Source organism: Haliotis cracherodii, unplaced genomic scaffold (genome assembly GCF_022045235.1).
Source record: "Haliotis cracherodii isolate W230 unplaced genomic scaffold, xgHalCrac1.p SCAF_5, whole genome shotgun sequence".
In the NCBI taxonomy this organism is placed as follows: Eukaryota; Metazoa; Mollusca; class Gastropoda; order Lepetellida; family Haliotidae; genus Haliotis; species Haliotis cracherodii.
The window spans coordinates 59,423,954-59,496,042 of NW_027266308.1; the positions used below are offsets into that span (position 1 = coordinate 59,423,954).

The 72,089-nt window shown below is 40.3% G+C and overlaps 2 protein-coding genes across 2 annotated transcripts; both read right to left on the reverse strand.

The window, feature by feature from the left end:
• Positions 1–743: 743 nt before the first annotated feature.
• On the reverse strand, positions 744–21,145 carry LOC139444340 (glutamate receptor ionotropic, delta-2-like). The gene is made up of 13 exons (XM_071225276.1): positions 21,076–21,145; positions 17,786–17,905; positions 15,799–16,047; positions 14,907–15,103; positions 8,392–8,568; positions 7,811–7,891; positions 6,160–6,342; positions 5,451–5,551; positions 4,706–4,802; positions 3,061–3,388; positions 1,918–2,135; positions 1,404–1,669; positions 744–954 (listed from the first exon to the last, which is right to left on the reverse strand). Exons 1-13 carry the CDS (start codon positions 21,143–21,145, stop codon positions 744–746), a joined length of 2,298 nt encoding a protein of 765 aa, XP_071081377.1.
• A 12,814-nt stretch (positions 21,146–33,959) lies between these two features.
• LOC139444203 (probable glutamate receptor) lies at positions 33,960–59,499 on the reverse strand. The gene is made up of 13 exons (XM_071225115.1): positions 59,430–59,499; positions 55,347–55,466; positions 53,652–53,900; positions 52,461–52,657; positions 50,723–50,899; positions 50,176–50,256; positions 48,326–48,508; positions 47,206–47,306; positions 45,187–45,283; positions 43,234–43,561; positions 36,232–36,452; positions 35,502–35,767; positions 33,960–34,170 (listed from the first exon to the last, which is right to left on the reverse strand). Exons 1-13 carry the CDS (start codon positions 59,497–59,499, stop codon positions 33,960–33,962), a joined length of 2,301 nt encoding a protein of 766 aa, XP_071081216.1.
• Between the last annotated feature and the right edge of the window lie 12,590 nt (positions 59,500–72,089).

Consider the following 72,089-nt stretch of genomic DNA (forward strand, 5'->3'; position numbering starts at 1 on the left):
TAAAAAAGTATAATTAGCTTGAAACACTTGTATGAACGTCATAAGAGGCTACTGTGATTGTCGTGCGAGTCGACTAACGGGCTCGGTTAGTCAGGATTGCTGACTCTCATGCAAGTCATTATAACCTAATTGCGTTGATCGATGTCAGTGCAGCGTTAAACAAACAAACAAGCAAACTTGTAGGAACTGTTGAAGTGTCATTTGTATCATATTATTTGTGACATTTCATGCTCTTGTACCACCGTTGGTGATCTATGGAGTGATCAACGATTCTTAATCCCAATCTGTTTAGTACAATAATCTTGACGTTGTCCATGCAAACTCATGTTGACTGAAGTTAAATGATTAATAAAGATGAGAAAACAAAATATTGCAACATATGATTCGACTGTCCAAACGAAACGCCAGTGTTTAGTCAAATAAATGTCCCAACCACTTTTCTAGCAGATCTCACATAGCACAGTCCTGGATACAATGCTTTGTTGCCTCAAGCATGATGTAATTGATAACATGAAACGTCCCTTTATATAGAACTCGTATTGACGTCGACATTAATCCCATTTTAACGGCACATCCAACTGCCGATCCAGATCACAAGCAATGTGATTCACATCAACCACTCATATTGATTACGTCTTCTGGTATGGTTGAAACAGCGATGAAACCACAGAGAAGAGCTGAGTGTTTCTGGGACAAGTCGCCTCGGTTGTCTGTCGTTTTGTAAACTACTTGTCTCACAGCATTTATGTTGATGCTTTGACGACCAGCTCAATGAGAAGGCACATACCCGAAAACAGTACCCCAACCAGTAGGGCTAGTAGCGCTGCCGCCAACTTCTCTAGGCCTATAGGCTTTGCCCCTTTCTCAGTGGAAGGGCATGCACTATCGTTTAGCTTGGGATTCCATTTCCTAAGCCAGTACTCCATCAAGCCGATTTCACGCACTGTAATGATTCTGATATCAGAAAAAAGCATTATTGAATTATGTCGCTATTAGCAATATTCCAGTTATATCAAGATGAGGAATACAAGAAATAAGCATCAAGCATTGTACTACGCTTATTATCAGTTGGTCAGAATTCAAGTACTTTATAGATTTATTACAAAAGGGTTGTATTTCGGAAGGGGAGATTTTGATGATGCACCGTGATCATATTTCACAAGAAACATATAGTGTCAAATAGTTCCAGAATGAATTTCACTTTGATCATATTATATCCAATCTCTTAATCCCTATTTTCATCATCTACCCATGTTCCAACATACCTGGACATTGAATTGCTTTACAATTGTAACATCTGAGCAATCAATGGTACATGTACATGCAACACGATATATGCACAACTGTTTTCCTGATAGAGTTATGTCAAGAGAAGACATTCCAAATATACAAACTTTACTTACTCTTTAGAGAACATATCTGTAAGTGGTGAATCTTGTTGCAGAAGGAGACTGTATTGTTGGGGTAAAAATTGTTCCTTCAATATATAAACGTCGCATAAGGTTTTCACGTACACTTCTAGTTCGGATACGTCGTTCAGGAAGGCATAATTCTCCGTCATAACCTTCTTCATATGTACGGAGATGTTGTGATTGAAGATGTCATTGTCCACCTCTTTGGAAGCCACAATCTTTTCCCATAACCCAATTAGTTTACTGTCGTTAGAAGTCTGTAAAGACACATACGTCATTGACAAATGACGATTTGAGAAATGAAAACGTTACCAGTATGCGACCTGTGCTTTTTGAATAGGAACACGTCACCAGTTTTGTACAGTAAAACGTAGCATCGAGAGTGAGAATGAGGTTATTTGCTTGACGAAATATGTTTTCATAAATAATAATTTCCGTTGGTTACTTTAAACCCTTGGTCCTCCAGTTACACTGTAATACATCGTTGGTGTTTTCCTCCACTTACCTCGATAGTTCTATGCAGGATTACTCCTCCCAACAAACCGATCTTTAGGTTCGCATCTGTGATCACGTCTTCCAAACTTGAAAATGGAGGTGTTTTTCTTGTGACGGTGAGAGATGCAATTAGATTGCCACTGTAGGCTGACGTCATCACAATAATGAACAACCACCAGAAGCTGACCAGGATTCGTCCAGAACTGGATACAGGAAGATGGACACCTCCTGAAGCATAGATATATATGTCAAATTCGTCTTTCTCTCACATACATCTGTAATAACTAGTTTTGTTAAAAATAGAAACAACATTCAACTATCCAACACAGATGATTCACTGACGAAAATGCAACGTGTTTTGTTTGTTGTTGTTTTACTAAGCAGTCAGCAATATTCCGGCGTCCTCCACAAACCTGGGAACCCAGTTACGGACTTCAAGAGGAACGTCCCACGCCATTGGGGAACAATGACAAACACTCAAGATCTCATGTTAGTGTCAACTCCTTGAATTAAGACAAGGGCACCATCCTATCGCGAACAGAGACATAGAGCAAGTAAATCAGGGAGGACTTTTGAGTGCATCCATCTTAACTATATCCTGCTATAGTTTGTCATGACAATTTAGTTACTACAATGATATTTCCAATGCTTCTGCAAAGTAAAATTGCATCTTTAAGTGTGAATGGTTGACAATGTCAACGCCATGATTGAAGTTTCTAATGAATTGGCAACTACCTGTTTTGGAATATAACATGCAGGTGTTCGTAAGTGGCATGACTGTCCCAAAGAAAGCTTATGTTTTAATACTCGTCAAGATTACGTTTACCACCATCGTCGACTAATATTCAGAAACCTGATGTATTTTTCTTCTTATCATCTTTTGACAATTTATTTATGATACCATATGTATCAAGATTTACAAGTTTTTGCCGATTCTACATATGGAAGAACAATGTATATAATAGCCAGATTTTTCACATCCTTCAATTTCACTGGTAGTGAATGTTAACCACTTTGGTAAACCAGTTATCAAGGGTATGTTGCTGACAAAGCCTCGACCTGTGTCCCTTAGGACTTTCCTCCCACATTAATGTGCGATTGAAAAGCGTCAATGCAAACTCACCCACCTCAACCTACAATACCCCAAACCTACCCTGATGAAGTGCTGAGCCAAAAAGATACGCGGCTGTGTCAAGTGCACCTGCTGGCTTCAATCGTTTGGCGACAGATGTTGTATCTTGGTAGAATGGGTTACTCCATTCTATTGCAAGATACAGCAGAAGGACACCCAGGAGAGTCCCTCCTCCCACAGCATACACCTGCCAACGGAACGGATCGGTCAGGGCACTTGACAACTTGGAACTGCCCTGAGTATCCCTCAATATCATCCCGTTGTACGACTCATGGACAAATGGAAGGAAGTCGGCGACGTAATCCCGTTCACCCGAGTAGCCCATTGGATTGGCAATTAAATCTATTTCCTGTAACGAGTGAATGGTAGACGTATCCATTGTAGACGTATCCACAAAAACACTGAAACTAGTAATTTGACCTGTTTAATAAACCGGAGAATGTTGTTCAGAATAGTATAACTGAATGGTTCAATCTTACTTGCGATAAAGGCCTTCGCTACAAGGGTGCACTATGTGAAGCCCATTTCCCATGTATTCCCCGCGGGGATTTTGCTGTTATAGTATCAGAAATGGCGTAAAATCGTAACCTCTCACATGATAGTAAGTTACCTATGTTACAGAGACTCCTTGTATTCAATACCTATTCTCGCCTTTGTCAAATGTACGCTTGTCCTTACATAATTACCCGTGAAGATCAGGGGTAGAATAGGTCTTCAACAACCCATGCTTGCCGTAATAGGCGCCTATGCTTGTCGTAAAAGGCGACTAAAGGGATTGGGTGGTCAGTCTACCTGACTTGGTTGATGCGTGTCATCGACCCCATTTGCGTGGATTGTCTGTTCCAGACTCGATTATTTCCAGACCGCCGTCATATAGCTGGAATATTGCTGAGTGGGGCGTTAAACAACAAACAAACCTAACAGTATAATGCACGGTTGGCCCAGTCGTCTAAAGCGTGCTATATATTTTTGGAGTTTCCGAAACCTCGTGGGTTCCAATGCCATATTCGACCCGATTATGTTTCTAGGTTTGACAGCAGCATACACGTGGGTTTCAAGAAAATGGTAAGTGTCTAAAACCTTGATCACTTCGGGCTTTCCTCCCACGTGAAGCTGTCACGCCGTGATATGAAATAATGTTTAAAGCAACTTTTAACCCAACCCACTCACTCTAAAAGTATGGCGCCGATTCCAGCTTTGTGTTTCAGCCTTTATTCAGTGTTAGGACAGAGAAGATGTACAGCATCATTACAAGTAATCAGTTTATACGTGCGCACTATACATAGGCATCAACAGCTAGACAGATAACATTTGTAACAGAAATGACTTTATAGCTGGCCTCCTTGATACGCTTACAGCATAGTTCTCGTGGAAATTATTTTTAAAAAAACGTCTTGAAAACGGTTCGATTCGTTCCCGCACCTTGATGATAATAGGTAGTTGTGTCTGTGTAGATCGTGACTCGGCTGAAGAACCATATACGGCATGACATTGATGGTTCAACAACACCATGTGATGATAATAGACAAACCAGCCCCCAGCTTTAGACACTCGCTATGGTTATATGCAGGTGCCCGTCAACTTCAATCAACTGTCATAATGTGAGTATGCAACACTACATTTGTTGCGGAAACACGCTATTCGTTACAGCATACTAAGTGCATACCTCTTTCTGCAGCATGCCAAGAAGTCCTGTATAATTGTTGAGGTCTCCGGAAACCGGAAGTCCCCATTCTCCGTCGGCCGGCTCAGTGAAGGAATACCTGAGAAGGTAACAAATCCTACTGGTATAATGTTATATATGAGTGGATGTTGTTTAACGTAATCAGCGCTATGGCTTTACAACATAGTAGACTGAGTGAGTGAGTATGGTTTTACGCCAATTTTAGCAATATTTCAGCAATATCACGGCGGGGGACACCAGAAATGGGCTTCACACATTGTACCCATGTCGGCAATCGAACCCGGGTCTTCGGCGTGACGAGCGAACGCTTTAACCACCAGGCTACCCGACCGCCCCACAACATAATTGAATCTAGGCAACGCAGACAATTGGCAGCTTGAGCAACGATTTAGGTGAAACATATTGTGTCCACCGGATCCATGCGTCCATGCGACAGGAATATGTTGCTTATAGCCTATTCTCCCACCCGGATTGATAATAATATTTCCATTCTATTACCATAAATACCCTGGACCGAATCGGTATGGATGTATAATATACTGGTTGATCGAGAAGGAAATGCCATAAGCGCACCACATTTTAACATTATAAGTCCTAGAATAGTCAACTTTGAAACTTCTTAGGGTTTAATGGGATTAATGAGATCTAATCCCCGATCATGACATTGGACGAGAGAGTTACCCTTTTCTCTGTGGTCAGACATAAAGGGAAGTAATATGAAACATACGTAAAATTTAGGACACTTTTCAGGTGGTCAAGCAGGTCGATGCTCGCGTGTGTGAAGGTGAGCTTTCCATTTCTTTCATGTCTCTTTACAAACGGTATACCCTGAAACAAGCAGTCAAATTAGCAATGACAAAATGTTAACTGAATGTTACCTCTGTGCGTATTGTAATAGCTATCAAAACGACTGAAGAGTAGTAAAATCCCCACCATTTTATTGTGTGTTTCTGTGAGGTACTCTCTGTAGTTCAGGTTGTTGATGGCGGAAAAAAAACATTATGAGAAGAAAAGACCAAAGGATACCTTAGTTACAAAATAAAAAACTTTTGATTTGGATAAAGTCAGTCAGCGTTAAAAGTTCAAGCGTGTAGGTACACCTCCCTCAGTCATGAGGATATGCAGCCACTGTGTAGTCCCTGTTTATGACCAACGTAGCAAACCATAGCCTGGTTCCAGATAGAAGGAAACCAATGACTGTTTTGACAATTTATCGCTTAGATTATTTCTCTTAAATGGCATCATTCTTCCTGCAACACGTGCCACCAACGTTAGGAAATAACAACCTTGCATTGAATAAACACAGGCGTGGAACATGATTTTATTCATGTCAAGAAAGAAAATGAAACACAATTGCCTCCATTCAGTGTCTCGAATGTGTCACAAGCCGCCACGAGAGAGTCTAGTATATCAAGTATATGTAACGAACAACTTACCTCAAGTGCCCCGGTTCTTAGCTCTCGTTGGTTTAATCCTAGTTTCAGATTCGGGAACACATCATTGAGGGATGTATCATACCGCGAGCGCTGGACTTGGGACAACTTCCGGCAATGAGGTTTCCACAGCAACGTGTGAAGCATAGTGTTCATTGTTCTCGCGTCGTGCTCTTTTCTGACAATCTGGAGACAACGGAGATGTTATGTTTTAACTGCTTGTCATTTTCATGTCCGCAATGAATGATTCAGTTGAAACATAAAACTGAATTTTAGCGTATCGTTGTCAAAGTTTCAAAGTAGGATATAATCAGTTTCACATTCATGCCATATATTTCAATATAGAGATTTGGGGCGGTCCCATAGCCTAGTGGTTAAAGCGTTAGCTCGTCACGCCGAAGACCCGGGTTCGATTGCCGACATGGGTACAATGTGTGAAGCCCATTTCTGGTGTCCCCCGCCGTGATATTGCTGGAATATTGCTAAAAGCGGCGTAAAACCGAATTCACTCGCCCAATATAGAGATTTGAATGATGTCACTCATCGTTAATACTTCACGGGTTTGTATACCCTACGTTCTTCAATGTCTCTCCTTGCTGTACAGTCCTTATTTAAGGCCCAGGAAGCAAGCCACGGTCTTGTTCCAGCTTGGTGGGAATCAACAAGAGCTCTGACCAACGACCTTAGAATGTATTGCATGAACAGCAATTTTTCCTCATGCAGCATGTGTTACAGCCTTGACAATTTATCACTCAGAACATTACTTCAATATCAGGCAGACCCGTGAAGATCCGGGGTAGAACAGGTCTTCAGCAACCCATGCTTGCCGTAAAGGGCGACTGTGCTTGTCGTAAGAGGCGACTAACGGGATCGGGTGGTCAGGCTCGCTGACTTGGTTGATGCATGTCCCAATTGCGTGGATCGATGCTCATGATGTCAATTACTGGATTGTCTGTTCCAGACTCGATTATTTACAGACCGCCGTCATATTATAGCTGTGCGGCGTTAAACAACAAACAAACAAACACACAATATCAGGCAACGGCAGTTTTCGCACAATACACATGTACGCAGAAGGGCTCATTTGACGGCCTCTTTCGTACATGAATTAGAGCTGCGTCACCACTCGACTACAAAACGAGCGTATATATTCGCGGAGGAACGTACTTTATAGAAACCTGTTATTTATTGACAATGAGAGTCAGTGCACCCGCAACAATTGATCTGTCAAATAGCATTCGTCGTTGAATATCATAGCTGAGTGAGGGATTAGGGAAGCCAATGGCGTCGTAATGCGTTCGAGGATCGAGGGTTCGAATCCCCGAATGGTCAGCCAGCACCATACCTGTATTAAAGGTTTTCACCGAAATGGAAAGCCTCTGCGACATGTAGCCTTCCTTCCTTCCCTCCCTTAGAAACTACAGTAGTATTTGTGTGTGTGTGTGTGTGTGTGTGTGTGTGTGTGTGTGTGTGTGTGTGTGTGTGTGTGTGTGTGTGTGTGTGTGTTGTAAAATGCTAGGTACAGTAGTATTCAAGCAATACTGTGGTCGGGGACACTTAAAGGGGGCTTCATACATGTAAGTGAGGGATTGAACCCAGAGTCTTCAAATTTAACCACACAACCTCCATGTTGCATGACGACTGTATTCCTTACTTGAACAAAGGTGTCCGTGGCATCAGATCTGTTGTACGTGTGGTTTCGCGACAGAACTTCCACCATTGTGTTCACCACCCACTAAGAAAAAGATAAACATTGACTATAACATGGTAACTGGCGTACTTTGGGCCAATTTTCATAAACTGAAAGCACAATATACATTATGGGATGGATTTGAAATTTTCAAGTTTTTAGTTATTTAAACTACTTTAAGGAGTTTAAGGTTCCAACCGCTGTATACATAAATTTGTTATATGTCAAACAGTTTAGATCAGTTGTGTTTATGTTGATAATGTAAAAAGGATGCATTTATAAAATTACAGATACTAGATCAGTTGTTGCCAGTCAAGTATTCTACAAATGTACTGATATGCGGGGCATTCACCAGGAAACAAAATTAATTATGTGTTCATAAATTGAGAAGTGTTGCTATAAAATGCCGGGAGATTGTTGCTATCAAGTGCACCCACATGCTGTGTTGCGTGACTATGCAAGTCGGGAAGTATCCATCTGTTTATTTGACACGTCCTTTATGTTTGAACATGCGCATTCAATGCTTTGAACGAGACCCTGCTAACCTGGGATAGTTGTCCGACGGCAAAGTCCCTGTCTGACCTGCTGATGACGGCGACATGATCAAGCTTCAGGTCCATGCCCTCTATGACTCCCAGAGAAGATCGGGGCAGAAGCAACAGCCACTGAGAGAAGTGTCGGAACAAGGAACCTTTCCCAAAATACTTGTCCCAGTCTTCAGCCTGAAGAAGATACCGCGGTCAATGTATTAATTTTCATATGAACAGTTCTGTAGGGTTGGGTTTTTTGTAATTAAGATAAGGAACCAACAAAGTGATATTCTTGTGGAGAGAGGGAGGTGGGTGTGGTCTGGTGTTTTGTATGGAGGCTGGATAGTTACAACCGCAAGACAAAATATTTCTGAGTTAAATATATGAAGCACAATGTATTCAGCAGTTTGAATATGTTTTATCGTCCAAGTCCCAACTGAAATGTTATAATCACACAATCTTCTGTTAAGTTTTCATTTTGTTCTGATGAACTCAAGAAACTCAAGACGGTACACATGCTTTGCAATCCCTAGAATCGGCCGTAATCTGCACGACAGTCGCCATGTTGTTTACGAACAGGATGTCGATTTCGTTACACGATTTGGATTGGACTATGCATAGAACGGTACTACCAGCCGCAGTGTAGCTCAGCCTAGTCCGGCAAGGTCGGAAACTGAACAGGCATATGACTTGGTTCGTGCACCAATAACAAGCAAGATGGTGGTCCGACAATACCCAAGCTGAAAGCCCTACATGTCACAGATTAGGCAGGTTTCATCTCATCCTTCACCAAATAAACTACAATATGACTGGTTTAATATATTACTAAGTCAAAGTGAGAGGTATGTTGATGTACTATTCAATCAACTCGACTCAGTGGTCTACAGATACATGACAGAACTAAGCGGATCAACTGCATGGAGGTCACAGTCAACTCGATAAACCAAGTTAGGAATTGGATGTTTTGGTTGAAAGATAAAAGACAAACGAAAAGTTACTGGATGTGGAAAAGGAGATGGAGGACAGGTTTGTAAAAATGTGAGATAGAAATGTGGGACTCTCAAGGCGATGTTGACTTTATGGAAATGCTCTGAGTATGTAGGAAGTTGAGAAAAACTGTGTGAGACACACAGACTAGAGGTATGAGAAATAATCGTATCCTCTCTGGTATATATGTGAGTGAGAGAAGGAACTGTGCAGAGAAGGTAAAGCTCTTGATCAGGGTGAATCTATACATCACAGATGTAACTCACAGATTGAGGACGATGAGAAGAAGAGGCCACGCCCTATGTATAGGCTTTGGATTCCAACAGCTGTGAACCTATGAGGCCAAGTGAGGTCATCAGCGAGGGAACTTAAGGGAGCTAATTATTGGGTGAATGGGCAACATCCACAGCGGTTCATGAACTGGAGAAAAGGGTTATAGAAGAAATGGTCAAAAAGTTGTAAGCCTCACTAACTTTCAACTATAGGTTATAACAGTGAGTGTGTTTGGGGATGGTAAATATCCTGCATTAGGAATAAACATTGTATTTAGCGAGCCTTGGCGAGCATTACGGGCCCCACGTGCTGGTAACAAGCGAGATTACTTCAAAGGTGGCAAACTGATGGGGAAAGATATGTCACCAACTGTGCAGACGACAGATAACAGACAATTACCACCGCCTTCAGAGACCTCTAGGGATCGGGACCAAGACGGGTACTACGCCCTAGCTAGACCCAAGTCTAACTCTGCTCATCGGTTAAGGAGATAGGGGTGTAGCCAAGGCTGTGACCGTGATGCTTTAAACAACTCCTATAAATTTCTCTCCTTGAATATTGGAGGGTTACTAGTGAGTGAGTGAGTTTGGTTTAACGCCGCTTTTAACAGTATTCCAGTTATATCACGGCGTGTCATCTTAATGTGGGAGGCAAGCCGGAAGTGATGCAGGTCTCAGACGTTTACCACTTCGTTGAAACCCACGAGCAGGGGTATGGTGCTGACAAACCTAGAAACATAATCGGGGCGAACCGGGATTCGAACCCATAATCATAGGTTTCTGGCGTGCCAAAGCGACGCAACTCTGCACAGCGAATCGCGGCGCCTTAGTCGACTGGGCCACCCGTGCCCCCTGGAGGGTTACTAAATAAACCTAAGAATAGTGACTTTTGTTCTTTCATATACAACCATGAGGTCATTTCGATACATGCAACAGGGACGTCAGAAATCGGTTCGTTAGCACTCACTTTCCTGACTATAAGATCATTTCTCTACCAGCAAATAGGTTATCTCAGTATGGTCGATATTCTGGGGGGAGTACTAGTTTTAGTTAAAGCTCAGTTAGCGAAGTACATTATTGGTGTTAAAGTTTTGGATGATGCAGTTATCGGGTTGTTTTACAAGGCCATATAAGTTGTGGAAAAGTATCCAGGTGTATCTATTTTATTGTTCGGGGATTTAAACAGCAGAACTGGCACAGATGACAGTACGTCGGAGATGATGATGAACATGATACCAACTTTTTAGCCAAGTTCGATATGCCAGGAATATCTAGCGACCAGAAGGTGAATACGTTCGGTAGATCTCTCCTGGAAATGTGCTCACTTCTCGACATCCTTATTATTAATGGAAGGGTTGGGGCAGACTCCGGCGACGTCACTTTCATGGGACATTTTGGATGCACGTCATAGACTATGCGTTAGCATAAAGAGATATATTTCAACATATCGCAGACTTTGACATTATTTCCCACTCAGAAGTGATCATTTACCAGTTCGTAACAAGGGAGAACCTAAGGATAGCCAGGTACACTATAAGTACATGCGGACTGATAAACTTCGTGAGACATTCATGATGAATATATCATCGCCAAATATTACTGATATGCTGGAACATGCAGCTTTATGTTCACTCTTAGATGGATCTGCTGCAGTGACTTTACTCTGACAGGTGCTATTCTGTCTACAGGTGTGTGTTCAAAAGGGAGAATTGATGTAAAAGGCACAGTGACTCCCCATGGAATGACAACGAATGTCTTATAAAAAAACGCTGTCATGCACTAAACGCTTTTCGGGCTACTCAAAGCACTGGACATCTAGCCAAGTACAAACAGGTACGCAATGAGTACAGGGTCTTGTGTAGGACAACCCAGGACAGTATTGACAGCAAAATAGAGTAGAACTGATACACTCAACTGGTGACTCCAAACATTGTCAAACGTGTGTCCAGGCGTCTCTCTAAGGGAGAGTGGGCTTAGTATGTTTCAACATTATACACAAATATTGATCCTCTTGACATTGACAATCAAAGTCCGTACTTATGTGAATCTCATGAACTGACAGCAGACATTCTTGACTGCCCTATAACAAGATAAAAAATCACAGACGGTATTCGTGCCTTAAAGAACAATAAATCAGCTGGAGTTGACCATATCATAAGCGAATACCTAAAACACTCATCAGATGTTTTTTCTCCTTACTTGGAGATTATATTTAATAATATGAATGGAAATGGTGTATTTCTGAAAATTGGTCATTAGGAATTATCATCCAAGTACATAAGAAAGATGACGCAACGGTTCCAGATAACTAAGCGTCCTTTCTCATTGAGAAAATATCAGTTAATATGTCTCAGACCAAAGTTGTTGTATTTAAAACTGGTGGTTGTTTGTCACGTTTCGAAAAGTGGTTTTACAAAGGAAAAAGGGTTAAAGTTGTTTGTGGCTATAATTACCTGGGTTTGTATTTCAATAATAGGCTTAACTGGTCTAAAACTCTTGATAAGATTGCCCTGCAGGCGAAAATGGTATGGATAACTATCCTGAGAAGTATACATTCGCTACAACCTTTGTCACCAGATTTTTCTTCGCTATTTTCGATGCGAAGATCATGCCAATGCTTCTGTCTGGTGCTGAGGTCTAGGGGTTTGAAAATGTTGAAAAATTGGAAACTGTGCAGTTACATGCTTGCAAAGGTTTTGGGTTTTTTAATAAATAAATGCTGTATTGGACGAATGTGGCATATAACCTATTCGTGTATATACTTTGACCAGATGTATGAAATATTGGCTGAACATACTAAAGATGCCAGACTTCCATTTACCAAGAAAGCATTACAATATGTTGTGCTTGTATGATAAACATGTTCGAGTCAATTTGGTAACTAAAATCTTTTTAAATTTGGGAGATGTATGGATGTTTCAAATGTATGGAAAGTGAAAGGTTTTTTTAATATGTTTAAACAACGTTTAAAAGACAATTTTCAGCAGATCTGGCATAGCTAGAAATGTCATATTATGCTTGTTTTAAAACTTGTGTTCAATGTGAACCTTTTTTATAATTTGTAACTTCGCAAAATATGAAGATAGTTCTCTCGAGATTCAGACTGAGTTGTCATACTTTGGAAATGGAGAATGGACGTCATCATAAAATGCCAAGAGATTTAAGAAAATGCAAACTTTGTAAAGTAGACTGTGTTGAAACCGAGTACCATTTCCTGCTTATTTGTCCAACGTATGTCATGTTACGGACTATATCTCAAAGCAAAGTGCTATAGTCACCCTGACGTTCATAAACTTAATATGCTTCTGTCATCACAAGATACATATATTATTACAAATCTAGCGAAATATCTATATTATGCAAATGAAGTAAGAAATGCGAAACTGAATTTTTAAAACCTGTCTGTTCTCAACTTTTGTACACAAAGGCCTGTGGTCTGTATGTATTTGAAATAAAATGATGATTGATTGAACAAAGTGAACTAGTCAACGTAGCGACTTGTTCGAGTAGTTCATTGCAAGTGTATTTGGTCTGTTGAGGCCGTTTGTACATTAGTGACTGCCACTTGAACTTGACAGGAGTCAAAGTGGACGCAGAAATGGAACAGAACGAGTACCGAGCAGTCATCAAGATCTTTACTTCAGAGAAAGGTACTTCCCAAGAAATTCATGACTGCATGGACCAAGTATATGGGGATAATTGACCTAGCTATTCCAGTGTTAAACCTTGGGCAGCTATGTTTTATTAAGGCTGGGAGGTAAGCCTTGATGATGAATGAAGGTCTGAATGTCCATCAATTTCCATATATGAAGATTCAATCAAGGAGATAGAAGACATATACTGTCAGAATGACGTAGTACCATGGCTGAACTTGAGGAAGACACAGGTCTAAGTCATGACGACAACGATGACCTCAAAGCGGACGTCAATGGGTTTTTTTTCACGGGGCCTTCAGAAAACGTCTTCCTGACTTGAATTAAAAAGCTTCACTATCGATATAAGAAGTGTATTGAAAAGCAGGGAGATTATGTTGCAAAATAAAATTTAAAACACTTTCAAAAATTGTTGGCTTTGTTTCGTTAGGCTCAGAACTTTTTTACCAGTCCTCGTACAACTTGAGTTTCCTATCCAGGTCTGAAATACCAATGAACCCGCGATGATTCTGAGAAAGTATCGGTAAAGGTCAAAGCATGGGATAGCATCTCGCATCATGTTGACAAGCGACGTGAACGTCATATTTGGTTAATGTCTCTGAAGTCTACATGCTCGCAATAAGCAAAATGCGTTTAAATATTGCTCGACATGAGGGTGAATTTACAATTGGAAAATCGAAATCATACCACTTGCTTGTTATTTAAAGATCCGGGAAAGAGTATATTTAATTCGATATGGACTTGAAGGTACATGCGAGTTAATGTGAACAATGAACGTTGATTTTAAGTATTTATTCACTTTTTCTACCAATACATATCAAACTGATATGGCATTGAGTTGGAAATTCCCAGCGTGGGAAACATAGTCTTCGAATAAAAATAAACAGTCGGAAAATGACCTGAAGTAAAATATATCCAAAATATATCACGGTAGAATTTTCTTTCTGCACACGTCATGTCGACAGCACGACGTTTTGGTTAAACACCAATCGATTGAGTAAACATGCCCTGTGTTTTCTCACACGACGACTGTATTAAAATCGTTGAGAACCTTCCAATGGGCATCCACTAAATTACTGATACTGTAATACTAAATATAATCTTACACAGTTCTGCGGAACATGGACAGTTGAACTTGTTCAGAGCCAATACCACAGAAAATCGGTATTTTCGATAATACAAATGCCCTTGGTTAATAACTGTGTATCTGGGGTTGTCGTCACTGCATAAACGAGTAGATAGTCGCGAAATATACTTATGTGATACGAATTTTAAGCCCTTTGTTATTTAATTACTTGGTTAACAAAAGAAACCCCAGACTGGTGGAACGGTGCTCAAAGAAATGGAAGAAATATATAAAAGGTCCGAGTTAAGGTCCAGTTTACGATTCCGACTGTATCATAAGCATGGATGTGTTAAATAGATCACGTGTTAAATTTGGAAAATACTTAAGAGAACTGAAAGGAATTCAAATTATTTTTATCAACATTCTGTATTGTTCAACTGTTTTGCAATCTCTGGTTTGAGGAGCCTCAAAGCAAGTGATTACATACAACATCATGTAGCACCTGTATTATTTGATTTGAAAACTTAAATCACGGCATTTCGGTTTACTTACCTCTCTAAGTATTTGCTTGACAAGTGGTAAGGAACACATCAGAACGAACCTGAGCCGGTGTTTGATCTTATCCATCCCAATGGTGTCCATGAAATGTTTCAGGAACTTGAAGTTACTTCCGTCTGTCTTCACGAAGACCAGTTTTGACTTGACACCAAGTCTCGACAGTTCACTTGCCAGTCTATGCGAATCAAAGCCTGAATAATTGAAATGGTGAATAAATCTACCATTTACAATCTAAGAGCCTAACGCTCTTACAGTGGTCAACGGTCATACAATAACCATTGTGTCTCTGTGGGCATTCCAGATAAGAAAACATCACAAGTAACCCTTGCTTGTCGCAAGAGGGGACTAATATGTATATCGAGGTATCAGGCTCTGACTTTGCTGAATGCATGTTATCGTATCCGATGGTGCTCAATATGGTGTCAACCACTGGTGTATGTTCCTGGTTCTGACTGGACTATTTATGGATAGGTTATAATGAAGTGCTGCGTGCCTTCGGGCGAAACCATTTGATGTTTCAGGGGAGGAGGATGTCTTTTCTAACAAAATAACCCAGCCCCTGTTTTACTCAATTGCTTTTACAAATGCCTAGCATTGTACGAAAACAATAATGTGCCCCTTCCATACAGACAAGTGTCCAAAGACTACTCAAATAAAAACACTAATTGAGCACCTGGAACTAGGAAAATGCTGAGCAAACCACGCCTCGACTTCGACCAAACGTGTTTAAGGACAATATCCATACTCATTTGTGTTACTGGTGACTTCAGGCTTTCCTTGAACATAAAGAATACACCGTGATAGAACTAAAAGTACTACTCAAAACGGCGAAAATCCAAACTCACTAACACACTCTTTACCTATGAAATATTAGGCTGATACTCACGGTTCTCCCTGTCGCTGAATATCCTCGTCGATTTCCACAAAAGCCTGCTGATGACGTTGTTGGCGTGGTGGAGGTGGTCTGCAAGATGGGGCACTGAGAGGTACGCCGTGCTAGATGAGGGATGATTTCTATAAAAATCAAGCCACGACTCCTCGTGTACCAATCCCGGACTGATGACTTCCACCAACTTTCCTCTCAAAGGGTGTGGTGCTATGATGAGGTCCAAGTTGTAGTTCTGCATACTTGAAACTTTCAAAATAAACATTCAAGGATTTAATCAATACATGTTCAACAAAATCCCGATATAAATCGGTTGTCCACAAGAACACAATTCAAGCAATTACGTCGTATTTCATGTTTCTTAAATTAATTAACGAAGCCGCGGAACATTATTGACTTCCATGCCGTATGTATTATGTGAATATGTGCACATTGAACATTGTTCAGCACTCCAAAAATAATTATCAAATAAAGTAATAATACGAACTATCGATTAACTAAATACTCTCATGGGGTCAGATAACTGAACCTGACAACAGGTTATTCTCTGGCTTTGACATTGTATATTTGAAATTGTGAAACAATACTCGTTTGTCCGGGCCTTGATAACCAGCAAACCTCTACCTCAAGACAAAAAGTCTGAAGCATTAAATATATATTTCAGATCGGTCAAAAATATCGATAATTGTTACCAGGTGTTAGCTAATACTTATAAAAAATGTGATGCTGAACTTCGCGATTTTCATGTTGAACATAACGAAATAATTGATTTAATTCCAGTAAACAAAGCTAGTAGTCCCGATAACATTAATGGTCACTTAATGAAACCTATTGTCCATTCCACAGCCACTCCATTAAATCTATTGTTCACCAGTGGAAATAGGCACATGTCATTTCTATATAAAAAGGAGGGGATAAATCTGCACCTTCCAACTATAGACATGTATCAGTACTATCATGTTTCAGTACGACTTTTGAGCGAACTGCCACAAGCACCTTGGTGTTACATTATCACAAGACACAAAATGGAAAGATCATATCAATTTATATTCTTTCAAGTGCTTCAAAAACTGTTTCGTCGATGAGAAAACTTTAAATCGGTTAAGTTGATCAAACTTGGCTAGAATTTATCTAGTTTTTATCAGACCGACCTTAGAATATGCCTCAGTTGTCTGGGACAGTTGCTCTTCTTATAATGCTCATAAATTAGAATTACTGCAGCTTGGGTCAGCAAGAATAGTACCAGAATTAACTAAATTTTCCTCCCGTCGCAGCCCATATCACGAAACTGGATGGCAGCCATTGGCGTGCAGAAGAAACGTCAACAAACGCGTAACTTGTGATATATTACTTATTATAAAATATATGATAAGTAATGCCCTTCATATGAAACTGATCTTATACCACCATCTGTGTCACAGCACGTCAATTATAATCTCAGAAAACCGCCATCATCTTGTAGTACTTGTTATATGCACACAATATATGTATATATATTGTGCACAATGTTTCCACAATGTCAAGCTTCAATTGTAAAATGTTCAGTTCCAGTATGCAATATTATGTTTAACTATATATAGAGAGAAGGTGGTAATAAGTGGTGCACATGTGCCCCATCCCTTTGGGTTTTTTGGACAATAAAATGTGTTTAATAATAAGACGATTACTTTATGACTATATACAAAGGGTCACTATTCCGTACCCATGATTCGTCAATCCCGAAATATGCTTATCATATCGATTCCACAGGGAAAAATAACCTTGCGGATGTACAGAGGCTCCCTGTGTCATGATTATGCCAATATTGTTATTTGACTTAGATTTCTTGTTTGAGACATTTAAACATTCACAGTGTTTTAGACGGTTCTTTACGTGAATCATAAGAGTTGGGTTTTTCCATCGCATGCCGCACTGGTCAGGCAATATCACGGTTGCGGACACCAGAAATGAGCTTCACATGTTGATTCCATGCGGAGAATCTACTTACTTTGAGCTGCTTTATAGAAAATAGACCCACGTCTTTCCCCGAACCAGTGTACGCGTCCCACATGACCTGTTACGTTATTGGTGATGACTTGTATGGCGTCATCATTTCCCGACACTAATCCTGCAAAGAGATAGAACACAACAGCGTTTTAGCTACAAAGCTTCATATGAATGTTCCAGTCAATTGGCGAACACATAACTGTTAACTAGTTTGTTTTTACTTCAGAACGAAAGATGTGTGCAGCGTTGCGTCCCTTGGGCACGCCAGAAACCTATGATTGTGGGTTCGAATCCCGGTTCTCCCCAATTATGTTTCTAGGTTTGTCAGCACCATACCCGTGCTCGTGGGTTTCACCGAAGTGGTAAACGTCTGAGACCTGCATCATTTCGGGCTTTCCTCCCACATTAAGCCGACACGCCGTGATATAACTGGAATACTGTTAAAAGCGGCGTTAAACCCAACTCACTCACTCACTCAGAACGAAAGACTATATATCCGTTTACCTATGAATGATCGACTGGACCTATCTTTAGTTAATATTAAGAATTAATACATGTCGGACGGTTTCTTAAATATTGATGGGAAAGATGTGAGGTGAGGGGAAATGGGGTTTAATGTCGAGTCTATTATTGTACTTAATAGCGCATTCGTGACCAACTCGTGTTATTCCGGGACAAGCCGAATAGCGACTCGTGCCCCTCTCATGGCCATTTTCGCGACCGGTTTCCGTCTTAGCGAAAACGGGCATACCTCAAACAACTCGTTGCGTAATGGTTCACATATGTTTCCCTATATATCATATTTAGATCATATATTTCAGATGTATTTTTAAACACATCGGGTAGTGCGGAATTATACAGTATGATTGAACACATTTGACTGTGTCTTGGGAATATTTTTAGATACAAGACATATGTAAAATCAAAAATTAATTCTGAAGGATTCTTTGACGACGAACTTGAAATCATACGCGCATTCCGATTGGAGTATTTTCGCACATAACATTCATCGATAAGGGACAAGTCTTCTTGCAGGTTACGGAAAGGGGCGAGTGGTGACGAATGTTATATAGCCGCGTGCATGCACGTGTGTGTTTTGCTTCTTGTACTAGTCCGGACTGATGCCGATTTGTGAGCTTGCACACCGAGACACCATGAATACCCCACTCAGACACAGTATACTGACTCCGAGACCACTTATACTTGTTTTAGACCCTTAATGCCGATCGCCAGACAGCGTAACAACAAGTACCATCTTTTGAGGTCTTTCGGTATGACATGGCCGGAGATCGAACCACGGGACGCTCTACCACTGAACCACGGAGACGGTCTGATAGAAAGTAGGAGGAAACAGAATGGAGCTTTCCCCGGATGCTTTTGATGTTTAAACAATGCTGTGGTAGCACTTAAAATACATTTGTCCCGTCACATATTTGTTTAAATAATCAATTATTCATGTTTACGTTATCTCAAATCAACATGTCAGGTAAAGTACACTTGGAATTGATGGAACTGTTTATAAGTTGACACTCAAGTGCATGATATCAAGGGCATCATGGATAGCCGACGGCTCTCAAACCCTTGCCCGTATGTTTGTCATAGTAGTCAAGGACAACGGCGACACGTGACAGAAAGGTGAGACCTAACTATGAAATACTTTAAAATATTGGTATTATCCGTTTCTGTTTTATTTTGTATATATTGTTGTGTTACATTCTGCAAACTAAAACGTTGTTTATGTTAAAGTAATTAAATAAAACTTTAGAAACAGAAACAGATAAACATGCATATCCTTGTGCAGGGCTATAAAGTTCCTTTAATTCCCGTTAGCATGTTTTGCGAAAGACGGAGTGAGTTAGTGAGTTGGGTTTAACGCCGCTTTTAACATTATTCCAGTTATATCACGGCGTGTCAGCTTAATGTGGGGGGAAAGCCCGAAGAGATGCATGGATATGGTGCTGACAAACCTAGAAACATAATCGAGGCGAATCGGGATTCGAACCCACAAACATAGGTTTATGGCGTGCCCAAGGGACGCAACTATGCACAGCGAATAACGGCGCCTTAGACGACTGGGCCACCCGTGTCCCTCCAAAATACGGAACACAGGTGCATCTGGACAGGTTCATCTCAATGCGAACGCCGGGTATCATCGCTAGGGAAACACCCAGGCAGGGAAACAACAAGCACGATCTATTTACTTATCATCGCTATTTGATAGAGTTCCATTGATGCATGCTTATGAAACAGTCGGATTCGTACTATGGACTCTACTTCCAGCAGATTTCAAATATATATATATATATACACAAGTATGATCCAAACTGCAGAAGAGAGTGCTCAATACAAAGTAGAGCATAAATACAGATTTGGATACACTTTACTTATATCATTTTGCAACTCTGAGTTTCACACACCCATGGTAATGCGTACAATCATCAGGAAGCTCGAGATTCTCATGCTAACATCTAACAAGCTAAACAAAAGAAGCGAGCTCATTTCCACCTGTCGCCATGGTAAACTCCCAAGCCGAGCAAAAAAGAAAGGGTCAAACTAAAAACCATGTTTCATTATGCCTGATGATCGTACGCAATACCATGGGTGCTTGAAACTCAGAGTTGCAAAATGACATAAGGAAAGTGTATCCAAATATATATATATATATATATATATATATATATATACGGGCCGACCAGTCCTTGATGTATCCGCTTCCAGGCAGGGAAACAACAAGCACGGTCTATTAGCGTCTTTTGGTTTGATGCGGATCGAACAACCTCGCGACCTTCCACTCTCCGGGAAGGCACTTTATCCGCTAGAACATGATCCCAATTACGTGGATCGATGCTCATGATGTCAATCACTGGATTGTCTGACTCGATTATTTTCAGACCGCCGTCATATAGCTGGAATATTGCTGAGTACGGCGTTAAACAACAAACCAACCAACCACTAGACCATGGAGTTAGTCTACTACATAGGCCAATGGGTGGATTACGAGGTTTTTTAAATGTTCAAGTATACTTCTTACAATTAATTAGTAAACATCGTAGATACAAGGGCGTATTGTTTTCGCTTTTAATTTGTGCTTCTCAGCACGTGACAGGAAAGGATGAATCTTCTGCAGAAATAGTATAGAAACCTGTGTAAACTGGACAAAACCGTTTGTCCCAAAACACGTCCAGTTCAGACGAGTTCGGCTATAACAGTAGAGAGGATGAATAAATACCTTACAAAACATTGTCGCCACATCACACATGTACGACCTGTAGGATATCTTATTTCACCTACCTATTTCAATCAGTGACCCCTCGGCAAACTGTAGGAGAACGACGACCACAGCGATGCGGACACCATCCATAACGCCAATATCGTCGACACTGTCTCAATTATTTGACAGCGTCCACTACCACACATACAGGGCTGACGTTTGAACAACAAAGTAAATACACAGCCATTTAATTAAGGTATCGTAGACAGAATCAATACAAACGCATAGGCAGGATATTCTCGCGCGCATGTTTGAGTTCTCGAGCGTATTGGACAAGAAAACCAGCACCATCAGCAGCACGTGTGTACACACACAAGAAGGTACAGACACGAGCGACTGATGAGGATAACGTAATAATGTAGCTTAAACACATTTACAGTATTTACAGTGTACTGATGATAGTGTTCATATACGAGGGCCGAACTGCAATATTTCGTAAAAAGTCTCTGGTATCAGTTAACCTGACGTTGAGATGTCAAACAACTCAATCGCCCTGAAAAGTAATATTTTATTCGACATTCGATTAATTAGTATAAGACCACGGCATTATGGCACGGGACGCTACATCTCTGTTTTGACAATCGATTCTATAAACAAACTCCCTGTGTCACGTCAATTTGTTTGGTGTTATGGACCTGGTTGTCACACCAACTCAGTATGTTTTATATTTCACAAGTCAGAGGTCTTAAAGGTAGCGTCAACACAGTTGTGAATTTGATGAAATTGGTCAACGCCATCTTATAGTTTTAGTATTTGTACAGGCATCACATCCGTCGCTGTGTACATTTGGATGACAGATACCGAAAAGATAGGGGTCTTACTGTAACACAATATCAACAATGGCCGGTAATGATAGATTGACAAATGACAAAACAGATCTTATCAATTCAATTATTTTACTGGTAAAACATTTACTTTATAAGTTTGTTTATTTGCTTGTTTTTTTTACGCCGCACCCAGCAATATTCCAGGTACATGACCGGACAATTCAGTGATTGACATCATGAGCATCGATCCATGCAATTGGGATACGATGACATGCATCAACCATGTCAGCGAGCCTGACCACTCGATCCAGTTAGTCGCCTTTTTCGGCAAGCCTTGGTTGCTGAAGCCATATTCCACTCCGGATCTACACGGGTCTCAAAGAGATATTGATGCGTATTATGATATCACAAGATATATTCCTTAATTAACCTGGAATAATGATGTATTTTATTACATCCCGTCATCTTGACATTATTATGTCGTTCAAAGAGTTTTTTGTAGGAATAATGCATTAATGATATATAATGAATGCAATAAATATCAGAGGAGTATTCATCACATCCATACTGCTCCGAAAATATTACCACGAGGACTGGTTTTTGCTCGTGTATGAACACCAACTTTCTGTTTAAAATAATGGATTAAAAATGGATACCTTATTCGACGTAATAAGCGCCCCGCTCTAATACGCGCCCACGTCGACATTTGCTAATATATTGGCTATAGAACCATCCCAATTTGCACCCCTTCCGACCCCTTTTCGCATAAAATACGCACCGCTTCCTTCCCATATTCGCGTATTACACGCACTCGTGTGATATATGCACCCTTTATTATTGGCAATTAAATTCTGGAAAAATTTATCTGTAGTACATATATATTTCAGTCTGTCAGCATAAACCACGAAATTTATCTTTCAACTGTTTTTTATCACCAAAATAATATTCTGATAAGAGCCCCCTATTTCTAACTTTGAGAAATGAAGCGGAGAAGCTGGACATTTGTACAACTGTATATCCAGCCTTGCACGAAATGCACGGTCAGCACGAGGAATGTCGGGATATAACTGTACTCTACGAGAACTCTCATTGGAAAAGGCCCTTCAGCTGTGCTTTAAGTTTCTTTAGTGAAATAACACATTTTGCATGAAAAACATTTTCACATACAGTCGTATGAAATACATTGCCTACAGATGATACTGTACTTCACGTCATGCTTAAAGTCAATAATATATGCTTGTACCATGTTTGTGTAGGTGAACAGTTGATTTGCCTTTGCAAGCGTTTGTGGCGGATGCTCACCCTTTCGCAAACATGATCGCTGTTTGATAGTGATTCATATACAAACACCAATGATATAGTCCGAGTCGTATAAGGGACTCTTTTTAAGCAGATATTTCTTATAATAAGGGAATGGTTTTTTTTGCTTATATTTATATTATGAAGAATTACAATCACACACACATGTGTTTTTTGTTTTGCATCTTCATATATTTTTTTAATGTGAAGTTTATACGATATATGGCTTTTCCATTGGACGACAGGTCGGACACATGACCTCGAATTGAAGTTCATGAGTGTATGAACGACACAACTTGACGTTCATACGTTTCTCACGGGACGGTATTCTTGAAATGAAGTAAACACTGACGGACTACTTCCACCTTCCTTGGGGGACCCCTGGGAATTCCCTTTCACGGAAACATACAGAAGCGTTGTTTTTTAGCATACGTTGAGAAAAGTCATGATCGTTCACGAATATTCTCCCTAGGACCCACATGCATCATGGTGAACAAATCGAAGAAATGAACATCCAAACTATCGTAGTGTGGACTCGCGATCGGTCCGTGTCTAGACTGATAGCGACGGTCAACAACGTTTAGGAAATTACCTTAATATCTCTTTGGCACACCTTAATAATCACCTTTCAACGATCGGTCAATTGATGAATGATGATTCACACATGTAACAGCCACAGTCCAACTTCGGAAATCTCTCCTGTCACGTTTATCAAATCAGCCATTTTGAAGTCTTGATGTAAATGTATTACGACGCGCTTGCATTCTGACTGATTTACTGAGGTAGTTCGTAACGGACATTTTTCATCTAAAGATGATGTCACGTGTATATACTTGAATATACAAACTACAAAATATGTCTCTGAAGAACAATGTAAGCATACATACGCTCATTATACTTCTCTTTTTGAGAAACTACTTCAATCCGCGATACCGATGACTGTTATATGACTGCTAGTGTAAACATGAAGACACACGTTCTGAATGAAAATGTGTTTAGAACTACATCTTTAGAGGTAAAATATAATGATATAAAAATTATGAGAACTGACCTTAACTTTGTGTGAGTTCATTGGCGTATAAACCTTCACAGCGTGAGGGCCAAACTGAATTAACTTCGGAGCTTATTATAAGCATTGTGACATGACCCTTTTCAATGAGAGTCCTACATTTCCAAACTTGACGCTTCAGAGAAAAACGATGTGCGATTCAATTTCCTATTTAGTCTTGTACCACTGTCGGGCGACATATTGCTGTATTTTTGACAGGTGAACACTTGATTTGCCTTTGCATGTGTTTATGAAGTGTGCCACCTATGAAGCAGGGTATGCTCATCTTTTTCGCCAACACTTGCTGTCATCACTTTTTTATAGTAATTCATAAACACATGCTCATGATGGAATTGTGCAATGGAGTATGATGATACAAAGGGTTTTGTCGCTTTTATTTACTGGATTTGGCATAAGGAATTTGACATGCAGTCATAAGTACAACGCCGACCCCAAGTAAACACTTTATTGCATTTGTTAAGGGTGGTACCAACCATCTGTTCAATGATTTTGTGTTCAGTTTTTAGAATGGCTATTGTCTGCATTGTTACCATAAGGATTTTTGGTTTATGCATGAATCGGTCTATTTGAGAAGACATTGAACATATTTGATCAACGAAATTTGGTTTCATATCTGTTCTCGTGTTGTCTTCAGACACACTATATTTCCATGGCCTGTGAGCACAGGGCGAAATTATTTGTCAATATTTGACAGTGTTTCGTAACCAGAATACACATCTGTCTACACGTCCTTGGTGCACGAATGTTTACATAACCCCATCACAAGTATTGGAATAGAGGTATGTGTTATTTGTGTTGCATCTTCATGTATTGTAACAAATATCTGTTCCATGAAGACCGCCTCCGTAGTCTAGTTTATAGAGTGTCTTCCCGGAGAGAGTAAGGTCGGTGGTTCGCTTTCCGGCCGCGTCGTCACCAAAAGACGTTAAAAGATACTTGTTGTTGCATTGCCTTGCGCTCAAAATTAAGGTGATAAAAAGAAGGACTGGTCGGCTCGGAATTTATTGTCTCTGAATTGGGTATCCATGTTAAACTGCAGTATTGAATCTCATTGGGCAAGCACTATAATATCGGGCTTGTACAAGCACACACACACACACACACACACACACACACACACACACACACACACACACACACACACACACTTATGGACTTATGGGAATGCTTTTAATAATTATATGTATGGTAATTTATAGTCACATCTTCAACCTGAATGCATTTATTTTTCTAACCAGACACATCATAAATAAGATATTTGTTTTGTAAATTAAGAATTCCATTACATACATGTGTGTCAATGTACACGTGTGTCGTAAATCTAACAATATTGATGTTGTTAATAACGTATGTACCAGTGCTGACAGAGATGCAATTGAAGTTGAATTCCATGTCGCATTTAAGTGTAACACATTCTTTTTTAAGGTCTGCATATCTTTCTTTTTTTGACGAATGACCATAAATCTGAAATGTTAATGATACATGTTATCCACTCACAAAATAAACATGCTATCCTTTCAGTCGCTACTTATATGAAATATGATTTTGATATCAGACTCAAGAAGATGTAAATGTATATTCACGTGAATCTTTGAAAATAGAGGTGTAACTATATCAATTGACACAGCGTTCAGTGACCCAAGACATCGTTTTTCAATCCTCGTCAAACACAAGGTAAGATGTAGTTAAAGAGGGTGCACATTACAGCAATGTGCTGGGATTTTGTTCGGAAATAGATTATGGCAGGTGTATAGACAGTGCCTGGAAAAGGGAGCTCGTGTTAGATTCAAACAATTGCGATCTCTGCACCGCGTTTTGTAGAGTTTTATGCCTCTGATTTGTGATTCGCAAGAAACAACTTCGACGCATCTGTCGATGAATAACTTTCACAGAACAGGTGTTCTGTTTGTCCCTGTGGCCTTCCGATATTGATAGTCAACTTATTCATACAAAATCCAAAATGTAAGCCAAACGTATGCATATGTGATGGAACAAAATTACAGGTAGGCAATACACCAATAGCGTAACTATGTTATATGCCACTACATGTGATATACTCGTGACAATGATAAAAAAAAACCTGATATGATATGTGGTCGCAAAAGGTTCTCATTTCATGATATATCTGTGTATCTTTGGCCTTTCACAGACGATATTCCCGAGGGAATGTACTACTTGTCGTAACCCGGTTAAATAAGGGATCGGGGGGTCAGGCTCTGATTTTGTGCCATCATGCCAAGTCGGGGTGTAACGAAATACTACCAAACACGGGTCTGTTTGGCCACACTTCTACTGTAGCGTTTTTCACTGTAGGTTTGTTGTGTTCTCAAAATCCAAAACGAAGTGATTTACTGTAGATCGATTACATACAGACTCGACTGGTCACCACAGGCGTAATGATGGATACACAATAGACATTGTACATGTGAAGACAAGTTGAAATAGAAAAAGCACACAGTTCATTTGAAAAGTCAAGGCATTCTTCTCAAGGTTTAATGCGGCCAGCGCAATGAATGTAGATACATTAAGACCCTAATATCATTCGCAGAGAAATATATTTACTTGTGTAGAAATGAATATATACCTTGCTGTCGCTAATCTCCATATATTGTCAGGTAACCTCCCGAAGTGAGATATTGATGGGAGGAAAATATGGCAATTAGGGAATGATAATATGTTCACCAATTAATTCAACTCTCACTTGTCTTAAAAAAAGATTTAAATCTTTTGGCAGTCTACATAGCCACACGATCTACCACACAAGTAATGTTGTCACACGATATAAAACCTACCCTGAAATGAATTCCAAAGATGAAAACATAGTTAACTTCTTGCTCTGATAAAGTTAAAAAAAATTGCAGCAACACAGTAAATATGCAGCAAACGAAATATGACGTGACCAGGTATGGGTCATGACGTCGAGCCAGTTATTCAAAATGACGTCTTATTGAATTAGAAAGAAACGCCTTGACGTCATCCATGGCGGCGAGATACGGGATACGGGATATCTGGAAAACTGAAAGATACGGATCGACCGATTCCTGTCATATCAAAGTGCCAAGTAAAATACGCATCGTTGCAGATGATTATGCTTATATTTTAAAGGAAGTGAGTAATTTTTATCTCCGCTTTGAAATGTAGTTCAGTTATATCACAGCGTGTCTGATTCATGTTGGAGGTGATGCAGGACATTTATACTACTTTAGTGAAAGACAAGAGCACGAGTGGTTATTTTAAAACCCCGAAACATAAGCAGGACGAATGTGGGATTCAAACACTACGATCATAGTATTCTAGTACAACTATTCACAGTCCTCGTCAAAGGGCAATTTGATACATCGTATACCATATAATCACCTTAGTTGTGCAAGTGAATGACCTATTGGTTCCTATTTATGATAAAAACGATACTATACGCTTTTTTTACCTGTCAAATAATCATTGCAATAATTTAAAAAGAAATAGAAGGAATTGTTCTTGCAAGAAATGCATTGACCCGCTTTGTGATCTGGTATGGGTGGGGCGGTCGGGTAGCCTAGTGGTTAAAGCGTCTGCTCGTCACGCCGAAGACCCGGGTTCGATTCGCGACATGGGTCCAATGTGTGAAGTCCATTTCTGGTGTCCCCCGCCGTGATATTGCTGGAATATTGCTAAAAGCGTCGTAAAACCATACTCCCTCACTCTGGTGTGGGTGAGGAATAGTTGAGGGACTAGCTTTGATTCAAAGTCAGTTTAACCATTTTATTAAGATACATTCTTAAACCCAAAGCAGCAGTTACATATAGCGGTTTTTTTATCTGCCCTGTTTTCGTTGTCTAATATTTCCATAGCAAATGGTGCAGTAGCAGGAACATTGTGTTCACAATATTACGCTGTTGCCATGTGCATGAGTGTATATCATGTGTATGTCGTGTGTACGAATATTCTTCTTCTGAATCAGTTCTCGCATCATTCTGTATCCCTGCAGTGATAAATCGATAGCTGCTGCAACCTGTCATATGTGGCAAATAATGGTAAATACTTCCATTGATTCCCAGAGACTAATTGTACGCAGATTCGTGTTTGATGCTTACTTCCTTTGACTTTTAAACGCAGTCGTCAAAGTTAATAATAATGAGACAGGGAACAAATATAGTTCTAAGGAGACATCTGATGTGGCATCAAAATACCTAGTGATTAGTCGCCAAGGTGACCTCGATGTATTGTTTTTGGACTCTTCTTGTTTGCTTTGAGATTTCGCAAATATTTGAGATTATTTTTTAGGATGATTCATTTCAGCTTTGAAAAACATCTTAATCTAGTCGCGACTGTTGTTACCTTGGTAAAAAAGAAATAACGGGATTCGATGCTTCTCTTTTCACCTCTGGGATGTCTACATACAAACCGAGATAATGAGACACCATGTTTATTTTTCCATTGTGTCCACCAGTTGCTGGGAACTCTCACCTGTGGTTGCATAATTGCTCATATATGACGATAAATCAGTAGCAGATTATGCAGTGTCAGTAAATAAAAATTCCGTTTCCATAGTTATGAGGAATATCTGTAAAAAGCAGAGCCCATTGGAAATTCCGACTGTATCGTAGGCATATATTCTATTGTAAGTGTCATATAAATGCCATAGCACAGAAGCTATAAGAACAATTTCACAAAATGACATTTATTCTGCATAAGGTAATGTATTTCTCCCGATCGTACAGATAGGTCTTGCTTGTGGTGATGGAGGAAGGTTTAAGTTTGACCCTACTTTTTTTTTAGTAACTTGTGAGGTAATCAGGAAATAACGTCCCGGGGACATGGGAATATATGTTATGTGCTGAAGCGAGGTGAGGTGGGGTGAAAGGGGGTTCGGCATCGCGTTACAGATTAGTGCACAGACATAGCTATTTGCATGCACATGTGTATGTGTCTGTGTGTCTGCTTGTTTCAAAGTGTTATCTCACTCAGATACCAAGGGGGCGGTCGGGTAGCCTAGTGGTTAAAGCGTTCGCTCGTCACGCCGATGACCCGGCTTCGATTCCCGACATAGGTACAATGTGTGAAGCCCATTTCTGGTGTCCTCCGCCGTGATATTGCTGGAATATTTCTAAAGCGGCGTTAAACCATACTCACAGATACCATGTCGCAGTTGGAACACGAATACTCTACTCAGACACACAATATACTGACTTCAAAATGACCAGCCGTTGTTTTTTTCCCCTTATGCCGGGCTACAGACATGGTAAAAAGTACAATCTTTTAACAGGATCGAACCAACCGTGCTTCAGCTCTCCGGACATATGCTCTATCCACTTGACAAAGGAGACACAAGGATCGAGCCACCGACTTTCAGCTCTCCGGACAGATGCATTATCCACTTGACAAAGGAGGCGCAAGGATCGAACCAACGAACGTCAGCTCTACGGACAGACGCTCTATCCACTAGACCAAGGAGACGCAAGGATCGAACCACCGACCTTCAGCTCTCCGGACAGACGCTCTATCCACCAGACCAAGGAGACGCAGGGAGAACCAACGACCTTCAGCTCTCCGGACAGATGCACTATCCACTAGACCAAGGAGGCGCGGGGAGCGAGCCACCGTCCTTCAGCTCTTTGGAGAGACGCTCTATTGCTCAATTATGTTACAGGCCTTCTAAAGTAATTGATTTATGCATGAACAAATAATCCTCATGGTAACCTTGCAGAAAATCGCCCTTCTATGAACACGAAATCACAATGAAGACGGTTGGTATCACTCTTACCAAATGAGACCCGTGAAGATCCGGGTTAGAATAGGTCTTCAACAACCCATGCTTGCTGTCAAAGGCGACTGTGCTTGTCGTAAGAGGCGACTGACGGTATCGGATGGTCACGCTCGCTGACTTGGTTGATGCATTTCATCGTAACCCCAATTGCATGGGTCGATGCTCATGATGTCAATCACTGGATTGTCTGACCCAGACTCGATTATTTACAGACAGCTGTCATATAGCTGGAATATTGCTGAGTGCGGAGTTAAACAACAAACAAACAATCAATCGATCTTTACAAATGAAATAAAGTGGTGGTCGTTGTATTATCGATACATGTCAAATTCCTTGTGCCAAACTCCAGTTAATAAACATCGACACATCCCTTTCAATCATCAATGTCCATTGTATGATTCCGAAAATCATCATGTGTTTATGAATCATTATCAAATAGTGATACCAGGTGGAAGAAAGGTGAGCCCTGCCCCATCGATGGAACACGTCACTCAAAGTTAAAATGGGGAATTGTATCGAAACTTATTTTTTCACTGATGCTTCAAATTTGGAAATGAAAGACACGCTTGAAACAGGTGCAAGTAACAATACATCAACATGCAAAACAAACATCACATGGATGCATTATTCTAATTCTCCATCCATTATACTAATGTAAGCGACAAGCCCTTTCCTTCATCTTTAGAAATCTCTGTTAAAAGCATTATTGCAAAAACAAAGTCTATTACACGATTCCGACTGCATCATTAGCGTGTGTTTAAGAATCAAAATCAAACAGCGATTATATCAGGTGTTTGCAAAAAGTTGTACATCCGTCACAGACACACGTGAAGGAAATCAAGTGTTCACCTGAACAAACACAGGACATGATAAGTTGGTTTGTGAATCAGGAAATGCATATTTTAGTGACTTTAAGCATGTTATGTGTAAGTGTTTATTCCGTGCAAAATGTGTTGTTTCAGAATAGAAACTTAAAGAACAGCGATTTTCCGATGTGAGTACAGTTTTATCCCGACATGTTCTGCAGACAAGTCTTTGTGTTGCAGGTACATTTCATGTGAAGCGGGGGCGGTCGGGTAACCTAGTGGTTAAAGCGTTCGCTCGTCACGCCGAAGACCCGGGTTCGATTCCCGACATGGGTACAGTGTGTGAAGCCCATTTCTGGTGTCCATCGCCGTGATATAGATGGAATATTGCTAAAAGCGGCGTAAAACCATTCTCACTCACTCACTCACTCATCTGAAGCGAGATATGAAGTAGTACATTCAGTGCGATAGAGAGACCGGTAGATACGTTAATACTCAACGAGAGCAGAGATTGTGCAATAGTTGCAATCAAAGATTTGTCGAGAATGAATATCATTTTTTATTAAGTTGTAACGCTTATGATGAACTTCGTCTTCAGTATTTACCACAGAAGTATTTTGTACATCCTACTCTTGCTAAATTCAATATGCTTATGGCGGTAAACAATGAAACTGTAATTAGAAATGTTGCAACTTTTATACACCATGCTATGAATGTTGGACTCCAAACACTAAGCCTATAAATGTTAATGATGGACCAAATATTGTACCATGGGCCGCTGGCCTACACATGTACATGAATAAAGAATTGAATTGCGATAGAGAGCTCTAAAGGTATCGCCGTCCAAACAAACGTCCACCGTCCTCCGTTTCAACTCCCATTGTTTGGAGACAGTTACTTTACATCCCAATAACGATGTGTGTACGGGCACTCGCCCGCCTTCTAGTCTATGGGAAATGTACCGCCTCCGTGGTCTAGAGGTGAGCGTCCGCTCGGAGAGCGGAAGGTCCGGGTTAGATCCCCAAAAAAACAAAAGACGTTAAAAGATAGTACTTGTTGTTACCCTGTCTGGTGCTCGCCGTTCAGAGACTAAAACTCGGCTCGGAGTCAGTATACTGTGTCTGAGTGGGGAATTTTGTTTAACTGCTGCATGGTATCTCAGTGGGCGAGCACTACAAATCGGCATCAGTCCGGACTAGTACAAGCAGCCACACACACACGCGTTCATGTACGTCGCCATATAATTGCAATAATCTTGGACGCGACGTTAAACCCAATTTCACCTCACCTCACCTATGGGAAATGTCCATGACATAATTAATATGTTTTCTGAATCTGGCAATGTTTTCACGTGATGAATAATAACGATTGTGTTCGAAAACAGCTCTCATGGTATTATTTACGAAGCGTTGTAGATGTCCTGAATGCTCAAATATATTCATTATCGACAATGTATATTTCTGAAAAAATATCTTTGAACAACATAATAATGTAAGATGTTACACGCCTTTTCAGTAAAGTAATTGATGTTTGAAACTGAAATGCATTGCTTTTCCATTGTGAGGTCTCGTGGTGTACAGTTATATATAGTACCAGTCTCGATTATCCGACCTAAATTCCATGTAAACGGTGTAAAAAGGCAAAAAAGCAATGAACTGACAATCAGTGCTGACACCAGGTGTTCGCGAAAAGGGTAAGCATGTCATGCCTTACCGTTAACATCCGCCTCTCACATGATTTGCATTGCAAGTATGTGTTATCAGCGCATAGCAGTACTCCTGCCATACGACGGCAGTATGTAAACAAACCAGAAAATCAAGTGATTGTCCAGACATTCAGCTAATCCGACACAATATTAACATATATATTAAATGTCTCCTATATACTTTTATTCTTTAAAATTCACGAAGTTAGCACATCAAATGGTGCATTAATGTGAACTTTGTGCAAATAATACAGATCTTCCTCTGAAGCAGGCAACGGAAAACATAAAAGGCCCGTTGCATCGCCTCTTCAAACCAAACGACCTTAAAAGATGGTATTTGTTGTTACCCTGCCTGGAGTTCTTCTTTATGGGTAGAAACAAGGACTAGTCGGTTTGGTGTCAGTATACTGTGTCTGAGTGGGGTATCCTTGTTAAACTGCGGCATGGTATCCCTTTGGACTAGCACTTTAAAACCAGCATTCGTTCGGACTAGTACAAGGAGCTACACACAGACAAAGAAATACGTGCAAGCACGTCGCTATGCAAGTGCAATAATCTTGAAAGCGGCATTGAACCCCATTTCACCTCACTTCTCCCATGTCCATACAAACACGTGACTTACATGTTGATTGAAATAATCAATGAATACGGATTAATTATTACGAAAATGAAAAACCAAGTATTACAACATATAATTCGATTGTCCAAATAAAACGCCAGTATTTAGTCAAATAAATGTTCAAATTCAAATGCTGTCCCCATAACACGTTCCGGACACAATGCATTCTTTTGTTGTCCACGTGCACGATGTAATCATTAACATACAACTTTTTTAATCAACGTTCCTCGTACATATCACGTCCTTTTGAATTAATTAATTATTAAATTAAGCATTTATATAGCGCTACTTATCCAGATATACTCGCTGCTCAAGAGCGCTCAGTCGTATGCTCTTTTGTAGAGGATGGTCTTGAGTTTTGATCTTAAGGTGCTGACATCTTCAGATCCCCTGACATCAATGGGCAGTGCATTCCATAGAGTTGCGCCTGCTTTTCGGAAGGTTTTGTCGCCATACGTTGTTCTGCCGGTTGGCGGAACAGCAAGCTGTAGTTGGTTTGCAGATCTCAGTGTTCGTCCAGGTTGGTAAAGGGCAGTGAGTTCATGGAGGTATACTTGGGATAACCCATTGAACGATTTGTAGACAAATATGATCAGCTTGAACACGATCCTGGGTCTCACAGGTAGCCAGTGCAGCTCTTTCAGGACGGGTGTAATGTGTTCACGCATTATATCGAACTCGTATTGACGTCGGCATAAATCCCACTTAAGCATCACGAGAAACATATTACAGGCTCACAGATCCTTATCACAGGCAATATGATTCACATCAACCATTCATTTTGATTACATCTTCTGGTATGGTTCAAAAAGCGATGAAACCGTAGAGAAGAGCTGAGTGCTTCTTGTGAGTAGGCGGTTGACTGTCATTTCGTAAACTTTGTCTCACAGGAGTTATGTTGATGCTTTGACGACCAGCTCGATGAGAAGGCACATCCCCGAAAACAGTACCCCAACCAGGAGGGCGAGTAGTGCTGCCGCCAACTTCCCTAGGCCTATAGGCTTTGCCCCTTTCTCAGCGGGAGTGCATGCACTATCGTTCAGCTTGGGTTTCCATTTCCTAAGCCAGTACTCCATCAAGCCGATTTCCTGAACCGTGATGATTCTGAAATCAGAAAGAATTCCATTATATATCGCCCCTTTTAGCATTATGCAAGCAATATCAAGGCGGAGGACACAAGAAGAAAAGTCACACATTGTACCTAAATTTCGGCGTGACGAGATAACGCTTTAACCATTTGGCTACCCAAACGCACTTTGATTAAATATAAGGCACACATATTGATAATGATTTGATCAGAATTCAAACAATTTATAGAATTGTATCATTGCGTACCATGACAATGTTCCACTTCACACAAATCCATAAATGAATATATGATTGGGTTAGATCACTGACTTTGCGTGCTGGCGATTAGGTGCCTCACTCTGGCAGTGTGGGTTCGAATCCCGGACGGGACTCAACCCCCAAAAGTACGAGAATCTGTACTTTTCTAAGAAAGTGTTATCCCAAATATAACATTAGTTGAATATATATTGTTGTGCTATACATTTGTATATACAAACACTGCTGTTGTGCGTCCCCTATGACTATGTTAAAGGTTTCATGACACCTGAAGAGCCGTTGAGTGGAGAAAGATCTTCTGTGCATAAAGGAGTATTGACAAGCACAAATATCTGGAATGGTTTTTTTGTGTGTATATTTAATATTTATGCTTATACACCTGACGAAATCAGTTTCGTTAAAATGTCCACATCCTCTTTCATTTGATGACCCGTGAAGATCCGGGGTAGAATAGGTCTTCATCAACCCATGCTTGCCGTAAAAGGCGACCAACGGGATCGGATGGTCAGGCTCGCTGACTTGGTTGATGCATGTCATCGATCCCAATTGCGTGGATCGATACTCATGATATCGATCACTGGATTTCCTGGACCAGATTCGATTACTTACAGACCGCCGTCATATAGCTGTAATATTGCCAACCAACTTTCATTTGATAAAAAAATACATCCGACGAGCACAATTGTTTCCTCACATCCTCACATTTCCTCAGATCCAAGTACATTGCAACACAGTAATCTGAAAATCGTAAAATCTTTTTACCATAAAACATCTTACTCACCTTACATACAAAACAAATATTGCAGTGCCTTTTCTCCTAATCTGTCACGCCCATATGTTGTGTTGTCTTTCAATAAAAAAAACGACCATGCAATCGGCAATTATACGGCTACACAGTTTCAGCACGAATTTGACTTTGCAGATACTATATATCCAATCCCTCCTCTTAATCCCTATTTTCGGCATATTCGCTTGTTCCAACTGAGCTGGACATTGATGTTTTTACAATTGTTACTTTGGAACATGTCATGGTACGTGCAACAAGATATGTGCACAACCTTAGACACTCCAAATATAAACACTTTACTCACTCTTTAGAGAACATATCTGTAAGTGGAGAATCTTTTGGCAGTAGAAGACTGTATTGTTGGGGTACAAATTGTTCCTTCAATATATATACATCACATAAGGTTTTCATGAACACTTCTAATTCCAAGATGTCGTTCAGGAAGGCATAATTCTCTGTCATAACCTTCTTCAAATGTACAGAGGGGTTGTGATTGAGGATGTCATTGTCCAAGTCTTTGGAAGCAGCGATCTTTTCCCATAACCCCATCAGTTTACTGTCGTTAGAAGTCTGTAAATACACACATATATCATTGAAAAATGACGATTTGAGAAATGAAAACATAAGCAGTTTACCAGTTTGCGACCTGTGCTTTGTGAACAGGAACACGTGTCGCCAGTTTGTACAGTAAACCATGTCATTGAAAGTGAGAATGTGACTGAATGATATGTCCTTAGACCAGTTTATAACAATGTACATATACACGGCGGTTATTCCCCAATCGAAATATGCTTGTATAAAGAACGATTTATCAGTAATTTTCAGTTACAGTAAACTACGGTTATAACGAACTCTTATAACGAACTGACGGATACAACGAACTAACATTTTTGGTCCCGACAATTTGCTGTAGTTATACTGTATATGTGCTTATACAGAACTACGGTAATAACGAACTAAAATTAGTAGTCCATTTGAGTTCGTTATGAACGTAGTTTACTGTACACTATAAAACACCGCTGTGCTCGACTTACTTCAAGAGTTTCCTGAAGCACCGCCCCTCCTCCTACCAATCCGATCTTTAGGTTCGTATCTGCGAATATGTCATCCAAACTTGCAAATGGAGGTGTTTTTCTTATGACGGTGAGTGATGCAATGAGATTCCCACTGTAAGCTGCCGTCATCACCATAATGAACAGCCACCAGAAGCTCAACAGGATTCGTCCAGAACAGGACACGGGTAGATGATCGCCTCCTGGAGTATAGATATATAGGTCAAATCCGTCTGTCACTCACATACATCTGTAATAATTACAGTCCACATGACTCACTGCCGAAAATGCAAAGTATTTTGTTTGTTGTTTATCTTGCTAAGCAGTCAGCTATATTCTAGCTATATCATGGCGTATTTTACAAGCCTGGGAAAACCAGTGTCTGACATCAAGAGCAGCAACCCAGGGCACCAAGGCACAATGCCCCTGCCCCCCATAATGCTCTTTAATCTGGTTAAAACTATGTATATTGATATACAATAATTCGTAAAATCAACTTATACATAACCAGTTGGGCAGATATATACTAGTATATATATACCTCCCACCACTTGATTGAAGTCATTATGGCTTGACAACAGTGTTTGATACTACGTTGAAACGTCCCTAAATGCAATAGACCAGAAGTTGTTTTCCATAAAGTTGCATGTTTTCTCATTGCCATTAAGCACTTTTCTCAAATGAAACGCACCTGAATTGACAGGTTGTTACAACCTGGGAGATCTATGCCAAGGATGATAGGCCTCCAGTCATCCGGATAGTTTACACATTGCACAGGACTTGAATGACACCAGATGAAGGATCAGGCTAGGTGCTTGTACCAAGTTGTAACCCATATTTAAAATTGTTTTCGGTGAAAGGTGGTAAAAGGATAAACCCTCGGCCTCTTATCTCAAACCCTCAAATGTATATACATGGCAAACTGCTTTGATCAAATGTTGCCTTTGATGACTGCACAAGACTGAAAAACTGTCATTGTTACGAATCATGAACAATTCAGAGCAGTATGGATACAGTTTGATTGCCCCACATATTCCATTATTTAGTGCTTTGAATTCTCTAACAATAATTCCTGATCGAGGTCAAGCAGGACAACAGTCGTGGTATGGGAGACACATTGAAACAGAAACAGGCAAACCTTCCGGAAAAAAGCTCACATGAAAGCAGGAGTAAAATACCAGGAAGTCATTCACCTGCACCATCTGAATGTTTCATACGTGAGAAACTTGCACAGACATAATAACTATGCAGCTCAATCATAGAATACATGAATGCGCCAGGAATCTCAGTCATGGAAGGCCCCTCGTAATACCCAGCGGGGGGGGGGAAGTTGTGGCATCATCCCGTTTGCCTAGTATCACTGTCTAATAGAGAAAGAAATATATTGATCAACGAGATGAAAGCTCAAGCTGGTAATGAAACTTACCCACCTGCACTGTCCGAGCTGCTTGTCATCTACATCACAGAAACAAAGCTATGTAGTTTCCTTCAACATTCAGACTTCCAGATTTAGACAATTTGTACAACCAGCGACATCAACCAACTTGGAGCAAACTCACTGGAGGACAATTCCGCCCCGCTAAAGAACATGCTTCTTGCACGATTGCACGAACTGCTCACATAAAAGAACGGGATGTACGTCTTGCCTTCCAATAAGTAGGATCTGTCCTTTATGAGGCTTTAAATTACATCCAAACTATAACTCTTGCAAAAGCTTCAAAAATATTGCACAATAACAAATTTGTTCCCCTGTCAAAATTTTAATTGATAGGATGTGGTGAAGAAACCATTCCACCAGCACTTCCGCAGTTTGTGTGCAGGATAAAACATGGCGCAGACATAAAACCACACTCAGAATTTAGTGATATAAAATCTGAACTAGCCATGGCACAATTGATACAGCACAGTTGTTATAACAAATGATACAGTGCAATTGTTATGCAAAGTCCAACCAAAGAAAGGTCAGTAAATCACAGGCATTCAAAGATCATGAGACGTCGTTCCCAGTGTGCGTGGGTTTTTCTGTCTTAATACTAGAAAGAGACTGTTGGTTAAAATGGTAAGTGTACAAGCGGTATAAGCAATTCCTATGACAGAGTTTTTGAAACTCTGCAAAGCTGTGAGATGCTCTGATCATCAAATACGTTGAAGATGACGTTGTATGTCCACCAACTATTAGGAAAGGGCTGTTCACATCATCTGCAATGGGCAACAGTGACCATAATCCATCTACAGCAACAGCCAGTACATCATTTCAACTATGACAGTGAAGGTGAATTGCAAGTACCTTGCGAAATAGCAGCTGGTAAGATTAATGCAGTCCCACAACTTTCCCCAGCGTACTGAACAAAGAGAAAATTCAATCCTCCACCTGCTCTACCAGCTCCAAGTCTGTCTTTGCTTTGTAAGGTCCTGATTTGCTGACACCTCATGTAACATAATAGTGTGAATGGCTGAAATCAGCGACCTTCCTTCGAGACAGTGGACAAGTGGAACTGGCATAAGCTGGAACTGCAGACTCCTTTTTGGCTACCTCAAGTGTTACTAGGACATGCCAAGCTCATCAAATGCAGCCTTTACAGTTCAATGACATCATACATTGATTATTGTACTCAGCAATCTGACCAGTCGGAACCAGTAATGAATTTCAAAGAGCGGTGTAACAGACGTGAACGTCAGAATCAACCATTTTAGTTCTTGATCCTGGTCCTTGTCGTTCAAATAATCCATTTCTGAACTTTATTATTAGGCAATAGATGAACTGTTACAATAATGTGAATAACGCTCGTTGGCTTCCCATTCACCTGAATGTCGTTGTAGATGTGGATGTTATCCACTGCACAGCTCTATACAGCTGAATAAGCCCACACAAACCTAACCCAATGACAAAAGAACACGATACATGCAAGTTCTTGTTGATTGGATTTCCACTTTATGATGTGGTTGAAACCTCTAGTGTATAATGGATAAAACAGTTTCAATGTCATGCCATGTTGTTTTTAATGAAAAATGATTTAATGAAAGGTCATTTCAAAATCAGTATCTGCATAACAAGAAATAACATTTGTGACCACAGTTAGATCTTTAAACTATGATACCTGTATCAGTTTATATGAGGTAAATACAAAATCATGTTATCATAAGCGGCCATCGTCGATTTTAGTGTAGCCAAAGCGTTTTGCTCAATAGGTGAGGTGAAATTGGGTTTAACGTCGCGTCCAAGATTATTGCACTTATATAGCGACGTGCATGTATGTATGTGTGTTTGTGTGGCTGCTTGTACTAGTCCGGACTGATGCCGATTTATAGTGCTAGCTCACTGAGATACCATGCCGCAGTTTAACATGAACATCCCACTCAGACACAGTATACTGACTCCGAACCGACCAGTCCTTATTTTACACCCTTACTGCCGAGCACCAGACAGGGTAACAACAAGTACCATCTTTTAACGTCTTTTGATATGAATGCGGCCGGGGATCGAACCCCGGACCTTCCGCTCTCCGGGCGGACGCTCTACCATTAGACCACGGAGGCGGTCTTTTCCTCAATAAGTAAACTTAGACAACTGATCTGCACAGCAATAACATCTGGGATTTAAACGTGGGAACGCCTTCTCCTGAATAGGTAACCCAAGGAATCAATTCGTACCAAAGTTTTGCTTGTATCATCATTTAAACAATTTTAATTTTTTATTTGTAACGTGAATCAGGTGTACGACAAGGAGAAAATACCCCACTGTACTTTTCAGTAAAACTCCCCAAGGTTTACACGTAAATTTATCTTACACCGAGGTCTTAATGTTGGAAATGGATCAGCTAAATCATCCAAAAATATATTTGAAAAGGGAAATACCTATTCATACCTAGGAATATACTTCCATGGAAACAGATGGCTTGTTAAGAGAATAAAAGTACTGACTGAATGTGCAACAAAAGTGATGAACTGTTTATTAAGAAGAGTTAAAAACGTGAACCTATCTCTCGATCGTCTTTTGATCGTTTGATACTATGGTTACTACAATCCTTCTATATTGTTCAGATGCATTGGAATTTGATAGGCGTGAAGTAATGGAAAAATATACACATAAAATTCTTGAAACTTGCCGGATTAAGAAATGTAACGCCAAATTATATGGTCCATGGGGAACTTGATAAGGAATGAGTGACTGTGTGTATGGTTTTACACTACTTTTAGCAATATTCTAGCAATATTACGGCGGGAGACACCATAAAATGGGCTACACACATTGTACCCATGTGGGGAATCGAACCAACACTTTCACAATCAGGTTACCCCACAGCTCCCACTTGATAGGGAACCAATCTCGATTGCACTATTTAAATGAATAATAAATAATTTATTATCACAAACACTATTTTTGTACCGCTACATCATCTCGAAGCCAACTGAATGCAAAACTAATTTCCTATGGATTGTATGTGTTCAAAAGATACTAAATGATGTCGGAGTCACTGAAATATTTGATGAACCAAATGCACAACACACTGGCTACGGTCCCAACGGTCGAACAGATATTTAAGGATGAGTAAATGCTAAATTGAAGGGAAAGCATGGAGTCAAGCCCAAAGGGTTTATACTAAAGACAATATATGCCAAAACAAATTTTGAAAATCCTCAGTTACTCCCTTAAAGCAAGTGCACACTATTATTAACATTTCGTATTTCAAAGCATAACTTGCCCAATTTGAGAAGAAAGACTTTGCCAAATCTTTCAGTGGGAAATGAATTTCACAATCATTTCAGAGAAAGGACCTCAGACTTTGTCACCCGTCATGTTGATATTTTTGTATTGCCATATGTATATATACACTCTACAAACGCAAAAACGCAGGAGTGATGTAAGATGTATTTTATATATCATATCAATATTGAACAGATGGTAATCGATTGTCCAAAATTGGCACACACCATTGTCATTGATTGAGCCAGGTTCCATATGGCACACAATAGACTTTCAAGATGAAGGTAATCTGTTCTCAATATATTGTATGACCACAATTAGAGTCCAAAACTGACTGGTATCGTCGTCCCATGGATGCAATCAGATCCCTAATTGTGTCAAGTGTCGAAGATTCTGTGGTTGTTGCTGACGTGCAGGCAGTCGTTGATCCTATAAATGTTGGAGAGGGTTTAAATCTGGAAAACTGGAGGGTCAAGGCAGGACCTAGATGTTGTGAAAAAGGCTGTTGTCAGTCTTGCCGCGTGAGGTCGGCTGATGTCTTGTTGGAAAATGATGTTCGGTTGCATAATGGTCAAGGATTTCAACCGTGTAACGTTGTGCCATTAAATTCCCCTGGTCTGTTCTACCAGTGTAGGAGATGGCTGTCCAGATCATCCCACTACCACCACCAAATCTGTCCACTCTCTGTGTGCAGTTTCGTGCATAACGTTCTCCGCAACGCCTGTAAATACGACCTCTACCATCCGCACGGCGACGCATAAAACGTGACTCGTCACTAAACCAAACGTGTCTACATCGCACTTGTGGCCATACTCTGTTACCTTGACATCATAGACGTCCGTCAAAATGACGTCTAGAACTGGTTGTCAAGCGCGAATACCTTAAGCGCATAACGGTTCCTCACTGTCTGGGCTGATATCCTACGTGATCCTGATATTGCCGTCGTTGTAGAAGTGACCGTGGTGGTTCTTTCACGTACATGATGTAGCCTGTAATGATATGTGCTCTGATAGTGATACGTGTCCGACGGGATCTGGGAAGGTCACGTGCTGTCCTGTGTGTCTGATAACGGTTCCACAGTCTTGTAATGGTGCTTGGTGCTACGTGGAAAAGCCTTGCTACACCTGAAGACGATTCTCCTGTTTGCAGTCGGCTAATGGCGTTGTTGCGTTGGTCTTCCATCAGTCGTGGGATGTTTTCGCTCTTCATTGTGATGACATGCAAATGAAAACCCAACGTGCATGTCATGTTTTTGTATTTTGGCGCCAGGCTCTCACAATGTTGTGTTTTTACGATTTTTCCGTCTTTTCACCATTGTCTCTGCAGTACCTCATATTTTCCACACAAATTTTGTATGGATGTCGGCAACGCTCTGTCAGATATTTACGATTTTACTACTCTCGCGTTTCGTATTTTGCAAAGTATATATCTGTATATACTTATGTACCAAGTGGTGAAGGACCATTTCTGTCCAGATGGATCATGTCAAAGAAGAAGCGCTCATTTCGGAAGTTGAGAATTGCCTGAAGGGTACGATGCGTAGGTCAATAAACACGTCTGACTTGATACATAAATAATCTTGAAGCCATGAACGTGTTAACTTCTTAAAGAAATGATTCATTGAATTGAGACGGCAGGTTCACCAACATCTTGCAAAGAGATATGGAGCAAGTAAATCAGATAGGACTTGCAATTGCATATTTAAGTGCGAATGGTTCTGATGGAGGTTTCCAAATGTTTAAAAATGTAGATGTGACTAAATGGCATGACTGTCATCAAAATGCTTAGCACATGCTCTTTTTCCTGGTCAATATTACGTTCACCACCATCGTCGCCAAATATTCCGATACCGTCATGTACTTTTCCTCTTTTGTATCCTTCTTTTGTCAAATTACTGCGGATACAGTACGCTAAATTGTGATGACCGATAATTCAAGGAATTCAATAAATCCGGAATTTCAATTTAAGTTTACAGCTCGTTACCGATCCTACATGTGTACATGTATGGAAAATGTATGTGCCGTGAGTGAGTTAGTGAGTTAGATTTAACGCCGATTTGAACAATACTGGGATTTATTACAGCATGTCAGCTGGGAGAAAAAGCATTAAATGTCCCAAGGGTATGTTGCTAACAAAGCAAGAGACAGAATCAGCGTTAGGTACGACATGCCTCTTTGGACATTCTTCCAACAATAATGTGAGATGAAATCCCTGATCAAAGCGTTATTCTGTACTCATCCAATACAACCTCTAATACGACAAGCTGAACACAAACCTACCCTGATTAACTGCGGAGCCAAAAAGATACATCACTGTGTCCAGAACACCTGCTGGCTTCAATCCTTTTGCTACAGATATTGTATCTTGGTAGAATGGGTTACTCCATTCTATTGCAAGATACAGCAGAAGGACACCCAGGAGAGTCCCTCCTCCCACAGCATACACCTGCCAACGGAACGGATCGGTCAGGGCACTTGACAACTTGGAACTGCCCTGAGTATCCCTCAATATCATCCCGTTGTACGACTCATGGACAAATGGAAGGAAGTCAGCGACGTGATCCCGTTCACCTGTGTAGCCCATTGGAGTCGCAATTAAATCTACTTCCTGCAAAAAGGGAATAACGCATAACCAACATGGTATACCTATATACACAAACACTGAAATTAGTAATACTTTAATCAAGAGTCAATTGACCTGATTAATAAACTTGGACAGGAAGAATGTTGATGACAATAATGAAAGCGTTCGTTTTTTACGTCAAAAGCCCTGGTTTGATTCCCCACATAGTTGCAATGTGTGCAATCTCATTAAAATCAGATCTTAGTTCTCGCTACCGCTAAACAAAGATCTAAGGACATCCCATTCGGGGTCACGTCAGAACGACCATTCATTCCGACCAATCAAAGCGTCGCTTACCAGATCATGAAAGTGACAGTCGGAATGAGATTTCTGATCTTGCAACCTCGAAAACCTTAACACGGGATATTCTGAACGATAGTTACGGACTTGACGACTGAATCCATACAATCTAGACCATCTATTAGCCATTCCAGAATGTGTTTTTTTGTTCAGGTTTCAATTTTTTATTGAGAATTTGTCAAAATATGTTTTGAAGCGTAGTCGCTAATTTGAAATTAGTGTCGTAAAGCACGAGAAAGCTGCCTTCTGATTGGCTAATGTGGACTTCTTGTCAGTCATTTCAGTTCGCGCAAGGTCGGTCTGACGTGACCCGTAATGGGATGTCCTCAGATCTCTTTGTTTAGCGGTAGCGAGAACTAAGATATGATTTTAATGAGATTGCAATGTGTGAAGCTCATTTCTGTCGTGCCCTGCTGGATTTGCTGGAAGCGGCATAAAACCTTAGTCACTCGCTTAACTTTGTCTTACTTATCTTACAAGGCTTCCTAGTGTTCAATAATATTCCCTTCTATGACAAATGAACGTTGTGCTCAAATAATAATGCAGGGACGCGGTTGACCCACTCCTCTGAGGAGTTTAAAATATTTTAGGAGAGAGTGAGTATGGATTTACGCTGCTTTTAGCAATGTTCCAGCAATATCATGGCGGGGGACACTAGAAATGGGTTTCACACATTGAACCCATATGAGGAATGCAAACTTCGGCGTGACGAGCGAACGCTTTAACCACTAGGTTACCCCACTGCCCTGGTTATGTTTCTTGGCATGTTGGCAGCATAATTGTGGGTTCCACGAAAGCGTGGATCACTTCAGACTCTCGTCCCACATGAAGCTGACATGACAGTACATGACAGTTCATAGCAGCGTTAAACCAAGCCCACTCGCTCAAAAAGATGACGCCGGTTCCATCTTCGTTACAACTTTGATTCAGTGATAACGCAGTGAAATGTATCGCATGTTTACCAATAATCAGTATATACGTGCACATTATACACAGGCAACTGCCAGTTTGATTTTTTTAATAAAAAAATGACGCTATGGCAGGCCCCTTTGAGACGCCTACACCATAGCTCCCGAGGAAATATTTTGCCTGTCATGAAAATGTTTGTATTCGTGCCTTCACTTTGAGGATAATGGCTGGTTGTGTCACCTGGTTGTGTCGATCGTGCAACAACATGTGATGATAATCGACAAACTCGCCATGGTAATATTCAGGTGCCTGTCAACTTCAATAAACAGTCATGATGTCAGAATGCAACATTACATTTGTTGCGGAAACACCCCATTCGTTACAGCATACTAAGTGCATACCTTTCTCTGCAGCATGCCAAGAAGTCCTGTATAATTGTTGAGGTCTCCGGAAACCGGATGTCCCCATTCTCCGTCGGCCGGCTCAGTGAAGGAATACCTGAGAAGGCAACACATCCTATTGGTACTTAACGCAGTCAGTGTTCGAGTTATAATTGAACATAATTGATCTGGAAAAGGCAGACAATTAGTAGCATGCGATTAACACTCTACCAGGCTGGTCACACATATCATGACTTCCCGATCCGATCCGTGAAGATCCGGGGTAGAATAGGTCATCAGCAACCCATACCTGCCGTGAAAGGCGGCTATGCTTGTCGTGAAAGGCGACTAACGGGATCGGGTGGTCAGGCTCGCTGACTTGGTTGTTGGATGTCATTGTATCCCGATTGTGTGAAGATTGGGTAGAAAATAGGTCTTCAAGAACCCATGTTTGCTGTAAGAGTTTGTCTGTATGTTTTTTGTTTAACGCCGCAATATTCCTGCTATATGGCGGCGGTCTGTAAAAAATCACTGGATTGTCTAGTCCAGACTCGATTATTTACAGACCGCCATCATATAGCTGGAATATTGCTGAGTGCGGCGTTAAACAACAAACAAACAACCAAACAACCTGATCCTCATTTAAGTCCATGCCACAAGAATGAGCTGCCACAAGCCATGCCGCAAGAATGAGCTGCTTGTGGCCTGTTCTCTCTTACCAGGAATGTGAATAATATTTCCATTCATTTATTATAATAACCATAAGGATACCATCCTATCTTTGTGTACTGTTTACTTTTCTCCCTAGAGATCGAGTGAATATTCGGAAGAGAATTTGTTTGATATTCTGGAAAGTGACATCATATTTTAATTATTAAATCAAAGTGGCCCGACTGTGACATAATTATCCATGGTGATTTGAACGCCAGGACTGACCACGGTTCGCACACCAATTACATCGACAACGATGAACCGACGTATCTTCCCGTCGATGACGACATGAACTATGTCCAAGACGAGTGTTTATCGCGGCGATCACACGACAGTGTTATAAACAAGAGGGGACATTGTTGTCGTTTTGCAAGTCCAGTGGACTGCGTATATGTAACGGTAAATTGTGGAGTGACAATTGTGTAGGGGAAAATCACTTGTTTCGACAATGATGGCAAATGTACTAGACTATGTCTTGTGTTATCCTAGTGTAGATTTTTGTAGATCAATTAAGATCAATGCAAGGTTTGAACGTTATTTATCAGTCGTTATTATTCCAGCGTGCAGATTAAGTATGACACAGTTTGGATGTTCAGGTAATGATCTCATGATATCACAAGGAAGATAGTTACGTATTCCGAGAAGTGACAGATCATGTCCACTTGTATAATCCCTGTTGTGGAATCCGAATCTAAGATTGGCATTTTTATCATTTTATATGACGTTAGGCAACTTACTTTACCTTAATGGGGACACGGGTGGCCCAGTCGTCTAAGGCCCCGCGATTCGCTGTGCAGAGTTGCCTCCCTTGGACACGCCAGAAACCTATGATTGTGGGTTCGAATCCCGGTTCGCCTCGATTATGTTTCTAGGTTTGTCAGCACCAAACTCATGCTCGTGAGTTTCAAGTGGTAAACACTTCGGGCTTTCCTCCCACATAAAGCTGACATGCCGTGATGTGACTGGAATACTGTTAAAAGCGGCGTTAAACCCAACTCACTCACTTTACCTTTATATTATTGGCAGTATCCACCAGAAGGTAAATATATACATCTGTTTAGTTATTGCATGTTACAACTGTTAATACCTTGACCAAAATATTTGCTTTCTTGGTGAGAAAGGAAACAGATTCCTTGCTACTGATGTCCTGATCACTGTACGTGCGACGCAATGCCGTTTTGAAACAGTATATGTCCATGACATGTCATCGTATATATTTTTATATAGTTTAACACGGCCGATCACAACTGAGCCCTGAACATGGCATTGGAGGGGAAAGTCAGTATTTTCTCTGAAGACAGAAATGAAGAAAAGTAATATGAAACATACGTAAAATTTAGAACACTTTTCAGGTGGTCGACCAGGTCGATGCTCGCGTGTGTAAAGGTGAGATTTCCATTTCTTTCATGTCGCTTTACGAATGGTTGAAACTGAAACAAGCAATATAATTAACAAAGACAACACATTAACTGAAATGAGGAATAATTGGAAAATAATTTTATGCGCGAAAGGTGCATGCAACCGTATACAGCAATCAGGGCGACCGAAGAGAAGTAAAATGTCCACTAGTTTGTCGTGACTCACTGTGACGTACTTACTGCAGCTCAGACTGGTTATGGGGGACATAACATCGTGAGAAAAATAATGAACAATGGTGTCTTGTGTTGCAGTTAGAAAATAACAACGTTTGAATAAAATTAGTCATCGTTAATTCTACAAGCGTGTATCGAAACAATGTTCCTTCGTATAGCATGGAGACATGCAGTCACTTTGCTGTGTAGTTGCTATTATTTCGAATTATTAGGGGCATTATTCTCGTGCAACATGTGCCTTCTTGTCCTGGTAAGATAGGATACGTTGAGCTGTGACCTGACAACTAACCCCGACAATTAACCCCGTATGACTATGTATGAGGTCCGCCCACTGGAGCGTACCATTGCAGAGAAAGGGGTAACAGGTGGTCCGCGAAAAGGAGTACGATGGATATGTGCGTGTTTGCCTCGGCTAAAAACGAGTTCGAGTTCGAGTTCGAGTTCGAGTTATAAGTTCAGTAGCAAATAATAGAACGTGCAAATATGAGGTACCCGATGACTGTGAAAACGGTGACAGCAAATTTGCATAGATAACAACATTTGAGAAGTATCGTGACACTAAAGGGAATTCATTTGCTGCAAAAATAAAATACTTTTGTTACTCCAGTGAGCAATATCAAATAGTGTCATGTCATTCATCGAATTATTGCGAATAGTTGACTCAATGACATACTCCTTAATTAATCCCCTGTGATTGTTTATGAGTTTTCACCATACTGAAGACGTAATATTGCTAGCTGGATTTATATTGAGGTAACTGGATAATCATAGCACTAGTCTTCACAATCTTGTTTAATAAAATTGGTATTATATGTGAGTTCGTTTAGTATTCTATATATATATGATGTCCCTCATACCTCAAGTGCAGCAATTCTCAGCTCTCGTTGGTTTAATCCTAGTTTCAGATTCGGGAACACCTCATTGAGGGATGTGTCATACCGCGAGCGCTGGACTTGAGAAAACTTCCGGCCATGAGGTTTCCACAGCAACGTGTGTAGCATAGTGTTTATTGTTCCCTCGGCATGCTCTTTTCTGACAATCTGGAGACAACAGATGTTATGTCAGTCTTTGTAATGTTTTAAGTGCTAATCATTTTTTGTCCTCAATAAATGATTCCATTGAAACATAAAACATGAGTTAAATATATCGTTGTTTATGTTTCTTCAAGAACAATGTCCATTCTCAAATATGTGATCAAAGCTCATTATTACTCCGGGCAATGGATCAGTGTGCACTGGAATTTCATTCTCAGCTCCATAGGGAGTATGCAACTCAAACTGCCTGTGAGGTTAGCTGCAACATCTCGTCCTACCAGGGGTGCCCATTCACTGTTGAGTGAACATATTTCGAACAAAGTCACTTGCCCAAGGAGACACCACATGTGTTGCATGAGCTTCAATTATTCTGTTTCTTATAAGTAGGATTATTTCGATCACAATCATATCACACATACTAACAGAAAAATAAGTAACTGTGCTTCATATAATGTTCAATCAATATATTCTGAAATTAAGTATCGCACCCTTCAATACATATTCAGGAAGACATCTCCTCGACTTTATGGTCGTGATTTACAGTTTGCAAGTGCATGTTGATGCAGGGCGTTCAATTTGGATGTTCACGTATTTGTCGGAAGCATGGTACTCACACACGTGTATTGTCAATGTGACCAGCACACAGTGATTGTTTAGCGATCAGGTGCTCATAAAAACACGTAAGCGTAAATTATGCGCACGGAGTGCCAAGGCTTGCTGTAAATCAACGTCTGCGTACAACGAAGTTGCCAGACATGTTAATGTTCATGGACACACAATGTCATCTACAGCAGGGAAACATTCATGTCTTATGATAGATCGGTCGTCCATGTGCGACGCTAAGTCAACAAGACAACCACATTCGGTTGGTGCATCTACAGAAAGGATGTCAAACTGCCACATTAAGAGATCGGACACTTCCTGGTCTGAGACCAGTTAGTGGCAGATCCGTACGCAACCCGTTGAGCGATCACACCATCCGGCCTCGACGTTCAATGATACACCAGAATTGGCTCCCACGTCACCGTCAGGCACGTCTAGCCTGGTGCAGACAGTGTCTTGGGTTCATAAAACAAGAGTAAAAAAACAGTTGTCATCTGGATAGCTCTGGCGGTCATACAATGGTCCAGGAGAACGTGTTAGCGACGTTTGCGTTTTTTAACGTCGTCAGTTTGGGGCGGGGGGAGTGTGATGATATAGGGGTCATTACAACTCATCGGAAAACGCAACTCATCATTATTAATGGTAACTTTAATGGGACGACATCTTTCGAGATCATGTTTTACGCTCTGTGCAAATACAGGGACGTAACGTCACGTTGCAGCAGGATAATGCCGACCCACATGCTGCACGTGTTGTAACAAACTTTGTGAGGCAGCTTACTATCATGGTCAGCGGTTTCTCCAGGCCATTCCCCCATAGAACATGTCTGGGATGAGACTGACCGAGGCCTACAACAGGACCAGAACCAGCCATTCTGTAGCATCTACGACTTTCATCCCTTATTAATTATGTTCAGTACATGGGTGTGGTTATTCTCAGGTTACAGCAGTATTCAAGCAATACCGTGAACGGGGACACCTACACCGGGCTTAATAGTTTCTAAAGTGGGGAATTGAACCTGGGTCTTCAGCTTTACCACAAAACAAGCTCCATCGGGCGTGACGACTTACTTGCAGAAAGGAGTCCGTGGCATCAGATCTGTTGCAGGTGTGCATTGACGACAGGACCTCCACCATTGTGTTCACCACCCACTGAGATGAAGATAAACATGTGCCATTACACCATGGCTGTGAAACCGAATATACGTTTAAAGTAAATATTTTGAAGTCTCTACTTTATTTACATTGCTATTATGTGTATAAAGTTGCAACCGCTATTATATATTTATGTTGTAAACAGTGTTTATGTTGATAATGTAAACAGTAGGTATTCTGAAAATATCACATACACCATGAGTAGTTGTCAGTCAAATATTGTTAGAAATATAACCTTGCTACGAGGCATTCACACGGCGACAAAATCAATCTGTATGTTCTTAAATTGAGAAACATACATACATGCTGTGTACGTTATTATGCAATCTGAAATGTTTCCCTTTGTGTCTGTTGACTTGCTACAGGCTACCTTGGCCTTCACCCTGATCTTTGACATGAGAAAACCTACAAAATGCATTTATGTTAATTATAAACAAACATGTATACACAAGGCGGTGCTAACCTGGGATAGTTGTCCGACGTCAAAGTCCCTATCTGACCTGCTGATGACGGCGACATGATCAAGCTTCAGGTCCATGCCCTCTATGACCCCCAGAGAAGATCGGGGCAGAAGCAACAGCCACTGAGAGAAGTGTCGGAACAAGGAACCTTTCCCAAAATACTTGTCCCAGTCTTCAGCCTGAAGAAGAGACCATGGTCAATATGTTCCTTCTGGTGAGGTGAGGTGAAATGGGGTTTAACGTCGCGTCCAAGATTATTGCACTTATATAGCGACGTGCATGTACGTGTGTGTGTTTGTGTGGCTACTTGTGCTAGTCCGGACTGATGCCGATTTATAGTGCTAGCTCACTGAGATGCCATGCCGCAGTTTAACATGAATATCCCACTCAGACACAGTATACTGACTCCGAGCCGACCAGTCCTTGTTTTAGCCCCTTAATGCCGAGCGCCAGACAGGGTAACAACAAGCACCATCTTTTAACGTATTTTGGTATGACGCGGCCGGGGATCGAACCTTTCGCTCTCCGGGCGGACGCTCTACCATTAGACCACGGAGGCGGTTATTTTCCGACGTTACCAAGAAAATCGTGTGGGTAATGACAAGAGGTTAGGATGTAGAAGGGTATAAATCGATGCTCTGTTTTATTACGTTGTTGTTTATTTCCCATCCACAGATGCTGTCTGTGACACGTTTGGAGGTAATGAAATAATAAGCACATAATAATCATGTCCCGCAATTATTTATATCAATTAATTTCAGTAGGCAGAGGTGCATATGAATAGCTCTGTTGGATTTGGATTTGTGTCATGAAGCTAAACATCAAAATTGCTGGTATTTATAGACACCTGAGAAAACTTCATGCAGTACGTTTTATGAAATAGTTTTTAAAAAATATAATGGCTGAAAATTGCTTTAATTGCCTTGAACGAATATGTCGGAATTACACAACCTACTGATTAACTGTAATATGCATTTCATGAAAGGCAGTTTATATGCTGAGCATGCCATTATTCCACTTCGAACTAAGACAAATGGATAACGAAAACTGTACAATCCGTCAAGTGTTTACAAACTGCAAAACTTCAGCACCAGAGAATAATCGAAATACGGTGATTCCATTGTGACATATTTTGGAAACGTGTTACTTTGGGTCTTCTTTCAACCTCTTTCTTCGACTCAAAGACTGTCAAAGAACAATTGATTGAGGAAATATGCCATACCGGTGTTTTCTTACATCGTTGCGAAATGACCTCACAATGGCTACCTTAAAAAAATGTAACCTTAAACACAACCTTAAATAGTTCTGAGGAACATGGACTTGTTTAGACCCAATAAGAAAGTATAAACTGGACTGACAATATAAATAATCGGTATTTTCTATAATTAAAAAAGTCATTTGGTAAATAATTATTCGGTTGGAAAGTAAGGATCGTTTTAATATTACATTGCTTTTACAAAACTGTATTAACGAGTATGTATCGCAGCAAAATGGTAACATGTAGTGTTATTATAATTTTGTTTGATACTTGGTTCACGAAAGAAGCGAAACTTGAGGCACAGTGATCGAATTCCAAAGATTTTACTCTTTTATATTGTATTAAACAATTTTGCAATCTCTGGTAAGAGGAACCGTAAAACCCTTTATTAGAAAGTGATGACATATAGCATCATATGGAACCGCTATTCTAGTTAAGGAAGATTGATTTGAAAACTATAATGTCATCTGTGGTTTACTTACCTCTCTGAGTATTTGCTTGACAAGTGGTAAGGAACACATCAGAACGAACCTGAGCCTGTGTTTGATCTTATCCATCCCAATGGTGTCCATGATTTGTTCCAGAAATATCAGGTTACTTCCGTCTGTCTTCACGAGGACTAGTTGTGGTTTGACACCATGCCTTGACAGTTCACTTGCCAGTCTCTTCGCATCGACACCTGAATAGTGGAATTTGTGAATAAACCTACCTGCTTCAAGATAAGAAGGCAAATGAAGGCTGTTCCAGTGGCCAAAGGCCATTGTGTCCCGAGCCGTGGTCAGTAATCCGTACTTGTCTTCCGGGCCGATTCATAGGTATAAATTGGGTGGTCAGGCTTTGTTGTATGCATGTCACCGTACCCGATGGCCAGGATCATTGCTTATAGCCTCAACGCTGGTGTACAGTATCCGGATTGGATTATCTGCAGGTCGCTGTGATAATGCGTTAAAAATATTCACTCGGTTACTCATTGGGAAGTGTTGCGTCAACTAGATTTTCAGTTCGAGGTGTGTCTGCGTGTGTGTGTTTGGAGGGCTGGCTTTTCTTGCAGTCAAGTGTCAAATGACAGTCTATAATCTAGTATGTTTTTAATAGTATATGTGAGTTCCTAAAATTTGAAAGGAAAAAGCTCAGCTCAAAACCCTACATCCCACATTTCACTCCCAACACCCTACACCCACACCCGCCAAATATCAAATGGTTGCTCTCATGGATCCTCGAATTTGATCAATGGTGTTTCAGGATCATAGCCAAGAGATGTAGTTATAACATTGACTTTGAGCTTTCCTCCGACATTAAGTGAGTGAGTGAGTGAGTTGGGTTTAACGCCGCTTTTAACAGTATTCAAGTTATATCACGGCGTGTCAGCTTAATGTGGGAGGCAAGCCCGAAGTGATGCAGGTCTCAGACGTTTACCACTTCGGTGAAACCCACGAGCACGGGTATGGTGCTGACAAACCTAGAAACATAATCGGGGTGAACCGGGATTCGAACCCACAATCATAGGTTTCTGACGTGCCCAAGAGACACAACTCTGCACAGCAAATCGCGTGCCCCCCTCCGACATTAAGCTGCCATATCGTCATATAACTGAAATACTGTTAAAAGAGGAATTAATCCAATTCATCGGAACAAAATACTCTTTCCATGAGAAATATTTAGTTGATACTCACGGTTCTCCCTGTCGCTGAATATCGTTTCCGATGTCCACAAAAGCGTGTGGATGACGTGGCTGGTGTGGTGGAGGTGGTCGGAAAGATGGGGCTCAGAGGGGTACGCCGGGCTAGATGAGGGATCATTTCTATAAAAATCAAGCCACGACTCCTCTTGAATCAGTCCTGGACTGATGACAGACAACGACTTTCCTCTCACAGGGTGTGGAGTTATGATGAGGTCCAAGTTGTAGTTCCGCATACTTGAAACTTTATAAAAAAAAACATTCAAAGATTAAACTGATAAATATTCAGCAAAATCCCGAAACATATCGATTCTCACCTTTCCACAAAACATATTGTAAGGCCAAACTTCCTGTTATGTGTAAGGTTTTTCGATATAAACTGACGTCCAAAAGAAACTTTACCAATTGAAAATATAAATTTCAGACAAAGTATAATTTTTTTTCGATGAAGTCTATCTTAAAAACATAAACTAAACACAACAATAGTGTATGCAGAAAATGTTAATCGTCTGTTACATGTTTGCGAGATAAGACGCGAAAAAGTGAAAAACACGTGCACCACGGACAACTGCAAATGCACGTGCGGGTAAGGGTATAAAACGATTGCAACGGCAAGTCAGACATCCACAGTGATAAAAAACCACAAAAGAAATGCCACGACTGAGTCGAACAAGGTGAACGAGCCTTGGGTATGGTACAGATGGGAGCCACCCACGCCCATAAAGCACGAACCTTCGGTTGCTCCCGTGTTGCCGTTTCCAACTTGATGCAACTTTACAGACAGACAGGGCGGACCGCTGACAGGCCAAGAACAGGCAGACCCAGGGTGACCACGCCCCATGATGACCGGTACTTGCGTACCTTGCACCTCCGAAATCGCGTCCTGACAGTGACGTCATCGGCGACAATCGGCGATTGTTTATGTACTCTGCCTATTTTTCATGATTCTGAAAGCTCGAGTTTTGTACCACACCCAACTTTGGGGGGCTCTGACGTCATTCTCGGTTGCGGTATGATTGTCATTTTCAGTGTTGATTATGTTGATATATTGATCTTCTGAATACACTTTACTTCATGCATGTATGTTTTGTTGTTTTTGGACGTCAGTTTATTTACTTTAAATGTTTCTATGGCATTAAATTGATGAAACGCGGTGGAAACATTTATTGATTTCTGTGACGTATCAATTATGTAAATATATGCACCGACCCGTGTGCGTCTACAATAATAATCATTAAGTTGTCCAATAAACTATCGATTTGGTAAATACCCTCATAAGTTTTCGTGGTTGCACTTTCGTTTTTAATTATGAAACCCGCCAGTCAGGAACTGACAATCGGCATACATCGCCTTCAGGACGATTACTGTTTGGGGCGTCTAACTATATACAAAGGAACACTATTCCTTAACAGTGATTCCTCAATCGTGGAATTGATTATTCTTGACGATTTCACTGGAAAATATAACATCTCATGTTTATCCTAATACTGTCACTTGACTTAGATGCTAGTATCTTGTTTGAGATAATTATGTTGTCGCAGATATTTGAAGTCGTCGTTTACGTCGATGACATACGTTACTTTGAGGGAGGGAGTTGGGTTTTCGCCATTTGCAGCATTAATGCCAGCAATATTTCGACTGGAGACACCGGAAGATTCATATGTTGATTCAATGCGGAGAATCTACTTACTTTGAGCTGCTTTATAGAAAATAGACCCACGTCTTTCCCCGAACCAGTGTACGCGTCCCACATGACCCGTTACGTTATTGGTGATGACTTGTATGGCGTCTTCATTTCCCGACACTACTCCTGCAAAGAGAAAGGACACAACAGCTTCTTACCTCAAAACCTCCACACGAATGTTCCAATCAATAAGACAACATTTTACTGGTGAACAAGTTTATTTTTCTTCAAAAAGAAAATATATACACTTTAACCTCTAGTATCATCGACTGGACCTGTCTTTAGTTCATGTTAAGAAGGGGGCACGGGTGGCCCAGTCGTCTAAGGCGCCGCGATTCGCTGTGCAGAGTTGCTTCCCTTGGGCACGCCAGAAACCTATGATTGTGGGTTCGAATCCCGGTTCGCCCCGATTATGTTTCTAGGTTTAGCCTTAACCGTGCTCGTGGGTTTCACCGAACTGGTAAACATATGAGACCTGCATCACTTCGGGCTTTCCTCCAACAGTAAGCTGACACGCCGCGATATAACAGGAATACTGTTAAAAGCGGCGTTAAACCCAGCTCACTCACTCACTCATGTCCAGAATTATTGTATATCTGACGTTACCGGAAGCCATGATGGAAAAACGAAGAAAGAATGGAATTTTCCAGAGAAATTTCGATGCTTATTCGATGCTTTTGCCATACTTTTTTCCCGTCACTATTTTGTTTAAATGATCCTTTATTTAAGAAATAGACGAGTTGTTAATCTTACAATAAATCACTGCAGGGAGAAAAAAAAAATGAGGGGCGCAGCCTCGAGTGGTCTTTTTCTCCTTGCAGTGTTACTTGTACAATGAACAACGACCACAAGTCGTTCATTTCTCATATGAGATATCAACATTATGTACCTCTTTAAGGATGTTGATAAAATGTACAAGCTTTAAAAATGGTTACCTTAATTTTAACAAGAGGCCCATAGGGCCTGTATCGCTCACCTCGATATTGACGCAATCACGTCAACATTTACATTTGCATTGTATATGTATATTACACTGGTCTTAACCGTTTCCATGTTATGATCCAGAATAAATCATATTTAAGTTATTATTCCCTTCATAACAAACAAATGTATACAATGTATCTGTTTATTATAGGGTTGGGATAATATCGGTTTGCATGTTATGGTCACGGTTCTAACTCTTTGGGGAGTGCCGGACAGATAAACAGAAGGATCAGTCCTGGCAGCATATGTGCATTCCTCTCATTGTACTCTCAGTTGTACATATGGTTATACGGTGGGGATCTTAACTGTGTCGAGGTTATAAAAAAACTCTTTTCAGGCCCGCCCCTTAGTACCCGGGGGTGGGGGTAGAGTTCAGCCCCTCCATTTCTCCAATTTGAATCCCCACCATTGAAGAATGCTTCCAACCAAATATGGTTGATAACTATCTCTTAGTTCCAGAGAAGAAGTCGTTTACAGCAATAACGTCAAAATATCCCTATTTCGCGAAGGGGGGGTGGGGGTCAGCCGTTCCATTTGTACAATTTTGAATTCTCACCACCAGAGAATGCTTCCAACAATATATGGTTAATATCTATCTCTTAGTTCCAGAGAAAAAGTCGTTTAAAACAATAACGCTAAATAACCCCTATTTTGGCTTCGCCCCTCAGCCCCTCCATTTGTACAATTTTGAATTCTTACCACCAGAGAATGCTCCCAACAATATATGGTTCATATCTATTTCTTAGTTCCAGAGAAAAAGTCGCTTAAAGCAATATAGCCAAATTGCGGATGACGGACGGGCGACGGATGGACAACGGACGCCACGGAATGGCATAAGATCACATTGGTCCTTCGGACCCGGTGAGCTAAAAATGTTGACTCCCTGAATGTCGGACAAGTCCATTTTATGAACAAGTGGATTAAGTTTGGTATTTCCTGCATATTCTCACAATCCTCGCCTCGATTATCTGTACCTTTTCTCCTTATTCCGATTGTCATATCTCCCCCACTTTTGGATGCGATCGGGTGATCACTGCGTTGATCTGCGTACCCCAGCTAAATCTATGGGGAACAACTCACTAGGCGCTTCCCTCTAAAATATAACGTCGTCCAATATATGACGTCAGCAAGTTGACAGCGAATCTGCAGAAATGACGTGATGATAGAACAATGTCTTATCTGACATAAACCACGCTTCGTTCTTCATTGCTCTTTGTAATTTATCGCGTTGCTATCTTATATTCTTGAATCAACATTTCTATTAATGTACACTTGGAACTGACGGGACTATTTTTATCGAACGATCGACCCGTGAAGATCCGGGGTAGAATAGAATTTCATGATCAGGAACCCATGCTTGCCTTAAAAGGCGACTATGCTTGTCGTAAGAGGCGACTACGGAATCGGGTGGTCAGGCTTGTTGACTTGGTTGATGCATGTCATCGTATCCCAATTGCGTGGATCGATGCTTATAATGGCAATCACTAGACTCTCTGGTCCAGACTCGATTATTGACAGACCGCCGTCATATAGCTAGGAATAGAGACGCAAATAAAGTATGACGAGACAATTAGTGTGTTCGAATGTGCAGAATTATTTGTGAATCAAATATGGCCTTCTCAAGCAATTTATTTATCCAGAAACCAAACATCATTATGGCAACATCGCAGACAATCGGCATTATATGATATCAAAACAAAATCATATTGAAGACTGGATGTATCACTACTGTTAGTAGGCGTTGTATTGAGATCCATGTCAAACACTATCTTCCAGATCCGGAGTAGAATAGGTCTTCAGCAACCGATGCTTGTCGAAAAGGCGACAAACGGACTCGGGTGGTCAAGCTCGCGGACTTGGTAGATGCATGTCATCGTATCCCAATTGCATGGATCGATGCTCATAATGTCAATCACTGGATTGTCTGGTCTGGACTCGTTTATTGACAGACCGCCGTGATATAGCTGAGATATTGCTGTGCGCGGCGTTAGACAACAAACAAACAAACAATAATGTAACAATCATGTGAATAATTTCAAAACCTTTCAGGTATCATGGAAGGCCAGCGTATCTCGAAACCCACGTAGTACATGTACACGTATGTTTTTGATGACATGGAGTAGTCAACGACTCCGGCGACAGAACTGTGTGAAATTAACAATAAATGTTTTAAGATAGTTGAATACTCCTTAAAGGCTCAGGTTGACGTTGATGCTTATCTCTTTACGGGGGAAGGGCATAACGCTGATCTCTTCACGAACACCTATTTTATAGCAGTTCATTAATACATGATTATGATATAGTCGTAATTGTACATTGGACTTTGCTTTAAGCAGATATGTTGATTGCTAATTATTGGCATTTTCAAAAACAATATGTATGTTTTCATATTTCAGCGGACAACTTACCACATAAAATATCCGTCTCCCGCCTGAGAAACTATGCCAAAGTTTTAACATGGAAACCCCACTCAGACGGTAACCAAGCAGTCTTTCTTTTATTCCTTTGATCCCGAGCGCCAGGAAGGGAAACAACAAGTACCACCTCTTCACGTCTTTTGGGCTATCCCCTAGAGGAGGCGGCCTTTTCCCAAATGTTCGTGCATTTCCAATTCTGAGCCCATGTTTATGCCCTAAATCGAACTATTTATGCTTTACATTTTGAAAAAATCATCGCAGATACAGGGAACTGATTTAAGCTTAATTTTGAATGCATATTGCCTTGTTCACTAATCCGGACAAATATCTCAACCGCACTAAACCATTAGTCCCCACACATGTCCAGTTTTCACGGGTTCAGTTATAGTGAGTGAGTTGGGTTTAGCGCCGCTTTTAACAGTATTACAGTTATATCGCGGCGTGTCAGCTTAATATGGGAAGAAAGCCCGAAGTGATACAGGTCTCAGACGTTTACCACTTCGGTGAAAACCACGAGCACGGGTATGGTGCTGACAGAGGGACGCAACTCTGCCCAGCGAATCGCGGCGCCTTAGACGACCGGGCCACCCGTGACCCCGGGTTCTGTGATAACAGTACAAGGATGAAATAAGAAACAGTGTCGTCACATCACACACATATAACCTTCAGGATAACTTAATTCACCTACCTATTTCAATCAGTGACCCCTCGGCATACTGTAGGAGAACGACAACCACAGCGATGCGGACACCATCCATAACGCCACAATCGTCGACACGATCTCTGTTAAATTACAGCGTACACAAGCACAACTACAAGGCTGACGTTTGTGCAACAAAGTAAACACCTAGCCATTAGACAAGGTAATAAGGACAGTGCAAAAATCAATACAAACGCGAAGATCGATGCGTTATGACTTGGGATGTTGTAGAGCAGAACAGAACAGAATTTATTTGGCATAGTCTGGCCATTAGGCCAATGGTACAGATGGTTGGATATATTATGACAGCGCTTCAGTTAATATTGGCTTTGGAATTTCTAAGTTTAAACATTTTATCTAAATAAAGAGCTAGCTGAAATAAAATGTCGTCATTCGTTGTGAGTAACAATACAAACTTGTGCAGGGTAAGATATTGATAATAACACGAGGGCAAATACCTTATCCTTAAGTTAGTATAAGCTGGACATATAAATAGTGCATGGTATTCATCATCTAAGTCTTCTTTAAAGAAAGTGCATAGACTGTCAGCAGAGTCATTGTCACTAGACATTCTATATTTATATATTTTAAAATCATTTGAACAATATCTAAATTTTGGTAAAGATGTTACTAAATTGAGTCTTAATCGATGATAGATATGCTGCATCTCTGTTATGACATCGTTTCTACAAATAAACGAAGTCAAGCAATCTCCATGTGTCACGTCAATTTGTTTGGTGTTATGGTGTCATTTCAACTCAGCATGCTTTACATTTCAAACGTCAGAGGTCTTAAAGATAGAGTCTACACAGTTTTAAACAAAATATCCTTGATCAAGTGCATCTGATGTGAACTTCAGTAGAAGCACGTGCATCACATCCGCCGATAACTGATCGACCAAAACTCGAGGGTCTTAAAGCTGGTCTTAAAATCAACAATGGCACGTCCTGACAGGTACAAATTATTATCTTTTTCAGTACAGTTATTTTGCACTTACTTTATGAATGCACATTCAAAGAGATGTGAGTGAGTGAGTATGGTTTTACGCCGCTTTTAGCAATACCCCAGCAATATCACGGCGGGGGACGCCAGAAATGGGCTTCACACAGTGTACCCATGTCGGGAATCGAACCCGGGTCTTCGGCTTGACGAGCGAACGCTTTAACCACTACGCTACCCGACCGCCCCTCAAAGAGATGTTGTTGCGTATTGTGATATATCCCTCATTCGACCTGCAATTATGATATATATTTTTTGTTTCTTGTCATCTTTACATTATTATGAATTTCAACGATATTCTTGAAAAATAATGCATTTATTATATAAATTGCCGACAGCGAATATAAGGAATATCAGAGTATTCAGGACATCTATACCGCTCCGAAAATATTACCATGAGAACTGGTTGTCGATCTTGTATGAACACAATCGTTGCTTTTAACCACGTGAAAACATGGGTGTATCAGAAAACACAATTGTGTCACGGGTATTTGCCACACAATAGAAAGAGGGCAAGTGACCGGACAAATACGTTAACGGATATAAAACTACTGCCTCAAAACAATGGGAGATGAAACGGAGAAAGCTGGACGTTTGTACGATACCTTTGGTGCTCTCTATCGTACTTCAAGTACAGCTCCACATCTCGCTTTGCTTGAAATGCACATGCAACACACAGAATTGTCTCAGAACATGTTCTCGGCGTATACCTCAACGTATCATACCGCCATGTCAGAATGATGAATTCCGGGGTAGAATAGGTCTTCAGCAACCCATGCTAGCCGTAAAGGCGACTATGCTTGTCGTAAGAGGCGACTAACGGGATCGAGTGGTCAGGCTCGCTGACTTGGTTGATGCATGTCATCGATCACAATTGCGTGTATCGATTCTCATGATGTCAATCACTGGATTGTCTGGTCCAGACTCGATTATTTTACAGACCGCCGTCATATAGCTGGAATATTACTGAGTGCGGCGTAAAACAACAAACAAACAAACAGAATGATGAGGTCTGATTGATTCACATGATGTTGATAAAATACTATGTATCCCGCCTTGGAGGGGAATTATTTTTTCAGCGGGCGAATAAATCCTTTATACCTCGCCAAGGCCGATTGAACGTGGGCTTCTGAGAGCCAGACAAATTCCCCTGGTTTAAACATAACATTTTCACAAAAGTGTGAAAATGGATTGGGAAACAAGCGAAGTGCTTATGTTAATACCGCTCCATAACATATAGGACATATTACAGTGAATACTTAAATGAAGGTTAGATGTAACAAATAAATTGTACATGCCAAGCTAGATGTGTATATATAATAAATCTATTTCCAGTTTATTTTAAACAATCATTTAACCCAAAATCTGCCTTATACCCCGCTTCCAAGCAAGACGCCGGACGCTTTTTCCGAGTCAGTGAAAGTCTTGTGACACAGCACAAGCTAACCTCCGCTCCATCGAACAGCTGTTTCTATCAATTTTGAATTTGTTTTGATTCTCTTTTTTAGGGGACGCATAAAACCCCATGTACCCTGACTGATATAATGTTAATTATAATGTAACTGAAATCTGCTATAACTCTCAATGGAAAAGAGCACTCAGCTGTGTTTTAAGTTGTTTCTTTTGTGAAATAGCACATTTTGTTTGGAATACACGTTCACATACAGCCGTGTAAAATATATTGTCTACAGGAGATAAGAGAAGATATTTCACGACATTACAGTCAACAGTATATGCATTTCCTACGGTGGCCAATAGGGGACATGGAGTCTGTTTTTCAATATTTTGATGTTTCACTTACTTTTATCGTAACCTTTTGCAAATTAACACAATTTGCCATAGAAATATATGATAAATCATGTATAAAAACATCCGAAAACATGGAAAATGTACTTTCAAGTAGCTATTGAGTCGCTGAAATGTGAAACGAAAATGTCAAAAACTAAAATGGAAATGTCAAAAACCAAAACGAAAAGGTCAAAAACGAAAATGAAAATGTGAAAAACACAAAACGAATATGTCAAAAACTAAAATGAAACCACAGAAAACTATTTCCACTATTTGTTTTTGACATTTTCGTTTTTAAGCGATTCAATATCTTCTTTACACATGATTTACCACATATTTGTAAGACAAATCGTGTTAATTTTCAAAAGATTACGATAAATGTAAGTGAAATATCAAAATATGGATAAACAGACTCCATGTCCCTTATGGGCCACCGTAATATCGCTATCCAACTAACGTATTAGTGTCTTGCATTTCCAAACTTGACCCATCAGTAACCAAAATGTTGTCCGATGCAATTCCCTTGTTTAACTTGAACCATATGTCCGAAGTTTGTTCAGGTGAACACTTGGTTTGCCTTCAAATGTGTTTGTGGCGGAAGCTCACCTTTTTGCTAAAAAAACCTTTCGGTTTAAATCAATTATGAACAAAATCATGGCAACGGAGGTATATTCTACATGCATCGTATCCCCGTAATACAATCATTTTCTCAAGTCTAACTTGATTTTCTAGAATTATTAACGTAGATAAATACTTTTAACATAAATACTATATTTCTCGAGCTTGTAAATTGTCATAAATTTTTAATTTTGGATTTATATAGGTTTTGTCACTTGTGTGAGTTTAATGGATGGAGAATTACAATCGAAACTCCATGCGTTGATTGTGTTGCATCTTCGTGCACTTTTAACTTATCTTACATTTCACAATTTGACGTATCAGTGACGCATCAGATGTCCGAAGCTATTCCCTACCTTGACTTGTATCATATATTCCATCGTTTGTGTCCGGTGAAATATCGACTTGCCTTTGCATGTGTTTGTGGCGCCTGCCCTGATTTGGCAGGGTACACTCAACCTTTCGCGAACATCTGGTATCATCACTATTTGATAGGGGCGGTCGGGTAGCCTAGTGGTTAAAGCGTTCGCTCGTCACGCCGAAGACCCTTGTTCGATTCCCGACATGGGTACAATGTGTGAAGCCCATTTCTGGTGTCCCCCGCCGTGATATGGCTGGAATATTGCTAAAAGCGGCGTAAAACCATCCTCACTCACTCACTCACTCACTCACTCACTCACTTTTTGATAATGATTCACAAATACATGCTCATGTTCGGTATTGTACCATGGCATTTCATTATGATGGAAAGGGCTTTGTCGATTTTTATAAAATGGAGTAGGGCAGAAGGTGTTGTTGTTTGTTGTTTAACACCGCACTCAGCAATACTCCAGCTATATGACGGCGGTCTGTAAATGATCGAGTCTGGACCAGACAATCCAGTGATTGATATTATGAGCATCGATCCAGGCCATTGGGATACGATGACTGCATCAACCAAGTTAGTGAGCCTGTTAGTCGCCTCTTACAACAAGCATCGGTTGCTGAAGACCTTTTCTACTCCGGATCTGGAAGAAAGTGTTTGACATGGATATCAATACAACGCCTACTACCTGTGGTGATACAACCAGTCTTCAATATGATTTTGTTTTGATATCAAATAATGCCGATTGTCTGTGATGTTGACATAATGATGTTTGGTTTCTGGATAAATCAATTGCTTGAGAAGACCATATTTGATTCACAAATAATTCCGCACATTCGAACACACTAATTGTCTCGTCATACTTTTTTTTCGTCTCTATTCCCATGTTTGTCCCCAGGCACACTTTATTCACATGCCCTGATCAATGTCAGCAATTGTGAAATTAATTGTCAATATTTGACAGTGTTAAGGTTTTTTTTGTAACCTGAATACACATCTATTTACATGTCCTGAATAATCACTTAACCCTATCACGAGTAAGGGAATAGACGCATGTGTTGTTTGTTCTGCATCTTCACGTCTTGTGACATATACCTGTTTCAATAAGACCACAACCGTAGTCTAGGATAGAGGGTTTGCCCGGAGATCGGTTGGTCGGTGGTTCGATTCACGCGCCTTTTTGGACAAGTGGATAGCGCTTCTCCCTGGAGAATTGAAGGTCGGTGGTTCGATCCCCGGCCGCGTCATACCAAAAGACGTTCAAATGACTTGCACCATGCCTGGAGCTCGGCATCAGATGAATAAAACAAAGATTGCTCGGTTCGGAGTTGGTATACTGTGTCTGAGGAGAGTATTCGTGTAAAAACTGCGTCATGGTATCTGCGTCATGGTATCTCAGTGAGATAGCACTGTGAAACCAGCAGAAATCCAGACAAGCAAAAGCAGACACACAGATACATACACACGTGTATGCACGTCGCCACATGTATGTCAGTTTAATCATATGGAACGCGGCGTTAAACCTCACCTCACCTTACCTCTTTCACCACATAACATACATTCTCATGTCCCCAGAACGTCATTTCCTGAACATCTGACAAGTTGCTATGAAATTGTCATTTGATGAAATTATTCTTTTAGCTACTATAGCATCTATATGGCATTCCTCAAAATCCATTTGACACGCTGCAATAGAACGGAACAATATATTTTATACGCCAACGATAAAGTCGGAATCGTACAATGGACACTCATAATATCATTTTTTATTTACTGATACTGCTTAATGTGACATTAAACATAATCTACTGCACCTTCATCTTACAAGTTGCCTCATCATCTCGGTTTGAAGACTAGACAAGCAAGAGGAAGCATTGATTCAAGTTGGTACCAAAGACAACAGCAACAGCAGTCACGGTAATGATGAAAAGGGTAAAACATCCGAAAAAATAAATCCCAAGTATTTGCGACACGTCAAAGCAAACAAGAAGTTTCCAAACCAGAATACATGTACTTCGAGGTCACCTTAGCGCCTACGTATTCTGATCCAACATCAGAATTCTCCTTGCTATGATATTTGTACCCTTCCTTGTTAATATAATTTTGACAATACCTGTGTAAAAGTCAAAAGGCATTAAGCATCAAACAGGATTCTGTGTACAACTTGTAATCAATGGAAATAATTATCAATTTTGTCACATTTGATGGATATTACGCTATCGATTTATCACTGCAAGCACACAGAATGCTAGAAATGATTCAGAAGATGCAGTTTTATACACATTGTATACACCCATAGACAGATATATGTGTACAAGCATATTTGTGTATACGTACATGTGCATGGGAGCACCGGTTTGGTTGTGTACCGATATATGTATGTGTGTATTTGTGTGTGACTTGTATATTCGCATCATAATATTTGCAACAATAGCTACAATTAATCTAAATTCATTATTTTATGTACAGTTTATTCTTATTAATTGTTTAATGTCCTTTGTAGCTAAAGGTGTTTAATAGGTCTTGCCTGTTCACCAATCCAATTCCTTTTTTTAGAAATAAATAATTTAATATTGTTTTGCTCATACACAGGGCAACAACATAATATTGTGAACAGAATGTCCTTGCTACTACTGCGTCAACCTCATTCTTTGACAACAGAACATTAACAGAAAAGATAAAGAAATACCTCTAACTGCCTTTGTGTTTAAGAATACATACTCTTGGAAAACAGAAACACAAAGCCAGATTTGTGTGAGGTAGGGAAATACATTTATACGAGGAACCGTACAAGGTATTGCGCCAAAATGTTTTGGAGAGAACACTTGGTGATTGTAGTCATCTCAGTTATCGGTACATAGGAAAAGTCCAAGGTGAAGGTCAGCTATCATCAATAACGCGTATGTCCCCCGTTGGAATCGATAGCTGAACCAGGCATCTCTCCATCGTAGTTGAGGCCATACCCTGTGTTGACGACACCGATGCAGCCGTTGTTTACGATGTTGTCGACTCAATATAACGCGTCGAACAGGATGTCTTGCTGGTTGACCTGCTGCTCTTAAACGGTTTCGTACGGTCTGGTCGGAGATTCTGGGGATGCGGTTAAGGTGGCTGTGGTCGTCCTATCACGTAGGTGGCGCAGTCGGATGTAGCGATCTTGGGCAGGGGTGATTATTCTTGGCCTTCCCGACCTTGGCCGATCACTTGTTGACCCATGCTGTTGAAACTGACCCCATAGTCTTGTGATGGTGCTGGGCGCAACATTGAGAACCCTGGCTACAGCTGATCGGGGTTCCCCTGTCTGCAAGCGGTCTATGACGTTGTTTCTTTGCACTTCTGTTAATCTTGGCATGTTGTTGAACTGTCACTGTTCGATTGACGCAGATGGCAGGTAACCCAAAACCCTGCACTAATACCGTTCATGGTGCTGCTGCACGTGCAGTACGTGCAGCTCCATGATGTTGTCTGAGCAGCTCTCCTACACCGGATAGAAATGTCCTGATAGTTGTGTGAGTTCATATTGCCGCCAAAGAGAATACAATGACTTGAAGTGGCACAAGTCCGTAATGTACCAAATGTCACTTCTCATTCCGTTCCTTATCAGAATTAAACAAGATAATATTGACTGCCATATGCTTTAACAGTCGTTTGACCTACAGAACATAATTTCATAAGCAACTCACCTGTCTAATACACTCAAGAATGAAATACTTAAATCCCTATATAAAATACTCTATAGAGAAAATCACTGGGAACTGTGGTCATCAGATACACAGGGGTTTCGGTGAAATGATTTATAAATAAATTAAAATTAAAATTAATCGTGTGGAAATACAAACAGTACAAGAGCAGTGGAAATGAACCCTTCATTGAATTTTAACTTACCTGCAATTGTGTTGTCATCGGATACCGGAAAGAACTATGTTTTCGTACGAATTCATTACCTTTGACTTTAATCCTGATTGGATGTTGACACGTTATCTTACAACTGAAACATTGATGAAAGCAGTCTGAAACAAATCACTTTAACACTAATGGTTTCTACTTTGCACAGGCATGCAGATCTAGACAATGTCGCTAATTGCACGATAAACATTATTAAGTATTAAACAATCTTCAAACAGGAATAATCTCAAACAAAATAGTAACTTCAATGTTATTATAGTGCTCATTGGGAAGAGAATCGTTTCCCAGTTGGAGATCTTATTGAGTTGTCATTTCCAAATTATCCAGGATCAAGCGTAGTATCCTCTACACCAAATTCGAGACTGATACTAAAGGTAAGTACGTTTTTATTTCACCAAAAACATGGATTTCTTTTGTCACACTATTTCTTTTACTGAAACTTGTAAAACAATCAATGAAAAACACTTATGTCAACGAATGTGCCTATATAATGTATATTGTTTTACTTTCTGCAGTCTACTTTCCATGTTGGTGTTTCCAACAAAGATTTTCGGATACAATCAAATAGTAGTATCTTGTTCTTTAGTACGTGGCCAAGTGGCCTGCCACGACCAATAACTTGGTTCCATTCCCCTTACGTTATGCTCCTTCTCTTTGCTGATGATGTTTAAAGATTTTCCTATTCTGCAAATGGCTTGCAGAAACAGTTAACTATACTGAACAACAAAAGTTCCTGTGACATTGAATAAGATTTAATGCAAAGTTATGTTTTTTACCAAATCTGAAACAATTTCGGTTTGCAACAGATAAATGACTCCTGCATGTGTTCAAATGGTTTAATTTGCCATACTGACTTCAGAAAATGCGTGATTTCATTAAAAAAAAACACGAACAAGCCAAACTGTCAATTTACAAATCAATAGCGTGTGTGTCCACCTCTGGTTGCGATGCAAGCAACACATCATCGTCTCATGAAATGGACCAGGCGTCGCACAAAGTCCTGTGGGATATCTCTCCATATCTGCTGGAGCATGCTTCGAAGTTCCTGGAGTGTCTGTGGAACACGTGGTTGACGTCGAAGGCGCCGATCCATCTCATCCCCCATGTGCTCGATTGGTGAGAGATCAGGGGAGCGAGCCGGCCAGGGGATGACATGCACGGTGTTTTGTTGAAGTCGAGCAATATGAGGCCGGGCGTTGTCATGTTGAAAGGTAATGCCTGGGTCATGACGACGCAAAAACGGTAGAACAAGAGGGCCGATGATCTCGTCGCGGTAGCTCTGTCCATTGAGATTTCCCTCTACCACTATCAAACGGGTCCTCTGTCTTGCTGTAATCCCACCCCATACCATAACGCTGCCGCCGCCGACCCGATCTTCTTCCATGACACAATGATTGACGTAACGTTCACCTCGACGTCGGTACACCCGAATCCGTCCATCGCTGTGGTTGAGGTGAAAACGAGATTCGTCAGTGAATAGAACTTGTCCCCACTGCATGGCCATCCAGCGTAGACGCTGTCTGCACGTGCTTGACGGTGGTTTCCTGTCAAAATGGGACATCTGGCGGGTCTTCTGGCGACAATCCCTGCACATCTGAGGCGGCGACGTACGGTTTGTGAAGATATTCGTCGAAGGCCAGGGATGCTTCTTGCAGTCACTGTTGCTGGCTGGAATCAATTTCGTAGGTGTGTTGTTCGAATCCAGTTGTTTTGTCGATTATTTGTTACGCGTGGCCTGCCACTCCGAGGATGGTCTCTGACTGCATTCGTCTGTTGCCAACGTTGCCATAAACACCAAATGGTGTTTCTGTGGACGTTAAATTGTCTTGCAACATCACGTTGACTCGATCCTGCTTCAAGAATACCAATGGCTCGCAAACGCTCATTTCGGACAGGAGTGGCATTTCGTAATTTTGAACCATTCTTGGGTAGTGAAATGCATGGGGCTTGCATAAAAGTCAACTTTTGCATGAAATGCATGCTTTTCTGTAGTAGTTGCGTTTTTGTTACTTGGTTCCATACATATACAACAATATTGAAAACCAAACTTTACTTGTTTGAAAAATAGACTGAAATAGTGGTGTCACAGGAACTTTTGTTGTTGAGTATATATGTTACAGAGCTATTGTGCAAAATGGAGTCTTGAAGTTAATCTAAATAAAATCAAACTTGTTTTTTTAGAAGGTTGTTTGTTGGTTCGTCAGCTTCGAGTGTAGTCACTTACTATAAATATTAAGGTCTTACGTTTTCCTCTAGATTGTCATGGTCTATGGCATATAGGCCATTAGCTTTTCATGCGAAATCCATTATGCCTCTTTATACTTTATTCAGGAAAAATAGTTGTCTCTCCTTTTCACAGCACGTACCATTTTTGAAGCATTATGCCCATACTTTTGTATGATTCTGTAATATGGGGTGCTAGGTATTACGCTGTTTTTGAAAAAGTTCACACTTCATATTTCTAATTTTTTCTAGGTGTTGGTAAGTTTGCCTCAAACAAGGCAATCCTTGGTGAAACAGGCCATGGTAATATTTTTGTAGCCAGCCAATTATGGGTAAATAAATATTGGATTAAGTTACTTAGAATGATGCCTGATAGATACCCATATCAGTGTTACAAAATGTTAAAGGTACTTCATGATAATGGTAACAAATAATTGGTTTTCAGATGTGAGTTGGAGTTTCTTTGCACAATTTTAATGTAAATGTATGTCCCAGGTCCAAAGACGGTGATATTGTAAACTCTATTTGTACAAACTGTTAATCCGGAGAAGTAGGGGATGAATACCATGTCTTACTTGTATGTGAAACGTATTCCCATTTAAGGTATTAAAGTCTCCCAATATTGCAAGGTATTTTTAAAGACCGTCATTTACAAACAAATCTGTTAAAGTCTGAAAATCCTGATATGATCCATACTGTTTCTGTATTCTTAAAACATGTCTTTATAATGAGGAATGTGTAACTTGATTTCAAAATCTAATCATTTACATCACGTGACAAATATTAATATGCAATCTGCATTGTCATATGGGCATTGGTGCCTAAATTTCTGAATAAACTGTCTGTTTGTCATTGAATACAATGTGTGAACACATGGACCACCGCTTTGATATGGCTGGAATATTGCTGAAAGCATTGTGTCACCCACTTTTGTATTTTAATAGATAAAAGAAAGGTAGTAGTATTTGAAATGATAGATATGATTTCATTCTTCGTCTATATGCTTTAATTGAACTAATATATGTTCAATAGGCAATGAAATGTGTTTGGTAATAAGTGAAGGCTGGTGGCCTCGATATGGTAAGATTATAGTTGAAAGCAGCGTGTCACTCACTATTGTATTTTAATAGATAGAAGTAACGTAGTAGCATTTGACATGGTAACATTCATTATTATTATTTTTATTTATTCCCTGTTGCATATTACAAATGAACATATCATGATACTTTAACTAAACACAAAGACGGTGGTATGTATACAAGATAAGATAAGACTTTGTTATCCCAAGGGAAATTCATATTGCACAGTTGATTAATACTAAAATGTGAAACAATGAAAATATATCATATTAAAATATGTACATAAGAAAATAAGACACTTACTATTAAATATAACCACGAGTAGACATTTAACACTATCACAGTCACGAAAAGGAATGTTATTTTAAAGTATATGTATTTATGTCACAAGTTGTCTTTATTCAAGTGTCTTGTAGGCCATAGGCCCTTGATACAAACGGTAAATGTACAGTGGAAGTTCGAGGTTCAAATTTATGTATTTAACAATGATTGTCTAAGATACATGGCTTTACCAATTTGTTTATTTCACACCAATATTAAAGTTTAATAAAAAGGGATAATGACAGGATAAGATTTGTGTACAGCGAACTTTTAAAAAGTATCAAACAGATGAACATTTAAAAGCCTAAAACTGGCTGGTATGAATGATTCCCGGTCCCTGTTTGTTTCTGGCATCGGCATGCACAGTCGGCGGCCAGAAGAGAGAAACTGATATTCGGAATGAAAATATGACTGCTGCCATTTAGTATCATCCGCGTGTTTTTGACAGTTTGCTGCTCATAAATTTCGCCGATGTGTTGAAATTGCGTACCTAAGACTTTGTTAGCTGTATTTACATTTTTATGTATTTTAGATTGTTATTGAACAGACGGGCTCCCATACAAGCAGTGAACATTGAAAAAAATAAAAATAATACATGTTCTGTAAAACAGAGAGATTATTGTATTATCAAGTTTAAAATACCTAAGATGCCATAAGAAATATGATCGCGTTTGGCCCTATTTTTATTAATATGCTCTGTGTTAGCATTCAAAGTGAGTTTGGAAACTACACAAAACTAAATAGTTGCCAACAAAACAATGAGTGGCAATTGACCAAAAATTGTTAAAGAAGTTCTTGCTATCATATATTGATGCATTGTATTTTGTCGTGTAGTAATGTTATGTGAGCTCCTCTTTAAGTTAGTTAATTGTAGGCGGTATGATTTATATCGATAAATCATGTACTCTGATACAATGATGGCTGCATTTATTGGATTGTAGTTCTGTGCTGGATAACGTATTAAGACAGCGTCTTTAGTAATTTTAATCTATGTTTTATTTAATATCCAGGTTTCTTAATCAATCGAAAGAGAGTTCAATCTTCTACACAACCAAAATATATGTTCAATAGTTTCTTTGAAATCTGAACAGAAGCTTCATAAGTTGTCTTCGTAACCCATCTTGTGCAATTTATTGTTTGTTGGTCAAATAAGATGCATTATTTGGCATTAAAGCCACTGTAGTTTCGTGTTGGTTACACATCTAAAAGGTATTAGGTTGTGGTTAATCTTATCTTTATCCGTCTTCTTTATTTCCGGTCGACTTTCCAATTTATCAAAGTGTTGATTTTTGGCACAGTTGTTTTGTATTTAGGTTGAGTAGTAATGTTGACTTCCCTTGGATGTTTAAA

Excerpts from the sequence above, each read along its gene's own strand:
- LOC139444340 (XM_071225276.1), bottom strand. The coding sequence starts at position 21,145 with ATGGATGGTGTCCGCATCGCTGTGGTCGTCGTTCTCCTACAGTTTGCC. Across the intron at positions 7,892-8,391 it reads CCGTCGGACAACTATCCCAG|TGGGTGGTGAACACAATGGT; the intron begins GTTAGCAGGGTC and ends TCTTTTTCTTAG. Across the intron at positions 1,670-1,917 it reads TCCTGCATAGAACTATCGAG|ACTTCTAACGACAGTAAACT; the intron begins GTAAGTGGAGGA and ends GTGTCTTTACAG.
- LOC139444203 (XM_071225115.1), bottom strand. The coding sequence starts at position 59,499 with ATGGATGGTGTCCGCATCGCTGTGGTTGTCGTTCTCCTACAGTATGCC. Across the intron at positions 48,509-50,175 it reads CCACGGACTCCTTTCTGCAA|ATTGTCAGAAAAGAGCATGC; the intron begins GTAAGTCGTCAC and ends TGTTGTCTCCAG. Across the intron at positions 47,307-48,325 it reads TGAGAATTGCTGCACTTGAG|TTTCAACCATTCGTAAAGCG; the intron begins GTATGAGGGACA and ends TGCTTGTTTCAG.